The sequence below is a fragment of the Nycticebus coucang genome, chromosome 6 (assembly GCF_027406575.1).
Source record: "Nycticebus coucang isolate mNycCou1 chromosome 6, mNycCou1.pri, whole genome shotgun sequence".
NCBI classification, from domain to species: domain Eukaryota; kingdom Metazoa; phylum Chordata; class Mammalia; order Primates; family Lorisidae; genus Nycticebus; species Nycticebus coucang.
Window position 1 is genome coordinate 5189018 of NC_069785.1, and position 70953 is coordinate 5259970.

The 70953-nt window shown below is 44.9% G+C and overlaps 3 protein-coding genes and 1 non-coding gene across 5 annotated transcripts; 2 read left to right on the plus strand and 2 right to left on the minus strand.

Annotated features, from left to right (window-relative positions):
- Positions 1 to 10372: 10372 nt before the first annotated feature.
- Positions 10373 to 22245, minus strand: PTGER2 (prostaglandin E receptor 2). Its single transcript, XM_053595476.1, has 2 exons — positions 21368 to 22245; positions 10373 to 12818 (listed from the first exon to the last, which is right to left on the minus strand). The coding sequence occupies exons 1-2, from the start codon at positions 22196 to 22198 to the stop codon at positions 12576 to 12578; spliced, it is 1074 nt and encodes a 357-aa protein (XP_053451451.1). The 5' UTR covers positions 22199 to 22245; the 3' UTR covers positions 10373 to 12575.
- A 65-nt stretch (positions 22246 to 22310) lies between these two features.
- On the plus strand, positions 22311 to 23690 carry LOC128588589 (translation initiation factor IF-2-like). Its single transcript, XM_053595505.1, has 2 exons — positions 22311 to 22894; positions 23249 to 23690. The coding sequence occupies exons 1-2, from the start codon at positions 22311 to 22313 to the stop codon at positions 23343 to 23345; spliced, it is 681 nt and encodes a 226-aa protein (XP_053451480.1). The 3' UTR covers positions 23346 to 23690.
- A 19665-nt stretch (positions 23691 to 43355) lies between these two features.
- Positions 43356 to 52672, minus strand: PTGDR (prostaglandin D2 receptor). 2 transcript variants are annotated; one of them, XM_053595911.1, is made up of 3 exons: positions 51737 to 52672; positions 45399 to 45657; positions 43356 to 44960 (listed from the first exon to the last, which is right to left on the minus strand). In XM_053595911.1, exons 1-2 carry the CDS (start codon positions 52562 to 52564, stop codon positions 45418 to 45420), a joined length of 1068 nt encoding a protein of 355 aa, XP_053451886.1. In that variant the 5' UTR covers positions 52565 to 52672; the 3' UTR covers positions 43356 to 44960; positions 45399 to 45417. The 2 variants fall into 2 exon arrangements, with proteins under 2 accessions (XP_053451886.1, XP_053451885.1); XM_053595910.1 differs by having other exon boundaries at positions 43356 to 45657.
- A 7163-nt stretch (positions 52673 to 59835) lies between these two features.
- LOC128589555 (small nucleolar RNA U85) lies at positions 59836 to 59990 on the plus strand. The gene has a single exon (XR_008381097.1). It is a non-coding gene; the product is annotated as a small nucleolar RNA U85 (small nucleolar RNA).
- Positions 59991 to 70953: the final 10963 nt, after the last annotated feature.

Here is a 70953-nt window from a genome sequence, read left to right on the forward strand (position 1 = left end):
AGCTGCTTCTTTTACTCTGTCAGTTTTTTTTTTTTTTAATTTTGCTTTTCCAATTGAGACAGGGTCTCACTATGTTGCCCAGGCTGGACTCAAACTCCTGGGATCAAGTGATTCTCCTGCCCCTGTAGCCCTAGTAGCTGGGACTACAATGCTCTGTCACTTCCATAAAGATCTTTCTGGAATGAGTTCCCATCTTTGTACCTTTTAAACATTTGTTTTCTTTGACCTAAATGACAGCCTTCTTGGGAAAGTTGGCTTACAACCCTTACAACCCTGTTTGTGGAATGAAGCTAAAACTATCCCCAAAGGGAACAGTGAGCCAAATAAGTCTCAGTAATAGCCTTATCTCTTCTAGGATCTCTTTTATCAAAGATATCTGGGATAGACCTCTAGGGTATCTGTTGTTGGTCTCCCACCACCTGTTCAGTGATGTGACAGACCTTCAGAAGATCTGGTCCATTCACCTGGAGCAGTACATGAGCCTGGTGCAGGATTCACACAAGTTCAAGGAAGAAGTACAGCTTCTAGTAGGCCAGGCTGCTGTCCCAAGGAGATCTAGGGGTAGCTGGGGATCTCGGGGCCCGACTGTTGCCTACCCGTGCTGGCAACCATTCTGCACGAGTCCCACAGCGGTACCCGAGCTAACGCCCACACTCTGAGCCTAAACATGGCTGCTGTTTCACTTCTGCCTTCCACGTCTAGCAAAAGTTTCTCTGTGGCCAACCTGAACCCAAAACCACGGAGAGAAGGGAGCTCTGGAAAACATCATTGTACCCCAGTTGCAATGACACAATACAAAGCCACCACAATCGTCGTCCTGCTGCTGAGTGGGAAGTACCTTAGGTATATCCTATCATCTGGCTGCGTGCTGGGCACCTGCACCAGGCCAACTTTAAAAAGGTCAATTAAGGCTTCATTTGAGGAAAATGAGTATTTCCTTTTTTCCAACACTGGCCATTTTCCATTAATTTCTAGAATCCCTCATAGTTGGCAGTTGAGCTGTTATTCTTTCCTTGTTTGGACCAGGTAACAAATGTCTATCATGTCAACAACATGAAAGGCAATGTAGTATCAAGGAAGGAACAGGTTCTTTTCATTTTTATTCATTTAAATACAAATATATAATTGTATATAACGATTGTGTTGCATAAGTGATTTACTATTGTAAGTTTCCTCAGAAAATTTTTGGGAGTACACGGATACAAGAATATAAAACCAAAATATTTCTACAAGCGTACTTGATTCCCAAAGGACTTTTAAGGAAAAGTTGAAAGAAGGTTCCTCTTAATCAACACTTGCATCTCCAGGGAAGAATTCTTTCTGTGAACACTCTTATTTACTGATGTTTGTGAACAAAATATACAGTCATAACGATCACATCACATGCAAAGTACAAGTTTTCATCTTTATGTGTATTTGCTGATTTCTCTTTCTTTTTTTTGGTGTTGTAATTTAGCATTTTATTTTATTTATTTTATGTTTTTATTGTGTGGGATTCATTGAGGGTACAAAGAATTATGTTACACTGATTGCATTTATTAGGTTGATTTCTCTTTCCTGTTTAATTTTCAGCCACAGCTGGTTCGTCCTGACTCTTGATTAAGAATTCTTTACTCTAAATAAGTAGTCTGAACATAAATAAAAAATTTGGGATCAAAATTTAACGTGGGAGCCTACTAAAAAGTTTTTCTGCGTGTGTATGTATGGTATCTGGCCTAGTTTATTAACTATGTCATATATTGAGACCTTATCTTGAATTCTTAGGAAACTCCAACTATAACTTCCATTAAGAGTTTTAGCCCCTGGGGTGTTGTTTTTTGGCATAAGAAATACAAATGTTTATCAGATATCAGTTTTATTTTGTTTTGCCGTGAGAAAATTCATGGACAATAATGTAGTTACACCATTACTTCTGAGATATAACTTATACTCTGAAAATCTTTCTGAGATATGAAATTTTGTGTCACATGGAATTGAGCTTCAATATTTAAAGTTCTTACTGAGTTAAAAGATTAGAGGATGAACTCATGGAGATACATGTGACTGAATCAGGGTTAGGATTAGTTTTATTTTGTGCTTTTCCTTAAAAGCTGAGTGCTGTTTGTAAGATTATCTGGAGGAGAAAAACTAGTTTGAGGCTTATTTTTCTATCTGTATTTAACATTTTTATAGATTTCTATTATAGTACAGTTATAGGGGTGTTGGTGAGATGCCAATTACATTATCATGATTAGCATTTAGGAATCTACAGTTGATCTGGAATGGGATGAACTCCTTTCAGAAAACAAAAAGAAAGATTTTAAAAATATGTCTTCAGAGAACATATAGTTTCAGAGAAAAGCAGGGGCGGGGTTAGTTATAGTTGCTCTAACCAGTTTTAAAAAGGGTTAGACATACCCCAGACGTACTATTGATGATAGTGTTGAATTTGTTTGATTTTCATTATTATTGCTGCTAGGAAGGGGCAGTCGGGGATACTTTCCTCAGAGACTTAAAATGGACAGGTGCAGATAAGGATTGGGAAATAGAGGCACAGCAGAAGAGGGGGCAGGCGGGCAGACCTGGGCGTGGAGAGGTGAGGCCAAAGATCACAGTGCAGATGGAGCAGGAGGCAGCAGACCCAGCCTGCCCTTGCTTGCCCACTGTAGAGCGTGGCTCCCAATCACCCGGAGAGGTGGGGAGCCAGTGATGTAGGAGCTGTGAGGTAGGAGTGAATTGTTTTCTGAACCAGGATCACAGTTGGGGCCTAGGTCTTACAGGTGCAACATTATAGAGTGGGGTTGTGTTCCTGAAAACCTATTTCATGGGTAAAGAGACTTAATTGTGAAAATAAACAGATAAGAAATCTGTATTAAGGGCTTTGTAGTGAAGGCTAATTTGGAGAATTTTTTTTTTTTTTTGCATTAACTGTACTGAAGTTGTCTTTTTTCCTTTGTAAATCTCCCGTAGCAAACATTGCAATATTTCATTTTTCCCAAGGCTTTTGGCCTCAAAAATTAGAGTCATTTGTCTCTAAATTGCTGGCCAATAGATTTATTCATTCATTCTTTCTTTCACAAGTATTTATTGAACAAGTACGAAATAAGATAATGTTTTTGTGCTAAACAAAAAAATGCAAAGACTACTCCATCATCATGGAGACGTTTTTTCTACTGAGAGAAAGGTGATACACACACAAAATAATTCCAGGTAGCAATAGGGTAAGAAAAGTTATCAAGAAAACTTAGACTGAGGAGAAGGGGAAGGAGAGTCATGAGAATATTTTATACAGTTATTTTATATTTTTATAGGTCAGGGAAGACTTCTCTGTGGAGACGACCTTAACAGAACTAGGGAGGGAGCCATGAGACTGCCTAGGAAGGCATGTGAATGCATTAAAGTGTCTTGATGGGATGGGGTGGGGACAGGTGTTCTAGTCCCTGCTTCATTGAGGATTTCTTGCTGTGAACACAGATGCTGATTACATTTCTTGCATCGCCTCTGACTTCAGTGGGCTCTCAGGTTCTCCAGTCAACCTCAGAGTTGTTAGCAAGGTCTGTCAACATCTTTAGGAGGGCTTGAATACGACGGTGGTGGTGTCGGTGGGGATGGTCTGAGTGTGCGGCTCTCCTGATCAGGAAGGTTGAACAGCTAAGGACTGAAAGTCAGTGTATTCACTGTAAGATCCTAACAACATTACAATAATGATAATAATAACTGGGATTTTAAAAACACTTACCATGTGCCGGGCATTTAAATATCTTATAAGATGTATCTATCATTCGATTCTTTATAAATTCTGTGAGATGGGCAACTACCACCCTCATGATGTAGGTGAAAAACGCAGTGCAGAAAGTATGAGCAAGCTGCTCCCACAGTAAGGGGCAGACACAGAGTTTGGAACCAGGCCTGGTGAACCTCCAAGTGTAAGCTTTATACCAACCACAGTGCCATTCTGCCTCCCAGGGTGTGAGGGAGTAGCGGGGGGGGGGGGGGAGCGGAGACCGGCTGACTTCCTCACAGCCTGCTCCCTCCCCTAGGGGCCCTAGCACTGTCTTCAGAACAAACACAAATCCTCTGTGCTTCTGAGCGTGGATATGTGATTGGCAGGAAAAGTGAGCAGGCAGATTTCCTTACTGGCCTTATGGAAATGCGTGGAAAGTTTAATGAAAATTTCATTATGGAAAAGGTCTCATGGAAATTCATCTTTAAGAGTAACACATCTCCTTTGAGATTCAAACCTTGTTGCATCTGTGCAAGCTGAGCTGAGTAACAACAAGGCTGAAGGACAGCTCTGCTGTAGGTGAGCCTGGCCTCCAGTGGGTAGCTCTGCTGTAGGTGAGCCTGGCCTCCAGTGGGTAGCTCTGCTGTAGGTGAGCTGGGCCTCCAGTGGGTAGCTCTGCTGTAGGTGAGCTGGGCCTCCAGTAGGTGGCTCTGCTGCAAGTGAGCGGGGCCTCCGGTGGGTAGCTCTGCTATAAGTGAGCTGGGCCTCCAGTGGGGGCCTCCACAGTTTTCTGTTGGACAGAATTATATTCTAGTATGATACTTAAATTATCATTAAGGCATTGCTGAAATAACTGCATTATTTTTCCAATGTAAGTCATGTAAATTCAAATAACAATTTATGGTTGAAAATGTGTTTGGCTTATTTCTATCTAATAGGAATAGGACGATAGGAATATAAATTCTTTAAACCAAACCTTTGGTATCACATTAATGCTTCGCCTGATGTGTTGGTGAACAGGTCAGTGCAACCTCGACAGCATCTCTTATAACGAGCAGCTTTATGCACCACCTCACCTGCAACCAGGAGGGCCTGGGTCACTGATCCTTAGTTTTGATTTTCAATTCATGTATCTTCACACATTCACAGCTCAAGAACAAACTGTATGAGAAAAAACTGATTAGAGTAATAGAAATTAGATTCTCCTTTTTTAAAGTTTACAGTGTTGGCTTGGCACCCGTAGTTCAGGGGTTAGGTCGCTAGACACATACACCGGGGCTGGTGGTTCGAACCAGGCCTGGGCTTGCTAAACCACAATGACAACTGCAACAACAACAACAAAAAATAGCTGGGCGTTGTGGCGGGTGCCTGTAGTCCCAGCTACATGGGAGGCTGAGGCAAGGGAATCACTTAAGCCCAAGAGTTTGAGGTTGCTATGAGCTATGACACCACAGCACTCTACCCAGGGTGACATAGTGAGACTCTGTCTCAAAAAAAAAAATTACTGTGTCAATTTCACTCTATATATGGAAAGCATGAATTATTTTTTTTCTTCCTTTTGCAGGAAATGTGCCTACTGTTTTATTTTTTAAACATTGAAACGATAATAATAAACTCACAGAAACATCAGAATTGTGGTACAGTTAAGCCCCCTCCAAATATTTGAGATGAGGTTGTAGACACCCCCAAATACTTCAGTGTGTGTTTCCAAGGACATTAACCTACATAACCATAATATAATAACCAAAATCAGGGATTTAGCACTGATGAATCCTTCTGTTCCTCAGAACCCACTTAAGTGTTTCCAGTTGGCCTAATAATGTCCTTTGTAGCAAGAGGATCTAATTTGCGATCACCTGTTACAGTGAGTCCTCCTTCCCTGGTGGTTCTCTTGGGTCTGGAATTGTTCATCACTCTTTCCTTGACTTTTGTGACCTTGACTCTTTTTGAAGATTACAGACCATTTTGCAGAAAATCCTGCAGTTTGGGTTTGTCTGGTATTTCCTCACAGTTAGATTCAGGTTAAGAATCAGAAAGAAATATCACAGAAGTGACACTGCCCTCGTATTGCAGCCTGCCTCCTGGCACACGGTTCAAACCAGGTCATCCTTGATGGTATGACCTTTGGTCTTCTCATTAAGTTAGAATCTGTCAGGATTTCTCACTTTGTAGTTAATAATTATTTCATAGGCAGGTACTCTGAACAATCTTATAAATACTCTGGTGTACTCTGCTCACCATTAAATGTTTATTTTTAAGATGATTTTTATCTGCGTGGAATCGTTGTTTCCTGTTCTGCCCGAGTGGTTGTAATGTGCCATTATCATTATGGATTTCCATGCTCCATTTGCTGCAGTTTGCTCCGTGGGGATCCCCCTTTCAGACTGGCTTCCACGTTCTCGTGCTGTGGCTCCCTCATTCCTCGAGCACTTCCTTATTTTCTTGCACAAGATGTTCTAGGCTCACTTTCTACTTCTCCTGCCCCAGTCCTGGAATCAGCCATTTTTCTGAGGAGTCTGGGTTCCTTCAGGACAATGGTATTTAGAAATGCGGACCTGTGTGCCAGCTGTGCTCATTGCTAGAGACTGTTGGTTTTAGGTGCTGTTGGTGAAGAGAGCTAGAGAATACACATACAGACACACGCGTGCAGGCACACACGTACACGCACATGCTCAGATGCACACATGCACACACACATGCGCACATGCACACACATACACGCACATGCACACACACACATGCGCACACGCACACACATACACGCACATGCGCAGATGCGCACACACACATGCGCACACGCACTCACACATGCGTGCACACACATGCGCACACGCACACACGCACACACATGTGCACACGCACACACACTCACACATGTGCACACACATTCACACGTGCACACACACACATGTGCACATGCACACTCACGTGCACACGCACACACTGCATAATATAATTATTTCTATATTTATCTTTCAATGTTGAAAAATATGAGATAACACTGATACCCCAATTCCAGTTTAACACCAAAGCATTTATTTTAGTTTTTCCTTTTCCTTTTTGTCTAACAATGACTAATCTGGTTTCCGTCATCCTTTATTTGCTTATTCGGTAAACCATTCTGTATGTGGTTGATGTCCCATCCCTGCCACTGTCCCCTCCCACACCTTCCTCTTCTGCTCAAGCTCTCACTTTCCTTTCTGAGCCCCTGACTGCCCCACATGGACACTACCCTCGCTCTGTTTGGGTCCCACAAGTGCACACCCTACTCACCCTGCTAGGGCTCCTCGACCCTGCCCCTGGCCAGCCTTTGCAAGGACGCCCTATGCTCCCTCCCACCTCCTGCCCCCATCGCCCTTGGCCTCTGATAAGCTATACAAGGCTGGCTTTTCAGTGGACACCTGCTTATGCCTCATGCTGTTTAGGCTCCAACATCCTGATGCCAGGTCACCCTCTCCTCACTGGGGTTCTGACCCCCCATGCCGGGTCACGTCTCTGATGTAGATACCCTCCCCACCCCCTCAGCACTCTGACCCTACTCCAGGCTGCCTTCTGTGCGAGCAGCCTTCTCAGTCCCGGGAGCTGCACATCCCACACGGGGCCCCCCACCCTCTGTGTGGCTCCCTCCCGGTCCTGCTTGGCCATCTCCTCCCAACTGCAGGAGCCTGCCTTGCCCGGCCCCACCCAGAGGGCTTAGGACCGAGTCGTTCAGAGAGATGGGGAAGAAAGAGCAGAAGAGGAAGAGTAAAGGGAAGGGGGGTGCAGGGGTGTGGTTTTAAGAAGCGTGATTGGGGAAGGCCTTACTGGGAAGGCATCACTGGAGCAGAATGTGAGGAAGTGAGGACGCGAGCCAGGGCCATCAGGGAGGAGAGCACTTATTTACGGCAGGAAGAGACAGAAGCCAGGGCAAGATCCCAGCTGGTGGAGCCCAGGCCTGGCATGGCGGCGGCGTGGCTGGGGTCCATGAGGGCAGGACAGGACAGGGAGGAGGCCCAGGTAACTGCATTCCAAGCCCAGTGTCACCTTTTCCACTCTTTCAGTGTGTGAGATTAAAAATAAGTTAGCAAGGCTTTCCCCTCAATGCGATTTCTCGCCTTATCCAGAATTCCTGTTGCAAAGAATTCTAATTTGTAGCATTTCAGTGTGTTCACATAGATAAACCAAAGGCAACGTCTTATTATTTGACAAAGACTTTACTACTGATAACACAGGACAATATGTTTTCCTACTTAGCATTTCTTTGCATCCTTTGTGGTTCATATAACTTCGCTGAGGACGCAGAAGAGGATCGTAGAAGGGAGACAGGAGTCTGACTCTCCAGCTTCCTTAGATTTGGCACACCGTGGAAGGTTGTGCACATCTGAAATAGTGTTTCCTTTCAGAGTGGGCGTGCAACTCCAGAATCACCATAATAGGTAGTACAAAGAATGAAGGTCTCTGGTTTATAGCTGGGCTTGCTCTCCTGTTATCAGAACACCGACTCACACCAGAAAGATTTATTTTTTCAGGTCAGAGAATAGCACACAGGTTACAGCCTGCAGGGTTTTGGTTATCGTGCCTGTCCTTCTACAAGTAACAGGATGACATTTATTTTTAAAAATATAAAAGATTAACATTGGGTTTCCAAAAGTCTCGGGCTTTGTGGCTTCTTCCTCTGAGGTCTTTCCAGCTCCAGAGCTGAAAGATAGTCTTGGTAGATCATCAAAGGCTTGATTGTACAGCTGGTGCAATTTTTAAATGTTTAATTTATCATGACAGATAGGCACACTCTTAGGACTGAGATGAGTATTGACCAACTAACTTGAGTGAGTCTATCATTGGATAACTAAGAGTTGAAGGGACTTATGCTCTCTGGGGTAGGGCCCTGACCTCTAGTTCCAGTTCACTTCAAGGGTCAACTTATTAACCCAAAAGGCCAAGTTCAGCTGGCAAGCACCAAAGCTCCCCATTCCCAGTGGCAAGGCCCATCTAAGAACTTAGAGACAGGAGAGACAGCAGGTGACTAGGTGGTCTCAGGTTGGCAAGATACTAAGGGCGTCTCAGGAGGATGTCTTTAGTGACAAGCCCACTTTGCCCCTGCATGGCCACTTTTCCTCTGTGTGGAGTGGGACCTTTGTTAAAGGTTGTAAAGGATGACCTTGCGTCTAAGAAAGGTTTGTATCTCAGGTTGCATTAATGGAAACGTCAGAACCAGATCAAGCAAGGAACTGACATATTGGCATGTCTGGTAAGACTGGTGCAGAACTTTTGGTATGTGGTTCTGGCAGCAATAGTGGGATGAGGTCCGCAGGAAGCACCCCGGGCGAGGACCTCTGCTCTGTTGGCTCTCTTTGTGCTTCCCCGTCCCTCCCCCTGGACTTCATCCTCTGTGCACCAGTCTTCACAGCAATCTCTGAAATACAGACTTGTCCCAAGGGCGTATTATCATCACCATTCTTGACAGGTACCCACAGTGAACAAATAGACACCATCACTCCAAGCACCACCCCTGCTGACTCGGAGGCAGGAGCTCAGGGTGAGGTACTCAGAGGGGACCCTGAACTGGCACTGAAGATGATGCAAATCCCTCATCTTGTCAGCACTTCCCATATGTTGTGAAATATGTGGATTGTGGCATTAAACTACTAAAATTGACCTTTAATATTACATACATTTTATAGGAAATAAAAATACATAATTCAAGAAAATTTTCCATAAAAAAAATTACAAAAGCTACCAGAAGAAAAAAAAGGGTAACTGTGTGAAAGAAGTAGCCTAATGCATGGCCTCGGCCACGTGTAGTTAGACTGCAGCCTTGGTGAACTGCTAAAATAAATATGCTCCATAGTGTGTATTTCAGCTGATCAAAATGCTTTGTGAAATCAAGAAGTCATTTATATCGCTATTAGGTGGTTGGAGACATGTTGTAAATATGCAGAGAGGAAATCCAATGCAATTAAGTGTTTGGTGAAGGCTGAAGGAAGCCATGTGGTATTGCAGTTGCAGCACAGCCTGTGAGCATGGGCGCTCCAAGTTCATGGGTAGGAAATGCTGACTTGCAGACCAGAATTCTCTCTCTGTGAATCACTCAAGGAGGGGCTCTTCTTGAGTTCAGAAAAACCATGAGATTTGTCTTGAGCTAAGTGAGATAAACCTCAGCCTACATGAGAGCTAATTGTCTTCTCCTGCCTGTCAAAGTCATCATATTCAAAACATGTTGTTTCTTCTTGGTTCAAATTAGGGCTAACTTGACATTAGCATTAGGACTACCCCTTTGTCAAAGTGCAGACACTAGGGAGACGGGGATGCCAAAAGTCTAACTGAATTGCCCTAAGACTGTAGTGATGTGGGTTGGATTTTCCCTCCTGTCTCAGGGCTCGAGCCCCCTGCAAGCATCATGGTTTTGGGTGGGTGCTGTTTCTAGAGCTCTGGTCCTGGTTCCAGGTTGTTGTGGGTCTAAACCATTTTAAGGTGTAGGCCTTCTGGAAGCTTTCTGTAACTTCTAAGCAGGCTCAGATCCCTGTTAGGTAAGTCTTTAATATTCAAGGATTTGGCATCAGCATTTTCCAGTTCTTTCTCGGAAAAGATGTTTCCAGGAGCAACTTGGCTAAGAGCAGACTGCTTGGGTCTATTCCGTAGCTGAACACCTGAAGTTAGGCCTGGTATTCTCTTTCTCCCAGTTCAATTCAATGACTACTGAGTGCAAAGAATAAAATCTAGTTCCTTTATCAGAATTTGGTTCTGTAATATATTAAGCTATTTTCTTTCTTTTTAAATTTAACTTGAGAATGAATAAAGTCTGATGTGACAGGATTAATAGAAAGGAAATATTTCCATCTCTAATCTTAGTATTTTTTCTAAGTTACCTTTAAATGGTCTTTAATAGGTGATTGACCATTACAGAAGAATGTCATTTTCAAATTCCTTTTATGTATTTATTGATGCAAATGAAATAATAGGATTTAGTCATTCAACACAGTATACGGGACAGGAGTGCATGAGGAAAAAACGTTCCAGAAATCTACCAGTTCTTAAACGACTTAAGTTCTTATTATTTGGGGGTCCTAGATTGAATCATTTTGTTCCTATCAGTGGTATTATGTCCAACATTTTTAGTGTGCAGGCATTATTCTGGAATTTTAGGGGTGGTGAGGTGGGTTGAGGGATTGTAGTTGACATTTTCATTTGAAGTAAAGGGAATTGATCTTCAAGATCAAAGTAAATTCAGAATTTCACGTTTAGAAATTACCCAGGGGCCTAATTAGTCCCATTTAGAATAATTTAACTTTAGAATGCCTGGTGTGGAAGAAAGATTTATTTATGTGTCCAGATTTTAGTAAAGTTAAATTTTGCCTGGCTTGTTTAAATTTATAGAAAAGCAAACCATTTATTTATTCTTTTAAAACATAAGAGCTAATTTGACATAGATTATATCAAAATGCACTAATGACTAAATTGGTTTGGAATAATTTTAAGTGATCATCAAGTTTGATAACTTCTTATAGGAAACGGTTTTGGGTAAACAACTCAATGAGACTTTGGGAAAAAATAACAAATAACTTTTGTTTTAAATAACAGCTTTCCTGTAATAACACTGTAAAAAAAATAAAGATCATACTGGAAGTGTAAAACTGAAAGGAAAAACATCTTCTAATTCCAAGTACTATATTGAAGATTTTAAACTCTAATTTACAATGCAACCATGCTTTAAAAACCTGGCCACTACATATGTATAAATCTGCCAAATTAAATATAATTTTTCCCCTTTTAAAAGACACTATGCCTATATTAATTGTAAAATGTGATATGGGGTAGTTCATCAAACCCTATTCCATTTTCAAATTTTTGTTTTCTAGTTTATTTCTGTAACATTTCAGTTGAGCTTACATAGTAACTATGATTAAACAGTGCAAATTCACTGAAATATTTTGATGCTGAGTTCACACTATGCCAAACATTTAGAAATGTGAGCTATGAATCACGGTTACATGATTTCCTATATGAGTCAAACCATGTTTCCTAAATAAAATATAGACAGATGAATTTTACTACAACACAGTCATAACGTGTCTGTTACTCACAGCCCCAATGTCAACATTGAAAGAGTTCCAGTCTCTCTGAAGAATGAAGCAGATTTTTCCATTTTTAACCCTAATATATGGCTTCCGATGTAGCTACACATGTTCTTCTTTGGCAGTAGAATAAACAGTATTAATCAGAATTCACTTTCTTGAAACATTTCTATTATTTCTTACTAAGAGGAAAATTTCTGAAGTCTTCCTGATTACTATTACATAACGGACAGTGTGAAATATATCACCTGACAATTTGGTGAACAGCTCCAGGGCACGAGTGAACATTAACCCACTGTGTCCACTCTCGTAAGGGTAAGACTGTAGTGATGGCAAGACTCCCACGTACACAAGCATCACAGGAGAAGGCACCTAGGATTTCCAACTTCACTGTCCAGATAAAGGGTTCGTTAGAAAATCTTAAGACAGCAGGCTTGGTTGCTTCCATAAGAACGCCTATGAAGTTTGAGCTGGTCTGTACACCGTATGTTTACCAAAGCACAGACGCTTAAAATAGAAAAGACAGCAACCATTGGGGTTTGCAACAAATAACAAAACCACATGCTTTGTCATTCAGTAGGAAAGCTTAAATCAAAACACCACTAGATCTCCCGTCAAGGCCAAGTCACACGCTGATGGAGATTTTATACATTTCTGACACCTTGTCAGCACCTCCGCAGCTCTGACCACTGCCTAAATGTTTGTTTACTAACCTTTTTATTAGGGTAGCTTCATTTTGTTTACCTACGAACTGTTTTCATTTCTCTAAGGAGCCATTTCAAAATGATCTTCCAGATGTTTAACGACTAAGCACTTTTTAACTACTGTCCACAAAGGTCATCCTGTTTACTGGCATTCGACTGTGTGGAGCAGGAAGTCTGTGCTGCATCTTGGGTCCTTAATGAAATCCGACAACACAGGATGGAACGCATGAGGCTCAGAACAGGAGGCCTAAGGATGGCAAAGACCCAGGGGTCAATTATTGAATTAATTGATAAAAATCTAAGAGCTTGAAGGTCCCACTTTTCCTTGCGGGAAGAGGTTTCATTCATATATGCAAAAATCTGTAAGAAACAAAGAGAAAATATGATGTTAGCTTTACACTGTAGCAGTGAACAGGCTCAGATCCTATGCTAGTTCTTGAGATTATTAAAAGCAAAACCATGTTTTGTGTGTGATGAATGAGGGTGGGGTGGGGAGACAAAATAATACCCTTCTTCTATACATAAAAACTGTAACCCAATTAACATACCTTTTCCCCCTTGAACTCAATGAAAGCATGTTCTCTGTGAATTATAATTAACATTACCACCATGTGCGAAGGTCCTGGTCTTGTCATTGGGAATGAAGGGAAATGAAAAAACTCTTCCTGCTACCTAGAATAGACTCTTTCAATAAAATCAATAATATTAGTGGCTCCCATTTAGCAATAATCTATGTGTCATGAATTGTTCTGGGGACTAAACCCGGTGTATCTCTATTCCTTAGGAAAACTCTAGAACTTAAATATTGTCTTTTTTTTTTTTTTTAACAGACAAGGAAGTGAACTTCAAGAAAGTTGATAATAACATGTTCCATTTACTTCCAAATACTAAATCTGACCATCACAATTCAGTGAGAGAGGGCTGGCCACACAGCACCATCAGTGGGAGTGTGGGTTTACTTTTGGAATGCCTGGGTTTGAATCTTAGCTCAGTGTACAGGCAGTCCCCAGGTTACACAGGAAATAGGGTCTGTAGGTTTGTTCTTCAGTTTTAAGTTGTATGTAACTTGGAACACGTACATTTGCCTATTACCTGTGAGTTGTATGACAGTCTTATGTTCATAACTCAGGGACTGACTTTATAGCATGGGGAGCAATGACAAGGAAACGAACCTTTGCGACTCAGTTTCCACATCTTTAAAATGGGCAATAATAATACACCAACTTCACAGGGTTGCTGGGAGATGAAGGGAGGCATGTGGTGTGTGCCCCACTACACTAGTCATTATTATCTCCATTTTATCAATGAGCAAGGGTGTAGGAATTGAGGCGACTCGCCCCTCCTGGGCTGGCTAATGGCTGAATCAGAACACAGCTTTCCCGACAGCACCTGGCTCCTGGCTGGCACCAAGGGCAAAGCTGTTCAGAACAGTGTCTAGAACGCTGGAAAGCAACACCTCGTACACGTGGGTCTGTGTCTTCAAATTAGTCTCCCAGGTCCCACCTGCCTCCTTAGGTATTTAAGGAGTAACACAATGTTTTTGGTCAGATTGGAAGGATTGATGAAAATCAAACATTTCCATGTAGCTTACAGAAAAGAGGAAAACAAATGGAGATCCCCTCTTTTCCTCCATTCTCCTTTCCCAGAAGAAGGAACAGTCCTGTCCTCCCCCAAGCAGTACTCTGCGGCATCTGGCAGCTGGGTATACAAAGCGAAGCCTGGCAGGGAAAAAAGCACTCATCTTTGGGCTGCTTATGTTAGGACAATAGCAGGGAGGTTTGGCAGCCACAGGTGTTTATGCCAGACAATCTTGGCACAGGGAATGGAGAAAAGATTTGGCCCATGAGTAAGGAAAAAGAAGAATTGATGGTGGGCTTCCCAGATTATAGACAGGAGAGGAAAGTTAGGTATAGATATGCAGTGGGGCAAGTTTTCTTGCCAGTTAAACTGTTCTGGATGAGAAATATGGAGGGTAGTGTATTCAAGGAATTTCAGAGTTAGATTAAAATACAGTCCTTACGTTAAGTACACACACAAACGTGCAGGTGCATATATAACCAAGTACTCTGTGGTGGTAAAAATCTACGGCTGAGTTTCTGATCTAGGTTAGCCAGAGAACGTGAGGGTGCCACATGGGCCGCCCGGACGGACAGGGCAGGAAGGCTCCGCACGTGCGCCACAGCCTTACGCCTGAAGATGAGTCAGGTTTTCAGGGGAAAATAACACCCACCACGGTTTCTGATCTCTTTAGAGCATGACAGAGTAATGAGAAGTGAAAACTGTTTTTGGAGGGTGAAGCAATTCTGTACTGTTTCCTTTTCATCCATTACGCTGGGTAGTTTTTAGACTTACTTAAAGTTACACTTTAGGTGGTGGCAAAGCTTTGTAGAAGATAATTCCTTCTTTACACTCGGAAGAGACATACTTCAGTGACCCTGGAAGCTTTTGATATAAGTTTTGTTTCCTCCTTCCCCATCTTTTTTTCTTTTGCCCTGAGCACCGTTTTTGATCTGTGGGTTCTGTGTTTCCTGTTTTAATTGTGGTAAAGCATACATAACGTAACATTCCCGCTGCAGTCATCTCCAATTCTGCAGTTCAGCAGCTGTAGCCCATTTGCATCACTGTGCACCTGTGCTGCCTGCAGTCTCACTTTTGCATGTATAGTGGGACCTGTGTAACACACTGGCCAGCACACAGAGGGGGTCGCCATAAGGAACTAGGCCTGCTGTACTGATACTTACAGGTGGTGCATGTCTGGTCTGTGAACATTAGGTCAGCTGAAGGAGGTGGTCAGTGTGGGAGGTGGTCAGCTAGGGAGTATTGTGATGTTCTGGTGTCTTAACAACCTTTCTGGCTGGGGAGTGACTGCCCCTGCCGGGCTGTTTGTTAGAGGTAGCTAAGAGGTCAGCTGGGAGCATGTCTTTGATATACAGACTAACCAGTCTGGAGCCAGACCTCCTCTACCTGGCCCACACACCAATATCTTCTGCCTTAATCATCCCAGTTCCGGGGCCAGGCATTGAGGGGCCAGGCCCAGCTTAGAGTCTGATGCATTATTCAAACTAGCCAGCCCCTAACCGTCCACGCGGCCGGGCCTTTCGTGTGGAAACTCCAGTGAGGCAGTGGCCCAGCTCTCCCCGCCCTCCTGTCCCGCATCCTCCTGGCTGACACTGGGGCTATCCCACGGGGCCCCGCCTGCTGGGCTGTGCTGTCTTCCTGCGCCTCTCGTGTGTCTCCTCCGTGCACCTGACTGACCGGAACATGAAGCAACACAGACAGCAGCCAGCGCCACCACCGTCTGTCTCCAGAGGTTTCTCCATCACCCCAAACTGAAGTGCCGTACTTGGTAAAGAATCACACACACTCCCTGCTCCCTCCAGCCAGGCCCGAGTTTCTGATTAAAGGATGACACAGGAGCATAAGGCCATTAATTAATAATGTGCGGCATGTCCTGGAGTTCCATTTTGGAGGGGGAAGTAGAATTTGTACATCGTTTTGCATCTACTACTACTAGTTGTGTTATGCCCGATGAGCCAAGCAATTTTTAGTTCTGTGGGGCAGTCTCTCTGTAGGCTGGGTTGAGAATATAGAGCTGACGGCGACCCTTAGGAAAAGCGGCAGGGATGGGAGCTGGTGCTGTTATAGCACCGTCTGGTAACAGAGGAGCCTCCTGTGGAGAGCTTCACCTTGGCATTGACCCAGCATTATATGTTTGAAGTACTTTTCTAGCTTTAACACAACTACAAAGTGGGTTCAGAATTTTAGAGCAAATGAGATGCCCTCCTCCCTCCCTCAGAGACTCTGGCTTAGTCTGTCTGGATATCAGGGTATCAGGGTTTTGAAAAGCCCCCCATGTAATTCTAACGTGCAGCCAAGCCTGAGAACCAATGTTCTAGAGCCTCGTCTCACCATTTCTGTTCTTTTGTAAACTTAATAATGTGATGGGCTCTTTGACATTCCAAGGAAGAAATATGCTCTCCCCTTACAGGCTGTTTTTCTTTGAGCTGAGGACCTCATCTAAACCACCCAAAACAGGAGTGAGGATCCACTTGACCAAAGGTGTATTCATACAGCACAAATTCCCTTTTGGGAAAAGGACTGTGGTTCTTAGTCTAAATTTTAACCAGTGTAACTGTGTCTTTCTTCATAATCGCCATTTCATAATATCAAGTGAAACCATTCTTATAGAGAGGAATTTTGTCTTAAAAGGTAATGTGTATTAAAACTATCTCAACAATCTCCAAACACATCATTGACGAGGCTTGAATGATAAAGGGCCTTCAGGTTGTTCATGGACATTAACTTAATATATCACCAAAGTAAGCTATTTCTAGATGTCTCTTTTATCCCTACAAGAATTGTTCTATTTCGTAGGTATGTAAGTGGCCGATTTTATATCAGTTTTTCAATCCCTTACATTTCACATAAAGAGTACCAGGAATGAACAGGAAATTACAAATGACTTGAATTTTTCTCTGTATTGTAAAGATCACATTTCCACTAATCAGATTAACCTAGAAATTAGAGCCATAAAGAATTTCTAAAGATGGGGACATTTTTAGAATGAGCCAATGATTCACTCTTGAAATTCTGAAGTTGAATAACATCCATAGGCCCTTTATCCTGATAGCATGTGGAAAATAGTTTAAAATGACCAGAGGCTTGCCACAATTAGCAAAGTGGTGATAACGTGGCTTGAGATGGGTTGGAAATTAAGATACAAATAGTATCTGAGGCCAAGATTGGAGATCTGATACGCTTCCTGTGCTCTGTTCCATTTCAGGAAGAAAGTTTCTATTTATCGCTGTGAAATGATGACAACAGCTGATTAACATAAGGAGGAATTTATTAATTTATACACTATCCCTTCAGTGGATAAACAGTTTGGAAGAAGTTGTTGGTCTCACGCAGGATTTCATATTGGACAGCCAAAATCATGTCACTTCCCAAACACCACATGCTTTTTTATCACTTAAGAAATGTTTTATGTGTACCCGTGGAAGATTTCATGTGAGGGGTAATCTGATTGTTTCTTAATTTAGACCAGCATTTACATTAGTCAATCTCCTAAAATCTCAGTCTCAGCCTTTATTTTTCAAGTCTCTGGAAAAGAGAAAGGAACCATGCACTTGGCCCAGCTCAGTTCCCTGCAGCTGACGCAGAGAAAACCGCCTTTGCCATTTTAGTTTTAAAGCTAACTAGTTGGAATTAAGAGGCAAAGTGGTCCAAAATATTTTAACATCCTCACAAGCCTCTTAATGAAACCTTAGATTAATTTTCTCATATGTCACTCCCTCTAAATGAGTACCTCCTTTTGGATAGCATTGTGGTTAAGTGCATGGGCTCTGTGTATAAACGGCCAAGCTTTGAATCGCCAGCGGTGAGACCAGGACATGTTATTTGCCTCATTGGTACAATGAGCATCCTAATACTGTCTATTTTCTAGGTTTGGGGGACGATAATGGGTTAATGTAAAAATTAGCACTCAGAAGTGTTAGTCATTTTGGTGTTGACAATAATGATCTATGAGGTTGAACTTGACTTCATTTCAGGGCACTGAGCATTTTTAAAAAATATGTTGATAGTTTTACTTCCCCAGCGTTGGAAGTCCTAGCCTGGCACCCTTGGAGGAAGCAGTAATTCCAGTGTGCCCCCAGCCTGGGACAGTGGCTGACAGTGGTACTTCCCGGACTCCTGAATTCCCCATTCCCTCTTCCTCCATTGCTGGAGTGCTGTGCCGTAGACCAGCGTCTCACTGGGCACAGCTGTGAACTCCCCTGCTGGTTGGCCAGTGGTTTGGTCCATTTGTGAGGGACACAGAAAGAAAGTAGCTGTTATCTGAGGAAGGAATGGGCAGAGATGGGGTGGATTACGATCTGCGGCACAAAAAAGAAAATTAGTTGGAATATCTCGTTAATAATTACTTTACCTGGATAACACCTGAATTGATAATATTTTAGATTACTGAGTTAAACAAACTATAATTAACATTAATTTTTGCCTGTTTCTTTCTACTTTTTGTTATGTGGCTACTATAAAATTTAAAATTCAGTGTAGTGTTTGTGGCTGACACTCGTGGTTCACCTGGTACTTTATCAAACTCTGTGTACTCTGTTAGAGAAACAGCAGAATTTCTGAAGCAACCATGGCCTCTGCCTTGTCTAACAGAGCCCCCTGTTAGGACAGGTGGAAATAATTCATGCCTCAGCTGGGAGATGGGTATAAGTCACTCATGACTAAAGTTTCAGAGTGAGCCAAGTAGATCAAAAGGACCTAGGGGAGTGTAAGGGCTTACAGCTCACCTCCTGGGTGAAGTCTCAGCTACAACTCGGACTTTACCTAATGAAAGCAAATGGTGTAACCTAATCATTTATCATTTATTAATTATTAATTATTTTATAATCTGAAATTTTAATAAAGGACTTGGGGGAATAATCCCCCTACACAAACCAGGGCACGCGCCACGCATTGTAAACATAGCAGAATGAACTGAACAGAAGCTGTGAGTTTTGAATTGTCAGGCAAGCCCCTCCAGAAATTACTGAAATTGGGCTTGTGCAGCACTTCAGGGAGCTTCAAAGTGCTGTGTAAATGAAAGACGCAATTCTTACCCATAATCTATTGACAAAATGAAGTGAGTTGATGGAGAGTGCCTTATTAAGAGATGACTTGATAACTTCAGTCCTGTTTTGTACCTAGTAGATCATCTGTCATTCATCTGGACATGGGGTCCTCATAGTCCCCAGGCAAGAAGACAGGGTGGCCAGCGTTCTCGTTATGTTCATATTAGGATTTCTCCTGCTCTTTGGGACTCTTTGCCAGAAACATTTGCTGATAGCATCAGTGCTAAAGGGTGACATGGGGGAGCTAAAGCCCCTTCATATTCTTCATCTTCCCCCACCCCTAAGTCCTAAACAGGCAATTGAAATACAACTACTTCAAAGCAGACCTTCTCTTCCCTCCTCCCTTCTAACCAGGCTTCTCTCTCTAAAGCCCTTCCATTTGGCAACTCTGGAGCTGCCCCTAGCCTAATATTAAATTACAGAGGGGGAAAAATACGTGTGTGTGTGTGTACACACACGTATGCACACATACACATGCAGACTTAAAAAGCAACATGCGGCAATGATGGAGTTCGCATGACAAAAGTTAAATTTACGTGCAAATAGGGGAAACCTGTTGGAAATCACTGCCTTTATTTAAAAAAATACAGTTTATGTAGTGGGTTGGTAATGGTCAAAGGGGCAGCACTTCCCCCCTAAGCCTTTGCAAATGGTTTAGGAAAGGGAGTAACAATTACAAGTGTGTGATCACCCCTGAGACCATACCCAGGCGATTTAAGGAGCTGGAGGTGGGGGGTGACAGATAAAACACCAAGAAGTGACATCCTAATTCCTACCATCCTAATTAGGTACTTCCTCATTCAGAATGGTCCCCCCCCTCACCTAATTGAAAGCTTCCACCTACAAATAAAACAAAAGTTACAGAGGTCATGTTAGTTTCCACATCGCAGGGTTTCTGTTGCAGACCCCCTGCTCAGGGGGGATGGGACGTGCAGCCACCCACGGTCCTACTCCAGAGGACACTTTGGACATGCCCCATCTTATTTTCCCCAAAGTGTAACTGACCCCTGCAGAGCAGCTACTCCCCTGACCAGGATGGAGCAGAGGTGAGGACCAGGGAAAAGAGAACAGAGCTGAGAAAGGGGATTTCTGGGGTGGGGAGGAGAGAATCGTACCCAGGCTCCTGGGGTCCTGTGGCCTTCCATCCCTGAGGGTGGGCAGATCAAGACAATCAGAAGCAAAGACAGAGGCAGAAGGTGGGTACAGTCCTCCAGCTTTCACACTCGAGACCTCCTGCTATTGTTAGGCACTGTCCATCTCTTTCTTCTCACCAAGATTGGGGCAGGTGGGAGTCACAGTTAACTGCCTCTGCCCCTGCAGGGTCCACCTTGTTCCCGGGAAGATTAGGAGGTGGGACCCACACTTCTCTCAACTCCCAGCCTGCTACAGGAGCCTGCACATTCTCAGACATATTCCAGGTGCTGCGAAAATGTTTGGCTATAGGAGGCTCAAACTCAAGCATCCTAGAGCTAACTGCTGAAGTTGCCCCCAACCAGGGGACAGCTCCTAGACAGCCCCACTCCCCACTCCCTGATATATCAGGCTTCCTGCCTGTGTCTCTGTGCTCACACTGTGTATGACCGCAGCCCACCAGCACCTGTGGGTATTTCTGACAGTGACAGTTGGAGGATATTTCCTAAGAGGGTTCAGATGCCTCCTCTGGGGGGATCTCAAAAGCTTAGCAAGGGGTTCCTGCAAGCACCTGTCTTTCCCCCTAATTGTCATTATGGACGAATTATAAATTTTTATGGCAATAAAGACTTATAATCAAACATACACATTGGGGAGCCAGTAAATTAGATGTTTGTTGAACTTTTAGGACAAATATGACAGGCTCTGAACTTCTGCAATAGGGAAGCTTCTCATCTGGGACCCTGTCCAGTGCCAGCCCGAATGCTGAGGGTTGGGGACTGCGTTTGCCCCGGCAGAAGCAGGGAAGTGTGGAGAGCTGGCGCTGGTGCGTGGGTGGGTGGGGGGACATGGCGGCAAACCGCAGCTCAGGGCAGGGGTTGACAGCGACAGCCATCCTAAGGTGGGCAGCCAGCCTTCCTCTCGGTTACTAAGCCAGGCTAGCCAATGCTCCCGGGCTTACTGCCTGAGAAACACCCGCGGGGCAACGCCCATGGACCAGGACCAGGAGGAAGGGAGTGGGGTAAGGTGAGAAGGTGAGGGCTAGGGATCCTCACAAATCAGAGCCGTGCTGTTACAAGTTGCAAAGTTACAGGGCGGACAAAACTGCGGGGTGTGAGAGCAGCGAGTGCTGTGGAAACCCAGCGAGCGACTTACTGTGAAGGGCAAGGAGCAGACTGCGAAGGTGATGGTCATAATGGCCAGGAGGATGAGGTGGTCCGTCTCCTCCGCCACCGACAGCCGCTCCCCGCGCCGGCGGATCCCGGGCCCGCCCCGGCCGCTGCCCAGGGCCTGCCCGCAGCGGCTCCTCCGGCCCCGGCGGTGCATGCGGACGAGGTTGAGGATGACGCTGAAGTTGCAGGCGAGCACGGCGACGATGAGCAGCAGCAGCAGGGTGGCGTACAGCTGCAGGTACGCCGCGCGCCCGTGCCGGATGAAGCACCACGTCCCGGGGCAGTACTGCACGTACTGCCCGTAGTCCAGCAGCGGCAGGGAGCAGAAGAGCAGGGACACGGCGTAGATGGCCGGCAGCACGGCCAGGCCCCCGCGGCGCGTGACGCGGCGCTGGTAGAAGTAGGGGTGCCCGATGGCGAGGTAGCGCTCCAGGGCCATGGCGAAAAGCATGAGCATCGTGGCCAGGCTGAAGAAGGTCATGGCCAAAGCGAAGTAGGTGCAGGCGCGGCCCTCGGGCGCCAGGGCCACCAGGGTCTGGTTCCGCGCGTACGAAGCCAGCACCACCGGGCTGATGAGGCAGGTCCCGAGCAGGTCTGTGAACACCAGCTCCGTCACCAGCACGTGGAACAGGGAGATGGCGTTCCTGCGCTCCGCGTCCCCGCGCCAACGGCGAGCCAGCAGCGCCAGCGCGATCAGGTTTCCCAGCACCCCGGCGGAGAACATCACGGCGCTGATGGCCGGGCTTTCGCCCGCGGGGAGCCACTGTCGAGTCTCGCAGTCCTCGGGCCGGGAGTCATTGGAGGCATTGCCCATGGTGGGGTGCCTGGAGGAGCGGGGCGCCCTCCTGCCCCGGCCGGCTCCTGGGAGCAGAAGGGTCTGAGGGCGTGTGTGCTCTCGGGCGTCGAAAGAACGTGCAGGGACCGAAATGCAGAGTCCCCTTCCGAGGGCGAGCTGGGCCCGGTCTCCCGCCGCTCGCAGAGTGGCCGCTTGGCTGCCGCATCCGGCCGACCCTCCAGGCTCCCGCGCTGACCCGCGCCCGGGGCTGGGAGCCCGCAGGAGAGAGTCGCCACCGTCTCCGCCCCCGCACCGTCCGGGGCGGGCCCAGGAGCGGTCCGCAGGGCAGCGGTCAGCTGCGGGGAGGCGGGACACGTCACGCTCTCCCGGACGCCGCGGAGAGTCCCTGGGGCGCACCCGCGGGGAGGGGGCGAGAAGGCGCCGGGGCAGCGGCCGAGCAGGGCGCGGGGCAGCGGCGTGCGGGTGGCCCGACCCGTGGGCGGCCGGCGGGAGCCGCGTTCCTCCCTCTTCGCGTCGGAGACCCACAGCCCGGCTGACCGGGCCAGGAAGCGTTAAGCCCAGCAGAAGGCCGGGGCGGCGGGGGCGGGCACTTGCCGTGTCCGGGGCAACTAGCAAAGCAAAGGAACTCACCAAACGGGAGAGGAGGGAGAACCCTGTCCCAGGAAACGTGCAGAACAGGGGAACCAGGATGCCCAGACGGCTGCAGCAAGACCGGTGCGCTCTGCTGTTTCACCCTTCTGGGGAGGGCGGGACGAAAGCGCGGAGCCGGTGAGAAGCCGCAGCCTGTCCCCCACGGAACAAGCCGCACCCCAAACCCCCGGGGCCGCCTGTGCCCGCTGCCTTGCTTCGTTACTAGCTACTAGCGTTTCCTCTGTCAACAGCATAACGCATAACCACTTGTTTAAGCAACGATTTTTTTTTTTAATGTTTCTTGTAATTGTGTAGAGTGTGTTTGTGGTCAGAGCCTGAAAACTACTGCACGCCACTGTTCTCTGCTCAAGCTCAGCCTTGAAAGAAAACGTCCAGTTGTCCCGCAGTTAATTAATCTTTTCTCATTCGGTTAACCAGGAAGGGCTGGTCAGGAGGGACCTGTTCCAGTGAATGGCAAGTGGCCAGCCTTGGGCGGAGGCAGCCTACCACGTCGTGTTGTAATTCAGAGTCATGAAATGGGCTGATATTTCAGAGAAATCAAAAAATCCAGTTCGACAGACAGTGTGGCTAACTGTGTTCTGTAAGAAGCGTCCTATTTACTTGGCAGGGCCCTGGCCTGGGGAGAGGAAGGGTGCACAGGAAATTGCAAGAAGAAAGTTGTCCTCGTGGAAGGGAAGGTGGCTGCAGAAAGCAAACCCCAGGAAGACGGCTGCCTGGGGGCTACTTCAGCTCGCCGGGACTCTGTTCTGGGGCCCGGAATGTGAAGGGCTTTCCCAGTAGGGCCAGCAGAATGTACTGGGTCACTTTCACAGCCAACAGGCCCATTTCACATCACCAGCCACTATCTCAGCCCCTACCCTTCAGTGTGGGATGTGCCTGGGGAGTGCTGTGGAAGGATCTGAACCTCAGGGGTTTTTCTTTCACAGTGCAAAGTGCAGGGCAGCAACACCTCATGACCAACTTGGCCACCCATCTCTGACTACTCCCCCACCCGCCCTTCCCCTAGCTCACCCCAAGCAGTGAGAAAACTTTATATAAATCAAGTATTTCTCAGTAGGAAAACCCCGGGGGTCTGTGTTCCAGTTTTACTGTTGACAAAGGGGTGTTTGATTCACAGAATTGAATGTTTTGGAATAACATTTTCTATTTTCATAAGGCTTCTCACAGCAACAACCTACAAATGAATTTTTCCTATATACAGAGGGTGCAAAAAAATAATATACACATTTTTACAAAAGAAAAAAACTATTAAAATTGTAATACTCAAGTCATGTTTGACTTCTGCAACTGCAGGAGACCTCAGATGCGATATGCATACACATGATCAGTATTACAATTTTAATACAGTTTTTTACTTTCTTAAAATGTGTAGGCATTTTTTTTTTTTTTTTGGCACCCTCCGCATCTGTCGGCATCTTTCCTCTGGATGCTTCCTGGTGGCCGGCCTGCCCTGACTTTTATAGGCACCAGAGGAAGCTTGCAGTTGGAGTCTCTCCCCTCAGGCTCTGCCCTTCTCAGTCCACGGAAGTATGTGGACATCACAGTCCTTGAAGAATGACCAAGCTCTTCCCCCAAAGCCACCCCTTAGGGCTGGGGATATGTACTCCAAGCATACAGTGGACCCTGGAGTGGCTGGACCTGGAGAAGATGCCTGTGTCAAGCCCTGGAAGTTGGCTCTGTGCCAACATTCAAGCAGGGAATTCTATGAGCTCAGGGCCTGGAAGGTGGTCTGGAATGGAGGGGTGTGGGGTCCAGGTGAGCAGTGCCTACAGGTCCTTAGATGAACTGTGTGACAAGGGGAAGACCAGAGTCAGGGGCTGGACCTCAAATCTTGGTGGCCAGTATCCTGTCAATTACTATGTGGCCCAGCTTTACTTGTTACCAAACATTCACATTACTCGTTTTATTTGCCTCTGGTGTTTGCACTGTGTGTGTGTGTGTGGTTTAACAATTTTGCTGTGTTCCACATTGCCAGATGTCTGACTAGAAGGATTGATTAGTTTGCCATCCCTAGTTCCTCAACTGGACCATCAGGTTTGTTCCTGTAAGTCCAAGTCTTGTGTTATCTTGTGGGTCAGTTCCCCCAATTTTGTAATTAAGGCTGCCTCTTCCCATTTCTAATTTTAGTGTCAGCATCTTAATACATTTTCGGTTGCATTGAGCCTAGAGTTTCTTAACAGAAAACAGACTAATGCCCTTAATTCTAGAATTGAGTCATAGAGCTTTGCTAAATTTTAGTTCCTGTTTGTGGGGTCACTGTATCTGGGGAACACACGTGATGGGTAATTTTATTTGTCAGCTTGACAGGGCCATGGGATGCCCAGAGAGCTGGCTACACACGTCACTGGGTACGTCTGTGAGAGCGTTTCTGGAAGGGTTTAATGTTGAGTTGGTGGGCTGAACACAGCAGACCGCCCTCCTCAGTGTTGGTGGGCATCACCCCGTCCATCAGGGGCCTGAAGAGGACTAAGGATGTGGGGGAAAGTTGAATTCACTTTCTGTCTCACTGCTTGAGTTGGGCCATGAGCCTCCCCTGCCCTTGGCGTTCCTGGCCCGCAGGCCTCAGAGCAGGCCTGGATCTGTGCTGCAGGTTCAGCTCTCAGGCCTTCTAACTGCATCACCAGCTGTCCAGGGCTCCTGCTTGTACACAGCAGATTGTGGGACCGCTCAGCCTCCATCACTGTGTGAATCGATAGTTTATAATAAGTATCTTTGTATGTCCTGATTGTTTCTCTGGATAACCTTGACCAATAGACACTTTTTTTTTTTTTTTTTTTGTAGAGACAGAGTCTCACTTTATGGCCCTCGGTAGAGTGCCGTGGCCTCACACAGCTCACAGCAACCTCCAACTCCTGGGCCCAAGCGATTCTCTTGCCTCAGCCTCCCGAGTAGCTGGGACTACAGGCGCCCGCCACAACGCCCAGCTATTTTTTGGTTGCAGTTCAGCTGGGGCCGGGTTTGAACCTGCCACCCTCGGTATATGGGGCCGGCGCCCTACCGACTGAGCCACAGGCGCCGCCCTATAGACACTTTTTAACATCTAAAGTTCAGAGTTTTCTCCCTGGTCGCTTAAGGTTCACAGCTTTCACGTATGTGTCCATCACTCAAAGAAGGGCTGAGGAAGGCAGCTCAGCTCACCTCCTGTAGACCATTCTTCAGAGACAGCAAGATAAACACGAAGGAGAGACTGGGGAGAAAGCTCATTCACATTCATAGTTCTATATATGTCATTTGCCTCTTTCAAAAGACTAATTTAACTCCATATTTTATAATTCCTATGTATAATATTACTTTTTCTTCAGCTTGAGTTCTAAGAACAACGTCTGTGTCCCGCAGTTCTGGACAAGGTTTATATGACATCGTTGCAAGAAACAGAGCCACTACAGAGAGAGGGAGCATTTCCTGGAAGGGCCCAGTGAGAATGCACTACCCCCAGGCATCTGTGTTCTTGCCTGGGAAGTTTGGAGCTTACAGGCAGGTGGGGCGCCAGGACCCGGGCTCTTTTTGTCTTGCAGCCCTGCCATTCCTTGTGTCCTCACGCTCTGACTCCTGCAGTTACCTGCTGCTTGCATCTGTCAGGATTCCCGCAGAGAAACAGAGCTGTGAGAGCTGGTGAGAATGTGACCTTATTATCAGGCACCAGGCCTGCCTCATCCACTCTGGGAGCTGCTAACCACATCTGGCTACTTACATTTGAATTAATTAACATTAAATAAGAGTAAGATTTTACTTTTCTCATTGACTGGGTAAATTTCAAATGCTCCATAGCCAGTTGACTACTGGCCAGTGGCTGCCCTACTGGGCAGGTCATATACGTGGATGAGACCCTTCCACCGTCACAGACACTGTGTTGGACCGTGCCGCCTTAGACACCGCACGTGTGGGAGCTGGCGGAGGAAACTGTGCAAAGCTGTTTTCTGTGGTTCCGGTGTTGAACCTGAAGTCAGCCTGAATGGCAGACCAGGGAGGAAGACTGATGTGCAGGACAGGAAGTGCAGACTGGAGCTTGTGAGGAAGCCCTGGCACCACGAATGACAGAAGTTCTGGAGGACAAACTGGACCTGCGTGTGTCCCTCACTACCTCCACCCTCAACAGTGCAGGTGTCCTGCAGAAGAAGCTGGCACCTTTCACAGAGCTACAGATACACTTGGCTTACAACTTGAAGAACATGAAGGGGGAGATCTGATAAGAGCTGGTGGAACTTGTGAGCCTGGGTGCAGCCCCACACCCACAAGATGAGCCAGAGGTCAGTGACAATGCGTGAGAGCAGCCAGCCTGCCCAGAGCCTTGCTGTGTGCTTCAGAGCAGAAAACCCGCAGCTGCTGCTCTGCGGCTGCCTCCCAGATCTCCCGCACCACTTTTCCTGTGGCCACCCTAACCCGGAATTCTGTGAGGATTCTGGACGTCAGATCCTGCCGAGCCCAGCCAATGCACCACAGAGCCCCCACACTGCCCTGGAGCCGGGCGTTAAGTCTGCAGTGAGCCCAGTTGAGGGAGCGATAGTACTCACGTGCTTGCTCTCTGGCCTTCCTCCGTGTTTCATTAGCCAGAACTTGGCAACATGGCCAGCCCTTAATGTCAAGGAGGCTGCCAAACGGCATTGAGCTTTTACAGCCTCTTTGAGAGTGGAGGCAGGCAAAGGAGAGGGGCCGGGGATGGCTGTTGAGTTGGTCAGCCAATGGCGTCTGCCGCAGATCTGCTTGGGTCATCCCTCCATTCCCTCCTAAGGGTGGAGGGAAGTTCAAGAGCACCTATTCCAAATTCATTTGCATGTGAAGAAATTGAGGCATTGAAGAGTGTAGTGGCTTCTGCTAGGACAGAGTTAGTGCACTATGTCTAGGGGTGGGGTGCCCAGACCGTCTTACTTGTATTCTAGGCCCCCAGACATTGAATATACTGCCCATTTAAAGCAAGAAAGGAGCATGTGGAAAGATGCTGATCCTCAGCACTAAACCGAAATCACTCAACACAATTTAAATGTTACCTTTCGTCTGACAGATTGGTAGTTTGGAAAGATTGCACATGCTCAGTATACATGAGAGAAAAGGGCTCGCTGTTGGTGATAACGTCAGTGGGTGCAGAGCTTCTGGTGGGAAATTTTTTTTTTTTTTTTTTTGTAGAGACAGAGTCTCACTGTACCGCCCTTGGTAGAGTGCCGTGGCATCACACGGCTCACAGCAACCTCTAACTCTTGGGCTTATGCGATTCTCTTGCCTCAGCCTCCCGAGCAGCTGGGACTACAGGTGCCCGCCACAACGCCCGGCTATTTTTCTGTTGCAGTTTTGGCCGGGGCTGGGTTTGAACCCACCACCCTCGGCATATGGGGCCGGCGCCCTGCTCACTGAGCCACAGGCGCAGCCCTCTGGTGGGAAATTTTTTTAGTTTATTATGGGTATTAAAAATTTTGAGTATGCTTCAGCCCAGAAACAATGTTATAGAAATGTGCTGGCTCAAGGAGAGATTTCTGACAAGTACACAGAGGCTGCACTTGTGCAGATGTGGGTGTAGTCACACACAGACAGACACACACAGGAAGAATGCTCACTCATGCACCAATCTAGAAATAAATATCCTTGCACAGGGGACTGGCTTAATAAATGTTGGTACAGCTGTGCATTGGAACATACAGTCATTACAAAGGATATATGTCTATACTGATAATGATCTTTAACACATGTGGAGTTAAAAGTCTATGTAATACCATTAACATAAAATTATATGCATGACTGTTTACATAGCAGTGTCTAGAAAGATGTTCAACAAAATGCTCATGGTAGTTTTGGGGGGTAGTCCTTTCTTCTTTATACTTGTCTGTTTTGGTTGATTTTTCTGTAAGTAAAAACTCTTCCTACTTGGTGGAAGGCGAGGACTTAGGTGCTAATGTCTTCAATTGCCTTCTCATTCTTCTCTTTAGGCAGTGGGGAGGCCTTGCTGGCAGTTTGAGGCCGACCAGGAGGGATGGGGATGCTACCCTTATGTTATTCCCAAGGGTCCTGCAGCTGCTGGGTTTTTTGTTGTTGTTGTTTGTTTTTTGTGGCTTAATCTATGACTTTTTTTTTTATTGTTGGGGATTCATTGAGGGTACAATAAACCAGTTTACACTGATTGCAATTTTTAGGCAAAGTCCCTCTTGCAATCATGTCTTGCCCCCATAAAGTGTGACACACACCAAGGCCCCACCCCCCTCCCTCCGTCCCTCTTTCTGCTTCCCCCCACCCATAACCTTAATTGTCATTAATTGTCCTCATATCAAAATTGAGTACATACGATTCATTCTTCTCCATTCTTGTGATGCTTTACTAAGAATAATGTCTTCCACGTCCATCCAGGTTAATACGAAGGATGTAAAGTCTCCATTTTTTTTTAATAGCTGAATAGTATTCCATGGTATACATATACCACAGCTTGTTAATCCATTCCTGGGTTGGTGGGCATTAGGCTGTTTCCACATTTTGGCGATTGTAAATTGAGCTGCAATAAACAGTCTAGTACAAGTGTCCTTACGATAAAAGGATTTTTTTCCTTCTGGATAGATGCCCAGTAATGGGATTGCAGGATCAAATGGGAGGTCTAGCTTGAGTGCTTTGAGATTTCTCCATACTTCCTTCCAGAAAGGTTGTACTAGTTTGCAGTCCCACCAGCAGTGTAAAAGTGTTCCCTTCTCTCCACATTCACGCTGCAGCTGCTGTTTTTATCTGCAGACTGGAACCCCGAGACATTACTGCACTGTTTCTGCTGTGGTGATAGCTGCCCCAGGGCACGCCACTCCTTTGATAGTAGATTGTTGTCATTTCCTAGAGGCAGGGCATTACCCAGTTCTGACCCTAGCATCACCAGGAAGTCTCTCTTTCATAAAGGGACAGTAACAAAAGGCAACCAAAGTGTCAAAAAAAAAAGGAGTAAATTAAAATCGTATTCCAGATAGCTTAGATTTTGGATTTAATAAATGTTCAAAGAACTATGGAAATTGTGAGTGGTCAGGTGGGGAAATGGAAACTAGAGGAATAACCAAATAGAGATTCTATAACAGAATTAAAACGTACAGCAGGTTTGAGTTGGCCAAAGATGACCCTGCAGACTAGTCACCTCTGGTCACCTCATTGCTTTTGTGCTCGTGGGAAACAGTCTCACTTTTCCACCCACGTAAGGCTCAGAGAGCTATTGTTTCCTGCTGTTGGCCCTGTTGCCACCCAGGAAGTGACGCATGGGCTTTCTGCGTTTCCGGATCCTCTCAACCTCTCTGAGATACAGGGGTGCAGGGCCACATGTCCCAAGAAGCCCGTGGAAGACACCTGAGCTCTCCTCGCTCTCTTGATTGCCTCCTCCTTCGCCCACAGCCTGTGGAACTAGCTGGGGGAGAAGTGGTGGAACTTTCCTATTCCTGATCTCGGACCTGGGCCTCCTGTACGGCAGAGTCTCCAAAGGCCTCAGAACAAGTCTGTGTCCTTTCAATTCTCTTATTTTGTCCTTTCTCTGAGGCAGTGAGCAGAGAACCCCAGGCTGCTGCTTTCATGGAGGAAACGCCTGGAGTATCAGGAAGTCCTGGGCAAAAAACACTTAGGTTAATATGTGAAATTATTATCTGCCACATCTGCTTTCATGTAGGGGTGTGTGTGTGTCCAAGGCTTGGTGGGACTTATTGCAGCCTCACTGGCTTATTTGAGAAACAATTAGATAAAGTCTTTGTAAGATCCTGAGTCAATAAGTGCTTTACAAATAGATGGAAGAGCACAGCTATTCCCCTGTGCTCACTCGTGCTGGAAAGAGCAGAAAGGTGACTCAAGAACACCGCTTATGAGCACCAGAGGTCAGGGCCACTGAGTCACCGTCCTGACAGTAGGAAGGCAGATTAACTCTGATCCTAATTTTCTTTTAAAGATTGATAGAGGATAAAGAATACAATTTAATCAGGACAATTCTCTTTCCTTAGAAGGGTTTGCTTCCGAGGACAAAACCAACTGTGAGGTTAGAAAGCGCATAGAACACAAGGCTTTGGTTATTTAGCTTGTTTGTAGGAGGTAACAACAAATTATGGCAATTTTAGAAAAATAGAAGGAAAAATGTCACCTCTCATTGTCCCTCAAAACTGGTCACTCAACATTTTAATATGTTCCCTTCAACTTTTCTTGTTCACATTTTTTCCATAGTTGTGATAATATTGTATATGAGAATTTTATAAACTGCTTTTCAAAAACTTAATGTTATAATAAATGGCTTATGTTGCATATAGGTATTAAAGGCCTTAAAAATACGCATGTCCTAACATCCACAGATTGCATTGGCTAGATTTCTGCATTTACAGAGGCAGCATGATACAGCTTTAAGAGCTTGGGGCCTTGGGTCAGATTGGCTTTGAATTCAGATTTTAGCTGTGTCTTTAGGCAAGTTGCCTCACTCCATGTGTCCAGTCTCCTCATCTGTGATATGGGGATAATGGCAATACCTACTTTGTAGGTTGCATTTGAACCCAGGGCTTGGCCCACAGGAAGCATCCAGCAGGTGTCCCTTGTTACGTACCAGCCCCTAAGTGATGCTGACATGGTCCTTGCCCTAAAGAAGCTTCTACTGAGATAATAATAATCTTGAAAATACCACATTTTATTAAGGGTTCCCACATCCTCCAAATTACTAAAGGCTTCATACATCTCACTACATTAATCTTTATAACACTTCTGTAGGAAAGTTCAGAGATATCCCCATTTTTCAGATGAGGAAACTGAGGCTTAAAGGGTAAGTGTTCAAAGTGGTAAGTACTAAGGAGTTCCCTTTTGGTGTCACGTATAACGTGTTAGTCTTGGGAACTAGCCTAAACATCTGTCCAAAGGCAGTTTTGTAAATATATGTACAATGAAAGATTATGCAACTATTAGATTGATACAGATACATATTTGTCTATACTGTTAGATGAAAGAAGTAAGTCAGGAAAGACTACTTATAATATGGTTTAATTTTTGTAAAAATAAACACTTATACCAAGATATATGACTAGTGGACTTTTTGTTGAAAATTAGGTCCCAGTGTACAACACCCCACTGCTCCTTCACTTTGTAAATATTACATTTATTTACTAAAATTTAACTTATTAAAGGATCAATGGTTAATTTTAAAGCAATGAATTATTATTTAAAAGATAGTAAATACTTAATACCTTTTATATCAGTTACCTATTTCTGTGTAACAAACCACTCCAAAATTTAGTGGTTTAAAACAGTCATTTTATTTTTTCGTGATTGGTGGGGTCAGGAACGTTGGCCTGGATTCAGCTAGGAGGTTCTCATGCTGGTCTTGACGGGTTTATCCTGTGGTTACAGTCATGGGTGGCTTGACTGCGGAGCGGTCTGTCTAGAAGGCTCAGCCCACACACTCGGTTGAGTTTGCTCCTGCAGTGGCCCTGTATTCCTCCAGGGTGAAAGTGGAAGCTGTAAGGCCCAGATGTGGGAGTTTCACATCATTACTTCTACCAGATTCTGTTAGTCAATCTAAGTCCCCAGGCCAGTCTGGATAAAAGGAAACGGGAAGGAACCTGCCTCTATCTCACTATGCACACAGGGACGAAGGAATTGTAGTCAGTTTTGCAAAGAAGCTGTCATTCCTCGTATGGAATCTATACTTCTTATAATCATTACATTTACACAGTAGTTTTACTTTAAGATTAAAGCAAAATGTAAGAGAACTTCACTCCTGATCCGCTGTTCACAGTGAGAAGGCAGCTCTCATTGGGCATAATTGACAAGGGGGTGAAAAAGGAGTCAGCTCCTGCCCTGGGAGGCTGCCAGACCTGATATATAGCATTGCAAACCGGGAAATGCTAAACCCTCCTGTCCCTTCTGAGTTTCCACTTTTCTGTCTGTCTTTCCTCTGGTATCCTCACATCTAATCTGGGAGAAGCAGGAGAGGAAGGCAGCAGATGGAAACGTGATTCATTTTTATGTGTGGCGGCATAAAGCCATCATATAACGTGACTTGATATTAAATATCATCACTTAGGGTATGTTTTTGTTATTGTGACAATTAAATGTTAAAAGGGAAACTCGTCAAGGCTACTACTGAGTTCTGTGTTCTCTCTTTTCCTAGCCTTTTTTTATCTTCTAACACACCACACCATTTAGTTATTTATTGTTTTTTCCTTGTTAACTGTTTCCCCCTGCTAGAATCTAAGTTCCCAGAGGGCAGGGATCTTTGTCTTTTCAATTCAGTAGGGTTAGGATGGTGCCTGGCATGGAGTAAGTGCTCACTAAACATGTGCTGAGTGAATGAAGGGGGGAGTGGTGGACTTGGCCAGGGCTGCTTAAGTCTCTAACCACTTGGATCAGATAACTGGCCTTGACTGTTGCAGGATGAATCTTACCCTGGGGCCCAGCTGAGAGCTCTTTTGGTGGAGAGAAGGGGACAAAAACCTGACTTGTAAGGAGCTGGGGGGAGAAGGGGGAAAGAATGGAAAGTGATGAAGTAAAGGAGGAAATGAAGATGAGGAGTCTGAAGAGCAGCCAGGACCATGCTGAGAAATCGTGGGGGTAGATGGGGGGGGTCAGTGTTTAAGATGGAAATCGTCCCCCAGACAGGGAGGAAAGGTGATACAGAGGAGAAACATCAGTGACTGCCAGTGCAAACCCCTCAAGAAGTTGAGGGGGAAGGTTTGGGGAGCAGGTAGAGAGAGGGTGTCGTGAAGATGAAAGGCACATCTCTTCCCCTGAAGCCATGTGGAAGTCAGTGTGTGCGGCCCCACAGATGCAGTCGGCTGGGGGAACTGGTGGTGGGGGATGAGCCTGTTGGAGAGAAGAACTAAGAGGGGGTGCTGGCGATTTCAAGTGGAAATCCTGGCATAGAAGAGCTCATTGGGCTGAGCACAGTGGCACACACCTGGAATCCCGGCACTCTGAGTGGATTGCTTGATGCTTGAGCTCAGACATTTGAGAGCAGCCTGAGCAAAAGTGAGATCCTGTCTCTATGAAAAAGAGAAAACCTAGCCCTGCATTGTGGTGGGCGCCTGTAATCCCAGATAGTAAGATGGGAGACTGAAGAAGGAGGATTGCTTGAGCCCAAGAGTTTGAGGTTGGGCTAAGTGATAGAGTGAGACTCTGTCTCAAAAAAAAAAAAAAAAAGGAAAAAAAGAAAGAAAAGCACATTTGCCAGCACAGTATGGCTGCTTGTATCTCTTCGAGGTTAAGACATAGAAGTTGGTGTCTGCAGAGGCGACTCGCTGTGCCCCTTCTCAGACGGGTTTCTCAGACGGGTTTCACATCATCCCTCTCCATCTCAGGGAGCGGCATCATTGGCCACACAGTCACCCACGCCAGACACGTGAGGTCAGCCTTGACTCTTCCCTCCTCTGTCCCCTCTACATCTAGATAATCGTGTGGGTGTTTATTTCCAAACAGCTTTTAGCTCTGTCCTTGACTCCGCCTGCACTGCCACTTTCTTAGGCCTGGTTCCCTGAATGGCTGCAGATTAGATTCCTCACTGGGTTTCCAGCCTCTAGTCCCGTCAGCCTCTGCTACATTCCCCATATTCCGGCCTAAGCCGTTACTCCACAAAAGGAGATCTGATGGCCATGCTCCCTGCTCGTGTCTGTTCACTGCCTGCAGGTGCCTTCTTCAATCGGCATGGGGGGCGCTCCATGCCCTGGCTCCCGCCCGTGTCTGAAGACAATAGAGCAGTGATAGCATTCTGAAGGGTGAGAGGACAATGAACAAGCTACGGACTTGGCAGATCAGAGAGAAACACTTCAGATGAGCAGGGATTGTTAAACCGCAAATTAAAAAGTAGAAGGATTTTTATAACAGACAAAACATACACAGATAAAAGAACAGAGAAGAACATGATCAAAAAATACTGAACCTGAATTGGGGACTGAGATAATGCCTAGAGGAAGGAATAGTATGTATAAAATCTAAGTTAAAAAATATGTCCAAAGATTTGCACTTGAGTGTTTATAGCAGCTCAGTTCACAACTGCAAAGATGTGGAAACAGCTCAAGGGCCATCCACCCCTGAGTGGGTTACTACACTGTGGCATGTGTGTACCATGGAATACCATTCACCCGTAAAAATGGAGACTTTGTGTCTTTGTATTTACCTGGATGGATTTGGAGAACATTCTCTTAGCTAAAGTGTCTGAAGAATGGAAAAGCAACAGTACCATGTACTCGTACTAATCTGACCTACTAATGGTAGATCAACAACTCTAGGCCCACATGGACCCGCCACCTCCGGCATAGGGGACCAGCGTCCTACCCCTTTGAGCCACAGGCGCCGCCCTCTAGGCCCACCTGGGAGAATAACACAGTTAAATTCAAGAAGGGAAGGGAATTCAGTAAGTTCCCGTCTACAGGTACAATGGAGGGATACAAGGCACACCCCCTGGGCAACTTTGGACTTTACAAACACAAATAATGTAACCCAATTATACACACCCTCAAATGAACCTGAAATTTAAAGAATATATATTGACAGAGAAGAAAAGTATGTCCAAATAGGGGACCCCCAGCCATGGTCCAAATTTGCAACAATTTGAAAATAAAAAAAAGAGAATGGTTTAGTGGATTAAATCACACGGAATTTTAAAAATCCGTATCTCTCTAAAGATACAAAAAAAAAAAAAAGAAAGAAAAAGCCAAAAAGAGAACTAATAAGTATTCTTTTGAAATGGGTAGCAAGTAGTTTTTACCTTGATAATTGGTAAGTGAAGAGAAAGAATTAGGCATTTATCTCATATTTCTGTAAAAAATGTATCTTAGAGTAACCAGATAGCCCCATTGTTAGGGGAAAGTTCTATCTTACAGAAGACCAACCAATCATGTAGAAGAAATGACGGAATTACAAAGGCAGCCTTCTATCACCCCTGTTAAATTGAGTGACTTAGACAAGAATGTTCAATCGCCCTTAAAACAAACCATTTAGGTATATGATGGATGGTAACTAGAAAGTTATATAAGACCAAAATAACACTGAAGAGGTCGCTTTCATGTTGTAAGAGCTGGAAGCGGTTACTAATTGTTCAATGAAAGGCTTAGACTGTTGTCAGCCTAACCCAGGGGGCGAATCTTACCAACCCATTGATATTGACCATCTCTAAAATGATGAAACTACAACAGGGAGATCAACGCCATCGATGATGTGCTAAAAATTAACTTGACTTTGTTGTCTTTAGTTTTAACCCTCAGATTTAAATGTCAGGAGTGGAAGAACACGTTGGATGATGTGGCAAGGTGGTAAGCAGAGCTGGGAATGAGGACAAATAGCCATCTCCTTACCAAGTCAGGGTCATTAGGACGAGGAAACAGGGCTACACTGATCACACTGCCAGTCACCAAGGTGAAAGAGCACTTACTCGTCCTCTTGTCAGCCTTTTTCTTTCTTTCTTTTTTGTAGACACGGATTTTTAAAATTCAGTGTGATTCCACGTAGGGACATAGCCAGATACAAGGCATGGTCCTGGACTGGGCTGTGGTTTGGGCAAACGGACCTTTCAAGACGTTTTGGGAACAAATTGTGGGAATTTGCATACAGACGAGATATTAGACAAGATGGAAATGTATTGACATGAAAAGTTGGAGAAACTTAGGTAACATAAGCAAGGGTTTTGGGTATTTTGGGTAACTTTCCAGAGTGCACATATCCTTTATAAATAATGAAATAATAATAATAACAATAATAATAATACTAATATGTAGCAGTCTGAAAGTAGAAAGGAGATGGATGAGGGGACCCCTCCAGGCAGGGGATGAAGTGCAGCACCTTCCTATGGGGTCAGGACTCCACAGCCGGACAGCCGTCCAGGATCCTGGCCTTTTACCCCACCAACTGCACGGAGTGGAGCGAACAAGATTCCTGAGTGGGTCACCCCCAACGAGAAAAGCTTTATGGGGCATTTCCACCTCTGGGTCCCCAAAGAAATAGTCCTGTTCCTGTTCCTCTGCCTATCAGCCCAGAGAGTTCTACCACTTATTAACGTTGTCTGAGAAGATTTTCATTATCCAGCTCAAGTACGAGAAAAAAGGTCGCAGCCTCCTGCCATCCCCATCTTTCCTTCCCATTGTTGTTTTCTGGGCATATGAAGCTGCAGAGAGGTATAAACACTTCTGAAGATGCTGTGGCTCTTCCTGTTGTTCTTGGTTCCAAGTAGCTTTAAGGCAAAACTGGGTCACAAGAAGGAGATTTGACCCCTTATTTAGCGTTTTTGAAATTCAAACCCGACAAACATGAGAACAGCTGGAGTGGACTCAGAGCGGCCAAGTGGCTGAGCCCGAGGACTGTACAGAGCTGACCCTGTCGCCTTCATGGCAGGAAAGACACACTTCAGGTACCAAAGTGAATCATTTGAATTGCTGATCAGATTTTTCCTACCTGGGTGGACCTCTACCCAAATTAGCCCATATGTTAAAGCTAAAAATACTTTCCTTTCTTTTTCTTGGTGCTCTGTGGAACCCGAACCTAATAGGATGCTAAAAACAAACCAATCAGGAACACTGGAGTTTTGAGATGTTAATAGTTTTTATCCTTGACTTTTTTCTCATCTCCCTCTTCTCTGAGAATTTCAATTCAAAGAGATTATATGTATATTCGACAGGAGAAAGTCCGTGTCACTGAAAAGCGACATTGATAATAGAAACTAAATTACTTACAGCTAGAGACTGTCTTCTGTCTCTTTCTAAGAATAATAATCGAGTGTGTTTTTTTGCACCTGTGTAATTTTTGACTATTGGCAAAACAGAATTGTGGCTGTGAAGTATTTCAAGCACTTGTGTGCCCTCTAGAGGAGTAAGATAAAACCTCAGGGCTATGAGGATTTGGTGAGAGTTTTGAGGTTAAATTTTGGTGTCACAAGAGAAGAAACGTTATTTGGAAATAATCATTAAAACCCAGTTTTAATTAACTATAATACTAAAATTAGAAAAGTAGTAATTCTCCATCAGAACACCAGTTTGATATGATTACTGTTTCTAATTTGAAATACTGGCTTCCAGTTTTGTCAGCTACCCAACCCACATGGCATCCGGCCTTATACCCTCTTTTTTGCAGGTATTTCTGGGTAGTAATCCCCCTGGTCATCATATCTACTGAGTAAGCTGTAATCATTCCTCCTATTGCTGGACTGCTACACTGTGTCCAATTATTCAAGAACAACGACACTTAATGCTTTTATATGTATGGCATTTCCGCCTTTGTGATTCTGGTCCTAGGACTGAATCTTGAAGATAATCAGAGAATATGATTTTTTTTTGAAATGACGGTACATATTCCACTTCACTGCCTAAGAGGGTTGTTCTAATTTATGTTATCAGTAATATAGGAAAATTCCAATTTCAATACCCCCTTCCAGTGCTGGATACTACTGTTTTAAAGGTGTTTTGGTAATTCTGTGGGCAAAAAAAATGCTATCACATAGTTTTTTCATTTGAACTTCTTTGACTTTTGGTGAGGATGAACATTTTTCCAAGATTATGAGTTTTATTTCCTCTTTTGAGAACTGTTTACGTTTTTTAAAAATGCGTTTTTCTTTGGAAACGTTTTCTTATTTAGTAATGTGAGCTCTTACTGTCTCTACCAGCATCGCTATTAACTATCATTTGTGGAACAACCAGAATATGTCGGATATTATGCTAAGAGCTTTACATGTATGTAATTCTTGCTACAACCCACAAGAAGGAAGAAAGTTGAGCCTCGAGAAGCACAGTAACTTATCCAAGGCCACACGGCCTTGCACGAGTTACTGTCTACCCTCTGCTTCATGTAAAGATATAAAACCATCATGTACCACATAACAACGTTCAGTCAAGGATGGACTGAGTGTATGACAGTGGTCATCCAGCAAGCTAAGGTTAATTTAGTATTGAAGATGAAAAATAATTTTTTTTTTTTTTTGTTGTTGGGGATTCATTGAGGGTACAATAAGCCAGGTTACACTGATTGCAATTGTTAGGTAAAGTCCCTCTTGCAATCACGTCTTGCCCCCATAAAGTGTGACACACACCAAGGCCCCACCCACCTCCCTCCTTCCCTCTTTCTGTTTCCCCCCCCAATAACCATAATTGTCATTAATTGTCCTCATATCAAAATTGAGTACATAGGATTCATGCTTCTCCATTCTTGTGATGCTTTACTAAGAATAATGTCTTCCACGTCCATCCAGGTTAATACGAAGGATGTAAAGTCTCCATTTTTTTTAATGGCTGAATAGTATTCCATGGTATACATATACCACAGCTTGTTAATCCATTCCTGGGTTGGTGGGCATTTAGGCTGTTCCATCCACATTTTGGCGATTATAAATTGAGCTGCAATAAACAGTCTAGTACAAGTGTCCTTATGATAAAAGGATTTCTTTCCTTCTGGGTAGATGCCCAGTAATGGGATTGCAGGATCAAATGGGAGGTCAAGCTTGAGTGCTTTGAGGTTTCTCCATACTTCCTTCCAGAAAGGTTGTACTAGTTTGCAGTCCCACCAGCAGTGTAAAAGTGTTCCCTTCTCTCCACATCCACGCCAGCATCTGCAGTTTTGAGGTTTTGTGATGTGGGCCATTCTCACTGGGGTTAGATGATATCTCAGGGTTGTTTTGATTTGCATTTCTCTAATATATAGAGATGATGAACATTTTTTCATGTGTTAGCCATTCGTCTGTCAGAAGACGAAAAATAATTTTTATACATTTAGTGAGCCAAAGTTTACAGTATTTATAAAGCTATAGACCTTTAATTTTACATGTTTTTTGACATACAAAAGTAGCATATAATACTGTAACTTGCAAGTCCTTTTTAAAGCCAAACACATCTTGGCTTTCATTATGTGCCATATAAAGGCCATTGGAAGTAACAAGTTGAGGCGTGCCTGGCTTTCTTTATTTTTATTTCAGGTTAATGTGAGGGTACAGATGATTCGGTTACATTGTTAACATTTGTGCCCCTCAGGTGAGAGCTCACCAGTCCTCCTCCTTTCCTTCCCCCCCGCCCCCCGTCCCCTACTTGAGTTTAGTTGCATTTTTCTCTTTTCTTGGCATGTATTTCTCCACTGCTTTTATATTAGTATTGAGTCCACTGGACACTTGCTTTTCCATTCTTGTGATACTTTACTAAGGAGAACGTACTCCAATTCCATCCAGGTAAATACAAAAGATGTGCAGTCTCCGTCTTTTTATGGGTGAAGAATATTCCGTGGCTTGCTTTTCTTTTAAAAACAAAGTACAATCTAGATTAACATGTTCCAAATTGCTAAAGGTATTCCTATATTGTATCTTGACTAACCTTTGTCTTCCTTGATTGGTCAGGCATTCTCTGTTATTACCTGATAGTGGGCTTATCTATTTCATTGATCCAGCCTATTCTTTGTACAATTACCCCATCATTTTAATCCCTGTATCTTTGTGTTATGATTAGATAGTCCTGACAAAACAGGACTAACCCTCCTGTAACTATATTTGTCAGAATTTTCATTCCACAAGTGAACTTTAAGGTAATTTTCTTAAAGTGGGCAAAAACTAATATTTTTCTTTTAAAAAGGGACTCAAAGCAGTAGAGAGTTTGACTGGGATTACTTATAAATTAATTTTAGACACTGTTATTTTCATATTCCATCTTCCTAACAAGAAATAACCAATGGGTACTTTTTTAAAGTCATGTTTTACATTTCTTTTATTTTTTTATTAAATCATAGCTGTGTACATTAATGCAATCATGGAGTACCATGAGCTGGTTTTATTTTACATTTCTTAATTTGTATTTTTTCTTCATGTTGTCATTACATGCCTTGTTAACATTATTTCCAGGCATTAAGTTGTTATTTCAAACAGGATCTTTTTGTTTGTTTTTGTATTATGTTACCATTAGTATATAAAAATGTTACTGATTTTTATATATTTTTTATTGTCATATTGATCTTGTTCATTTTAATAGTTTATCAGATGATTTCTTTATATTTTCTATGTATATATAATAATATCAGTTAAGAATACTTTTCTTGTAAAATTTTTTCATGTAAGAAAGGAGTACCTTAGCAAGGCTGCAAACTGTTATCTTTGGACAAGCCTGCGTGCAAGGTCACCTGCCCGGGTTGACATCTGGAAACCCAGATTTTGAGAGGGTTCCTGCCATTCCTCCAGCACAGGGTCGTTTTCCTGGGCCTGGGGTGTTTTGTGCACACAGTATATTTTACACTGAACACCAACCTGATTTCCTTCTTGGAGTCTGAAATTTTGGGTTGTGCCAGAAAGAGGCTGATATGTGATCAAACCCCACAAAACCTTGGGCACCTAGATGCTAATGAGCATCCCTGATGGACAACAGACACTTCACAAGTGTGGTCCGTTTGTTGCTGGAGAGCCAAGCACATTGGCGTGACCTGGCTGAGAGTCATTTTTTCAATCGTCTAGAAGAGTGGAAGGAACCTTGCTGGACCAGGTCAGACCTGCTGACTCACTCAGTGCCCTGAGTTAGGCAATCACCAAGGTGGGGGGAGGAGCCTCAGGGCTGAGGGAGGAGTCTCATGGCTGGGGAGGAGTCTCATAGTTGGGGAGGAGCCTCATGGCAGGGGGAGGAGCCTCATGGCAGCACAGCCCTCCTGCCAGCGCAGCTTCTGCCATCTGGGAACCTCCAGACCAGTGATCCGTACTCTTTAACAGAGTAATGACAAGGGAAGGCTGCTCAGCACTGTTCCAACAAGATAAGGCTGTTTTACAACGTTAAAATTGCCTAGTACATGAACTTTTTATATTATTTTAATTATGAGTTGCTATTTCCTAGATAAAATTGAAATGCATATTAATTTTCATGTTGTCTATGACAGTAGGAAAAATAAAGAGCAAAAATATTTTCTCCTATAATTATTACTTTCATCTTTGGATGGCCTTAGAGAAAATTCTTTCCATGCTGGAGTGAGAACATTAATCAGATGCAGAGGAAACGCTGACTGAGTCCCAGCAGCCTCTTACTGAGTATACTTATATTTTGGAGATATCAGGAGAAATAACACCTTTTATTCAACACGTTTATAGTATATTATGGACCTTCTACAGTGTGTACCTTAGTTACTAGAGGAAATAAGGAAAAAATAGGTGATTATTTAGTCCTCCAGGCTTTTAAAACCTGGAAAGGGAGATGGAATGTATAATGTCTTCCTAGGAATATACAAGAAGGTCAAATTACAAGGTTTTTTTTTTTTTTTTTAAAAGATTTACCTATTTTAATGGAGATTTCTATCCCATAGAGATCTAAAAATATTATTGAATTCCTAATGCAAGCTCACCTGATTTTGTGAATGACGTCCTTGCAGTGTGTTTTCTTTCACGTGAAGTAACCATCAGGCTTAGGCCCAAAAGGCCAAAGAGGCAGCAGGTGGGAGCGAGCATGTCTACTGCCATGGTAGTAGAGGTGACACAGGTCTCATCACCACTGTCAGAACTTTAAATGTGGGGCAGAGTCAGTGACTGCTGCCGATAAAGATTTTTAAAAGCTAAACTTCCTCAAGAACATCACAGGTGAGACCCTACAGGAATCCAGGTGGGAGTGATTAGGTGATCTGAGGAGTCTGTTGCATATTTTCTTGTCTGTATTTTTAATTTTTGTGTGGAGCAGTGCTTCTGAAATTGTAACCAGCATGAGAATCACCTGGAGGCCATGTGCAAACATAGATTGCCCGCCTCACCCCGTAGATTCTGATTCAGCAGGTCACATGTGGGCTGGGTAACTGCGTTGCCTGTGAGTTCCAGGTGATGATACTGCTGCTCCCTGGGACCCCGGCTGTGCTCTGGGGGAGAATGCTGGACTGGAATTACTGGGGCAACACAAAAGGATACTGTCAGCTCTCGGGACTCGCTGTCAGTCTGCAGATTTACGAACTCAACAGGGAAACGTGAATGTACCCCCTGAAATAACCTCTCTGTTAGTGAGTCATATTTTTTTTTTATTTGGTGATTAGGCTGGATTTTTTTTTTTACCTTTATTAAATGCATCTATTTCCTCTTATGCAAACCATTTATGTTTTTTTCAGTTGGAGTCAAAATTCCTACTCATTTTCAGTGCTTAACTTAAGCATCTTTGCCCTAGTTTGGGCCTCCTCTTTGAGTAGGCCTGTGTGTGTGCACATACTACTGAGAATTTCTGTGCTGGGTTATAATTGTTTACATTTTTGTCTCCCCCACTGGACAAGGAGCAGAACAAGATCTGAGTCTTATTTATTCTTCCCCTTAGTACCTAACCAATTGGTTGGCACAGGGTCTGTGTCAATTATTTAATAAACTAATGACTGAATCAATGAAGGTCTCTGGTGTTGATTTCAACTTAAGATGGATTTCATCCGGATGGTATATCTACATTTTATAAAAAACAAAGAGGAGCGATGATTCCTTGAATACATCTTATTTAAAATCATAAATGTTCTCATAGAACAATATAAAAAAATTTACACTTTTAAACTGCTAGGGAATGAAATATTGCCAGCAAACTGTTTGCTTAAAAAAAGAAAACCAAGCCTTTTCCTTTCATTTGAAGAAAAGTAATTTCCTCTGCAAAATATTACAAAATTAGTTTATTGATAAATCTGGGGCCTTTTCAAATTATCTGGACAGTTGTCAAACACACATCTTCAAAAGGAGAGTACAAAAATGATGTACTTCCTCTGACAATAACACACACACATAATTACACATTGAACATACAAATAAAAGTTAAACTTCAAAGAATTACATTTTTTCATTATTCCATGCTCTCAAATTTTACTTGTATTCCTGACTAGTCTTTTTCACAGTTTTGCTATACAGAAAAAAAACGACACATATATTGGGGATGCCTAAAGTGTACACACATTTTAAGAGATCTTGTTGGAAGTAAAGTTGATTATTCTTCAAAACCGTATGAATTGCAGGTAGAGCGGATGTGCAGATAGTGTCCAGTGCACCTGACCAGTAACAACACCTTCAGTCCAACTTTGAAAACTAATACATAGATAACATCTCTTAAAAATGTGTACACACTTTTTGGGCACCCTCTGTATATGCACAGTGGAATCTCTGTAAGGTGCCCACCCACCCAAGGGACTGTAACATGCTGGTCAACACACGGAGGTGGTCACCAAAGGGAACTAAGCCCACTGTACTGAAATGTACATGTGGTGCATGTCTGGTCTATGAACATTAGGTCAACTTAAGGAGGTGGGCGGCTATGGAGGTTCTCCTGCATATACATCCGGGTTTAGACTATCTCTTAGATACCAGAAGAACCAGAGGTGAAAAAATTGAAGTTGCTGCTAAGCAGGAAATAAAGTAAATACTTGTACTCTGGTCTTTGGAAGAAGTTGCTGGCTGGGGGTCTCAAGACAACTCAGATGCAGCAGGCTCTGCCTCTCAGAGGCTTTGGAGAGGCTGCACTTCTGTCCCGCCCCATCTCTTCTACCAAAGGCGGGATCTCATACCTGCACACTGGGTTTCCAGTCCCTTAGCAGCTGTGGCTTTGCTCTTCCCTGGAGGTCACTGTTGCTAACCTTTGTAAACTTCTAAATGTGCAGTTCAAGTGCTCAGTTATGCTGCTCCTGAGCTACATGTCGCCCCAGTTTTGAAAGTTAAGTGTAGCTCTCCGGGTCCTCAATAAGGTCTTCCTGTCTCCACAAAGAGTAGAACGTGGCTGTTACAGGTAGTTAAGGTAGATGTCAAGGCCCTTGACACCTCCCTCTCCTGCAGCTCCCTACCTCCTAGGTGGGCTTTTCACCATGCCAAATGCTGGCAGCTTCGCAGAGCCAAATGGCACACATGGTTCTCTGGTTTTCACACATCCCTGTTTTTCACAGAAGCATAAATCCTTTCACCAAAGAATCCATCAATATGATAAACCTTTTTATAAAATGGAGGTTCCCCAAATCAAAAGAACATTTTGAAGTCCACTCCCAAATTTTGATTACTATTGACCCTTGCTTCAATGCAAAAGAAGTCGAACTTCAAAAGATAAAAATTAGTTTTCCCTTGTCTGGGGTGCGTGCCGTAGCCGTCTCTTGCCTTGCGTCCACTTGTAGCTTCTGGTGTCCATAGGAGGCAGTGGAGTCCTCCTCAGACAGGGGCTGGGAAGGCCCCTCCAACTGCTTCACCTGAGCGCATTTCCCACTTCACTTCTCCTAGGAGCATCTGAAATGTAGGCTGTCCTTAGAGCAACTGGCAAAGAAAAGAACCGAACAGAGGAATTATAATATGGTATCATGTTCGCTAGGAGTAAATAGGATAAGCAATTCTTCTGCTCTTTAAAAACATCCATCTCCTAATTGTAAAGGGTAATGTTTTTAACACATTTAAATGAAGACCCATAGGTCTCAGACATCTCTAAAAGTTAGGGCTACCAAGTACAAACATTGGGACAATTAATATCATTGCTTTAAGACTTTTAACATTGTTTACAATATATGAAATTTAACTGCTCTTTAACAAAAAAATGCACTGACTATTGAGGGACAACACGTTATTAAGATAGATTAAATACTTAAAATACATTTCGATGCTTTTGTTAGGGGAGATAATTTGTAAGAATTTAAAGTGTAAGAGTTTCTTAAAAATTATGCTGCTTTGACTGAAAATGTGATATTTCCCTCAGCTTACCGCAGAGTGTAAGACAGGGTCACAACCTGGATTCCACACTGGTTTGGCAGGAATTGCTGCGCCAGTTCCCAGACATCAGAGGTCTTACGAAAATCTTGTGAAAAAACATCCGAAATACTGAAGTTCTAAAAATGATGAAAATCCAGGGGTCCACGATGGAAATCACGGACAGGAAACGCAGGGCTCGGAGGTCTTCCTTTTCTTCCGAGGTTCTGTTTTTCTCTTGGACATCTTTAAATGCTCCATAGTAAGCCCGATACTGTTTTGAAGAAAAACATTCCATTATGATACTGAAGGGCTGGCGGTGGCAATGCATTCGCTTGCCCAGGTGTCTGTAAGAGCCCTGCAGCTTGGCGCGGGACGCTCGGTTTTGGTTAAGTGGATAAGCCGCGAAGCCGACGGTGTTGCTGGGCGCCCTGGGGAGCTGGGAAGGGGAGAAACCCTGGGAGGAGGGGTGAAGCTGAGGTGCACATCAGGGACCCAGTACCTCCTGGGCTCCAGTGCTCAGGTCCCTGGGCCATCATGCGTCCGTAAATACAGATTCTCTGTCTAAGGGTGATCTCACAGTCCACACCTCCCCCGGTGTCCTTCCTTCTGCTCATTTCCCACCCTCTTTCATCAGTTTGCTCACAAACAAGCCACACTTGTGAAATGTCACAATTACGGAGGCACCAATGAAACATGTTTTAATGCGAAGAGACAAGAAACGTGATGATGCGAAGCCACGAGGCGACGGGACCGAGGAAACCGTCAAGGCATGTGAGCCACTCTCCTGCCTCTTAGCAGAGATAGGGCATTACCTTTTCACAGTTGACATCCTGTTTTTCAGGCTAGCGGAGAAAACACACACACACAAAATAAGGCCACTTACCCGTGTCTAGCCCACTGCGACCGCCTCCCCAGAGCCCTGCAGACTGCCTCAAAGCCCAGCTTTTCCTGCTGTTTGGCCAACAGCACTGTCTAGATGAGACCCTCCATCGCCTCTCGCCCTGCCTGAGGCCATCAGCCCTGGGGTTTGCGGGTACATTCCCCATGCCTACTGAACTCTAAATCTCTAGTGGGATAAATGGATTCTAGTGGAACGGAAAACATGGAAATACAATAGCAGCTCTTACGTAGGAAGGGGCATGGCTAAGGAGGGACTCTGGAGAAGAGGCGTCCCCAGACATTTCCTGACCCTCTGCATTCTTCTCCATAGAGCATTTCAGCGGGTTCAGCTGCTCCAATCTACGCACTTAGGAAGATGCCTCACAGCAGACTCAGCTGTTACTTAGATCCAATGCCCTCTCCCATTCATGCAGTTTACTAGTATTACTAGTATTACTACTCTTACTACCACTACGATACTACTGCTACTCATGGGTAAGGCCCAGTCGGGCTTACTATTCCCAGGCCCTGTTCTAAGCATCCTACTTAAAAAATTCATTTTATTCTTACGAAGATCACATAGAGTAAGTATGGTCATTATCCACATTTTACAGATGTGGAACCTGATTGCGTGCCTTAATCTTACCTCTCTGTAGGGTCCCCTGATTGCGTGCCTTAATCTTACCTCTCTGTAGGGTCCCCTGATTGCGTGCCTTAATCTTACCTCTCTGTAGGGTCCCCTGATTGCGTGCCTTAATCTTACCTCTCTGTAGGGTCCCCTGATCGCGTGCCTTAATCTTACCTCTCTGTAGGGTCCCCTGATCGCGTGCCTTAATCTTACCTCTCTGTAGGGTCCCCTGATCGCGTGCCTTAATCTTACCTCTCTGTAGGGTCCCCTGATCGCGTGCCTTAATCTTACCTCTCTGTAGGGTCCCCTGATCGCGTGCCTTAATCTTACCTCTCTGTAGGGTCCCCTGATCGCGTGCCTTAATCTTACCTCTCTGTAGGGTCCCCTGATCGCGTGCCTTAATCTTACCTCTCTGTAGGGTCCCCTGATCGCGTGCCTTAATCTTACCTCTCTGTAGGGTCCCCTGATCGCGTGCCTTAATCTTACCTCTCTGTAGGGTCCCCTGATCGCGTGCCTTAATCTTACCTCTCTGTAGGGTCCCCTGATCGCGTGCCTTAATCTTACCTCTCTGTAGGGTCCCCTGATTGTGTGCCTTAATCTTACCTCTCTGTAGGGTCCCCCTCGGGCATCACCCCCTCAGGAAGACTCCATGAGGCAGTGGCTACAAGAATCAGCTGTAGGGTCTACTGGGATTAGTCTCCTCTTTGAGTGTGGGACTGCAGGCAAGTTGGGCGCTTCCTGATCTTTGCAGTGGGGATCACAGTATCTACCTCCCAGGGCTGTGGTTGCATTTGAATGAGTAAAGTCTCAGAACAGGTGCTAGCATATAATGAGAACTAAATGCTCAGCTGGCTTTGTTCCTCTGTCCATTAGGAATGGTGCGTAGTAGGCACCAGACATGAGGGTGCTTAAAGCAGACACAGCAGGCAGTAGCCATATGCTTACACTGACCTCAGAAGCAAATACTTCTGAGTTTGTATTCTGCCCCTTTCTCCTCACAGTGGGGTGTGGCAAAATGTAATTCCAACTGTTTGAGAATGCTTGATTAGTTGGGATCTGAGCACCTGAATGATAATTAAACGATTTTACTTTGATGCAATGCTTATCCAGGCCGATTTTGTCAGGTCGTTTGTATTTCTCAGTCGTTGGATTTCCTTCGGAAGTGCTTTATCCTTCACCTGCCGTTTTTTAAAGTGGCTGGTTCCACACAGAGAACCGGTGTGAGCAGAGTGTCCTCTGCTGGAATCAGGAGTCATTGCGGCTATGGTGCTGTTGACAACTCCGCGGTCACTTACCTGGGCAGGATGCCCCTGCTGGGAAGACTGCTCTCTCCATTCTGAGGCCCTCTTCTACTCAGCCCATCCACACCTCACCTTCTGCACTTTACCTTTAAATCCACTTCGGACCCTCTCCCTTCCAAAGGAGGCCCATCTCTTCCCTGCCATCCCCCACTGTGTATGTACCTCTAACAGCCTCCTTTGGAAGGAGCATCCGGCCCTATTTCTTCTGCCTGCCAAAGTGGTTCACACAGCAATCCCAGTGCAGGTGTGATATCCTCTATTCTCCTCTCTGACCCTGTGGATCTGAGGTACATGACTACACAAGTTGGTATCCATCCTTCTCTGGCCTTCAAACCTCTCAACTGCAACACCCAATCTATCCACGCCCACCCTCTCTCATCCATCCCTGCCTCCCCACCAACCTGTAGCACACTCAGATTTTCTAAGGTAAAAATAATTTCAGTGAAAATATGTTATACGCATTAGAGAGGGCGCTGCGAACTGCCTCTATGGCGCATGCCATGTACTTTATATTCTTCCTAGTATATCAAATTGGAAATTTGAAAATTCAGTCTAGCTAAGTATCACATTCTTATCCAGCATGGTTGTCAATTTAATAAAATATACTCCAAAAAACTTTTTACCAGGGTAGTGTTTGTGTTCTGGGTGAGCTGTGTTTTATGACCTCTACCTTCAGATGTGGCCTTATTTTTCCAGTTAGTTCCACTCCTCAGAAGAGTGTTTTGGGTTTTTTTTTTGCAATTTTTGGCCAGGGCTGGGTTTGAACCCGCCACCTCAGGCATATAGGGCTGGCGCCCTTCCCCTTTGAGCCACAGGAGCCACCCTCATTAAATCCTTTTGAAATCCCAGTTTTCTGGCTTGGTGCCTATAATTAAATTGGGTTGGTGCTCAGATCCCAACTAATCAAGCATTCTCAAACAGTTGGAATTAAATTTCTGGCTTGGTGCTCTGGGCGGCAGCCACCGGAGGCGGGCGCGGGGGTGGCCCATAGCTCAGTGGTTAGGGCACCAGCCACATGCACTGGGGCTGATGGGTTTGAACCCAGCCCAGGCCTGCTAAACAATGACAACAATGACAAAAAAAGCTGGGTGCCTGTAGTCCCAGCTACTGGAAGGCTGAGGCAAGAGAATCACTGAAGCCCAAGAGTTGGAGGTTGCTGTGAGCTGTGAAGCCACAGCACTCTACTGGGGTTGACATAGTGAGACTCTATCTCAAAGCAAAAGAAATCCCAGTTTTCTATGCACCTCTGGAAAAACACAGGAAGTACATTTTTGTTATCTTGTTTTGCAACAATATTTTTAGAATTTCTTAGTTTTAGTTTGGGTGGTATGGCTCAGGCTTGTAATCCCAGCACTCTGGGAGGCTGAGGCAGGAAGATTACTTGAGCTCAGGAATTTGAGACCAGCCTAAGCAAGAGTGAGACCCTGTCTCTACTAAAAATAGAAAAATTAGTTGGGCATTATGGTGGGTATCTGTAGTCCCAGCTCCTCAGGAGGCTGAGGCAGGCGGGTTGCTTGAACCCAGGAGTTTGAGGTTTCTGTGAGCTATGATGACATGGTGCTCTAGCCTGGAGCAACAGAGTGAGACTCTGTCTCAATAAATAAATAAAAATTTAAAAAATGCATTAGTTTTATTTGTAATATGATAAATACCGATAGATATAATCCACATAAATAATGTGGTTTTTAACCACTGCTTTAGATGATAAAACACTATCTCTTTTTTCCCCAGTATTTATGAAAGTTTAGTTTTTGGTATGTCTCTTTAGCACATTTTAAATAATTATAATAACTGAGTATTTTTAGTTCTGTAGTTTTATATTGCATATAAGCATGGTCCTCTAAATAGTTATTTTGTCTTTTTCCTTTCCCCTCTTCTTCAAATGAACATGTAGAATCAGAATACAAAGTAAGTTTCATTTATTTTAAAATATTTTGTCTATGATCAGTGGACTAATTGGAACAGTCCTTGTATTACTTCTCCTATCAATGTGATGCTTTTTAAAAAGAGAAATAATTCAGAATCAGAAATATTTGAATGTAGGCTTATTGATGAGATTCAAAATGTATCAATAATAACAGTGGTGATTGATATTACACATGATATTATAATTTTTTTGGTAATATAATGTACATGTGTACTAGGAGAAGAATGAAATGGTTTCTTGGCATAGTATTTGGCTTAACTGGAGCTCCAAGCTCGTGGGCCCTGTAACTGATGGCAAATATTCATTTGTGAGAATGCTCCTTAGCTCTAGAGCTGTACAAAGACAGCAGACAGGGTGGATTCGGCCTGTGGGTGGCGCTGTGCCAACTCCTGTTTTAGAGGAAGGTTCTACAAAAGTGATCTGAATCAGAAGCGTTGATATCACCTTGGAACTTAAGAATGAAAATTATTCAAAAATCTCTAAGTCAGAGGCTCTGGGAAATGGGGCCCAGCCAACTGTCTCTGTAAAAGCCCCGTTGACAATTTCTAGCAGCTACAGTTTGCTAATCACAGCTGGATGTCGTATCACCCATGTATCTGTATCTACACAGACAGAGATTTACCTGATTATTCATTTGGGGAGCTGTGATCGACCCCTGTGTAATTATGCGTGACTACTCTTCTACCACACATTAAGGACTTCATTTAAGGGAAAATCATTTTCTATTTCTCCTTCATCCACCAATAAAGTGATATCACCAATAAAGTGGTAAGAAAGTAACAACTTTTCCTATTCATGAAAAGTCTCGAGACTCCAGGCACAGCGAGCCGGCAACGCAAGTGTTCAGACGCTGCTCCTGCTGGACAGGTGCCCTGGGGCGGAGGAGAGGGGGGGCGCGAGGCTCAGCCAGGTCCCCTGGCGGGGACCCCAGGAGCCACAGCCTTCAAAACATGGAGGTAATTCAATCTCCACCACCATCCCCGTGAGTAAATTGAAACCGAGATAATGGCTTTCAAGTCACTCCACTTGTCAAGATAGAAACAGAACCTGTCAAGACAGGTTGTCAAAATCACTTGACCAGGTGAACCGTACAAACAGCCTCCAGCTCCACCCGCCTGGGCGGTGGCGCACCAGCTTTTCAGAATTACACCTACGAATCCAGTCACTCATCTCTGCAAAACACTCGAGCAGAATGAAACCTTCCCCTTTCCCCTTTCCACGCTAGCACCTGGGGAAGAGCCCCCTGAAGTCATTCGCCTATTTCTGATGCCTCTAAAATCATGGGCAGGTTTGAAGAGACACCACCTGCCCATCGGGGAGCAGAGGCCTTGCGTTGCCCAGGAGGAAGCAAATTCTGCTCCTCAAAAGCCCGGGGTGCAAAAGTGACCTTAAGATCTCCCCACAGGCAAGCAGAGAGGAGATGCTTTCGTTAAGCTAAGGAGACGCAGTCAGGCTCAGTCTTTCCCTTTATGTCTCCACCCCGCAACTGGGATTCTGTGGAGTTGGGGAGTGCGGCCACAAAGCTCCCAGCCCGGTGACCGTGTGAGTCACGCTGCAGCCCGCCCCGCGCCCGCGCCCCTTCCGCGCCCCGCGGCCCGGGCGCCCAGCGACTCACAATCACCGGCAGGGAGCACATGGTGAAGAGCACGGTCATCAGGGCCAGCAGCACCAGGTGGTCCAGCTCCTCCAGGGGCTGTGGGGATGCGTCCCTTTCGCCGGCGCGCGGCTCCCTGGTGGCCGAGGGCGCGAGGCGCCGCAGCCGCCGGTGCATGGCGTAGAGGTTGCGCATCGCGCCCAGATTGCACAGCACGGTGGCGGCTACCAGCAACGCCAGGAGGCTGGAGTAGAGCACGGAGTAGCCCAGCACCGACCGCGAGCCCTCCTCGCGCACCATCTGGATGAAGCACCAGGTGCCGGGACAGTACTGCACGAACCTCCCGAAGCCCGCGAAGGGCAGCGCGCAGAACGCCAGGCACAAGGCGCTCCCGACCGGCGCCACCAGCGCGCCCCTGCGCGCGGTGACGTGCCGTCGGTAGAAGAAGGGGTGCTCCAGGGACAGCCAGCACTCCAGCGCCATGGCCAGCAGCTGCAGCGTCGAGGCGAGCCCAAAGAAGGACATGAAGAAGGCGAAGAGCGGGCACAGCCAGCTGTCCGCCGCCGGCACCAGCACCCTCAGGCTCCGGTTCTGCGCGTAGGCGGCCAGCACCACGGGGCTCACCAGGCACTTGCCCAGCAGGTCGGTGATCGTCAGGCCGCACACCAGCACGTAGAAGACCGAGGGCGGCGGGCGCGGCGGGCGCGACCCCAGCCCCGAACGCACCAGCAGCCCCAGGGCCAGCAGGTTGCCCAGGAGGCCGGCGCTGAACAGCACGCAGCTCATCGTCGCCGAGTTGCCCTTCTCCACCCAGCTGGTGTTGTGGCAGCGGTAGAACGGCGACCTCATGGCGGGCGGGGTGGAGGCCGCGGGAGGGCCGGGAGCCCCGGGGCGCAGGTGCGGAGGAGCCCCCGGCCGGCCACGGGGCTCTGGCGGGGAGGCCGCGCCTCGGAGGGAGCTCGGCGTCGGGGCTGCCCGGCCGCCTCCTATGTAAGCCCGGTCACGCCCTCTCCGGAGGGCGGGACGCGCCTCCCGCCGCCCCGGCCGCGCGCGGGGTTCTCCGGAGAGGCCGACCCCAACGCCCGAAGCCGGGGGGTGGTAGGGGGGAGAACTGGAGGTGGCCAGAAGTCTGAGCGCGCAGGACTGGCCCTCCCGGAGGGGCGAGGGAAGCGGGCGGCAGCCGCCGGAGGCGGGCGCGGGGGTGGCGTCGCAGCTCTGTGGGTGCCGAGAGCGCTGAGTGAGCCAAGGGGGCCCAGGGCCCCACCTGTTCTTGACTTAGCAGGTATGGAGGGGTGAAGGGAACACGATTGCCCAGCGCTGTAAGCCCGAGGCCGTTCTCTTCTAGACTGTCTGATGTGCAGCATTAACCATCAGCTCATCGCAAGGTGGGGAAACTGAGACCCACGGTGACGGAGCTAGTAAGTGGCAGAGCTGGGCCTCGAACCTGGATCTCCTGTCGATAGAGTCCATCTGTTTTGCTTCCCCGGCTCATCCTCCCAAGAGGTCGGCCAGGTTTCAGGGAAGCGGGGAGACAGCTCCGGGGACGGTGTAGACCCCTGGGAAGGGCAAGGTTAACAGCGCTGCTGCTGTCCCCTGATAGGCCTGGGGTCCGGCCTGCTGCTGCTGCTCTGTGCCTGGGGGACTTGCTTAGTCTGCTCTTTGGAGGCACAGAAAGGGCAGGTGGCGAGTGCGGGCGCATAGGAAGCGCTCAGCCCTTGCTTCTGTCGCGACTCTCACAGGATGGAAGGGAGTTAGCTGAGCCTATGCTTAGTTGAAGTTTTTAGCATGGATTTTTAGAACCAGAAAATAGTATACTTGGTTTGTTTTCTCACACTTGTAGCCGGGACTACAAGAAACATCTCTTCCCTTCTGGCCTCTGACTTGGCTGCATTAAAGGCAAGGGAGTTAACTGTGATAAGTGCGATTTGTTTTTTTCTTTAACATCCAATACCCTGGCTTCCAGCGCGGAATGTGAGCGGGATGCCTGAGGCCACTTTACGCAAGCAAGTAGATTATGCCTTGGCTTGAAGAGACTCATTTTTTGGCTCTGTGCCTGTTGTAATGGACAGTCGTGGAAAGAGCAGGACCCCTGGGCTTTAGATGAGGAAGCTGGAAGGGTGGACAGAGAGGCTGCCTCCGGACTGAAAGCCTGGCTAGTAATTCAGGCCAGGGGGTGGAGGGTAAGAAGCCATGATTTGGAATTAGATCATTATAAACTCCACCATAGCTGTGTGACCCTGGATTAGTTACTTAACCTCTCTGAGTCTCAGTCTCTTCATAAATAGGATATGGGACTTAGGCTGAAGGCTGAACTCATGGGGTTGTTGTGAGGTTGAGAAAACATGAAGCGTTAATAAGAACTGAATTTATAGGTCCTTTTATACCTTGTATGTTGGGCACTCTCTAAGCCTTTCACATCTCTTAGCTCAATAGAAGGCCTTTCACAAGGAGGTTCCTCTGCCTTGCACCTTCTCTGTCTCTCAGCCCCACCTCTCATCCCCAGCTCCAGCTCGGAGCAAATAAAGATGGGTTCAGAAGGGTCCCACTTGAGTTCATGGAGGGGAAGAAGGAGTGGGCCCTAAAATCAGAAGACATGAGAGTGGATGAAAGCTGAGGTCTCCTCCTTAGACAGACAGGTGCACACACACTCTTTACATCAATTTCAGGGTGTTCCTTTTTCTGAAGTCCCCCTGTAGTATCCAGAGGAGGCCGGACAGATACTAGCGAAAGAATCCTTCCTATGCATGGCTCATCTTCTGAAGTACCCACTACAGCTCTCGCAGCCTCATTTTTTCTGTCACAGCTGTCTCCAACTTCTTATTCCCTCTGGAAATAGTGCTAGGGAGAGAAGAGCCCGATCATGTAAACATCTTAAGAACAACCCCCAAATGTGGCAGATGGCGGGCGGTGGTCCCCTGACATGGTTTACACATGTCATGATTCGAAGTTTGAAGGCTTTGAAGGAGCACAATTCAGGAAACCACATATTTCCTCCTGGGCAACGTAGCTGGTCTCTGCCATGGGGTTTCTGGTTGTCTTTCCTGCCTGCCTTGCTGCTGTCCACCCTGCCCTGTCCTCAGGCTTCATTTTGGAGAGTTGTGTTCCTGCTCCTAAAAGAAATCCGATTTTATAACTTCATTGCAGTGCCAAGGAAAGTATCATTTGTTCATGCATCAAGGATTTTTTTGAGCTCCTACTTTGTGCCGGGAACAGGGTAAGGCTTGTGGGCACCCAGGAACGCCCAGCAAATAAGGGAAGGCAAACGTCGTGTTGTGTGACTTTACAAGCGTACAGATTTGAATATCAGCTTTCAGAATAACCAGGCTAAATGTTTTTTTTTTTTCTTTAGGGGGAAACTTTTAATGAAAATATTTCAAGCCCAATTAATGGTAAAATCACCTATATTTATATTATCTAAAGAGCTGTACCAGGCTGCTTAATTGAGTTATAAGACAAATCTTCTGGAAAAATATGTATGACATCATGTGAACAGACTACTTTATTTTATTTTCAGTTTTTGGCCGGGGCTGGGTTTGAACCCACCACCTCCGGCATATGGGGCCGGTGCCCTACTCCTTTGAGCCACAGGTGCCTCCCCATAAACAGACTACTTTAAATATATAATTATATTATGATAATGTAGACAAAAAACAATATATGCTCATTTTCAGTATCTGTAATAATTATTTTAAAAGATGTTTTTAGTTCAAGTTAATAGGAGGATACAAATTTTTAGGTTACATTGTTTTCAATTCTAAAGTAAAGTTTAAGTTGTAGTTGAGCCCTTCACCCAGGGGGTAGGCTGAACACCCTCACATTGTGTACATTAGGTGAGATCCCATCAATCGCCCTCCCGCCTCCTCCCCCACCCTCTGTCTCCCTTGCTAGACTATATTTGTGTTTTATCATTCGTGTGGGTGTGTAATTGTTTATATATTGGTTTCATATTAGTATTGAGCACATTGGATATTTTTTTCCCCCATTCTTGAGATACTTTGGCTAAGAAGAATGCATTTCAAGTCCATCCAGGTAAACATTATTTTAAAATATTTTAGACATAAAAGAAGGATATGTTCATGGCCAAGTTTTAGGAAGGAGAAGAGGAGGAAGAAATAATTTTTTTCTAGATCCATTTTGCCCATGTTTCTAAATCGTATCTATTGTTCCTTCCTACTTAACTCCCAGTAACATTTTTGGCTGGGGATTGTGAAGAGCAGAGAATGGAGGGGAGGGAAGCCAAAAAGTGAGGAACAAAATTAGATCCCCAATTTATAGCATATTCTTTTTTATTTTTTATTTTTTACTTAATTTTTATTAAATCCTAACTGTGTACATTTATGGGGTACAATGTGATAATTTGTATACAATGTGGAATGCTTAAATAAAACTGATTTACATAATCATCACCTCACTCATTTTTTGTGGTAAGGCATTTATAATATGCTCTTGGTGGTTGTGACGTGTGCCCTTGCATTGTGCGCGTTAGGGGAGGTCCCACCAAATACCCTCCCTCCACTCACCTTTTCCTCCCGCCTCCTCTCCCCTCTCCTTGTCCCCTCTTTCTTTCTGGACTATATTTGTGTTTTATCATTTGTATGAGTGTGTACGTGTTTATATATTGGTTTCATAATAATAGTGAGTATATTGGATACTTTTCTTTCCATTCTTTTTTTTTATTATTAAATCATAGCTGTGTACATTGATATGATCATGGGGCATCATACACTAGCTTCCTAGACCGTTTGACACATTTTCATCACACTGGTCAACACAGCCTTCCTGGGTCTTTCCGTTCTTGAGATACTTCACTAAGAAGAATATGTTCCAGCTCCATCCAGGTAAGCATAAAAGAGGTGGAGTCTCCAGGAGCCTCTGCGAAGGCTGGAAAGCATCTAGATGTTTGTTCACATTCAGCAGGTGGAGTCCGGCAGTGTGACTTGGTGCGTGAGCCCCTGACAGTCATACTGTGTGGTTTCCACTCTCAGCTCTGTACCCCACTGACTCTTTACCCTTGAGTAATCCTCCACCCTTTCTAAACCTTAATTTCCATATCTGTAAAATTGGGGGAAGTTGGGGGGGGGCAGTGGTGCTGCATACACACGGTAGTTGCGTGGCTCTGAAGAATTAATCTGCGTAGAGCAACAGTTCTCAACATTGGTTGTGCTTTAGAACCACCTGGAGAGCTTTAAACATTTCTGATGCTCATCGCCCCAAACTGATTATATCAGATGCTCTGGGATGCCCTCCAGGCCTCAGCATGTTTGGAAGCTCCCAGTTAACTCCTGTGCACGGCTCGGTGAGAATGTGAAGCACAGTGCTGCGTGGTGCCCCGTGTGGGGCTCCACGGGGCTCTGCGAAGTGATCCTTGATGTTGTTATTCCTGCCAACTGCACTGCAGAAGTTTTGTTTATTTCTCATTTTTTGGACAAGAGTATGAGACTCAGCAAGAGGTTAATAACTTGTTCCACTTTACGTAACTAGCGTATGATGAGTCTAGAATGACACCCAGGATGTTTTGATTCCCCAAGGCCCTACTTTGGAGAGAGAGAAGAGTGGATAAGACAGAACCAGAGAGCAAGGAGGGAGCCCCCGATTTCCTCTGTCTGCTCAGAAGCTGGGGCAGAGCTCCCCACAGGGCCACTCAGCATGTCAGTTTTCTGTTTCCAGGGTTGCGTGATGTTCTGTGAAGTCTGTATCCACACCACGTTGAAATGTTTGCTAACATTTGCAGGTGGGTTCATAAAGTCTTATTTTGTTTGATTCTGATTCCTGCTTTCTGGGGCTCTCCGACCTTTCATCTAGCTCACCTGGGAGATTAACTCCTCCAGACGTACTGAGGACCTCGGCCAATGTCTGGTCTGTGTCCACGTGTCGGTCAGGATCAGGATCAGGATCTCTGTATGGTCAGGACTTGGAGAAAACAAACTTTCAATTTTATCCTGGTTGCAGCTTAACCTCTGAAGATCAGCATGAATTTTTGAAAATACCTTTGGGCAATGACCAGAGAGTAGATTGTGGAGTAATCCATTTTTAACTTGAGTATAGCTTGTGGGGTTTCACTGGCTACTGAGCTTTCCTACAAGTTTGCGCTTCGGAGGGAAGATGCTGGCAGGTGCGGCTGCTTTGGCGTCTGGGCAGACTCTGGATGGTGTTAGGAGAGAATATGTAGGACATTTATTATAAGGTGTTTTTGGGATTAACACCCATGAGAGGGAAGGAACAGAAGCAGGATTGGGTAGAGAGAGAAATTGAGTTGTGATAGTTCCAATAAAAGGCCTTAATCGACCAACTGGAAGCTTAGAAGCTAAAAGGGACCCTCAAAGTCATCCTGAGCAGAGGGTACAGTCCTGGGTCTTTGTGTCCTTGAGAGGGGCAGGCTGCTCTGGGAAGGCACAGAGGCTTGGACGCATGCAGCAACTCTCTCAGTCCTGAAGGGGTCTGGGCGGCCTCATCACCAGCCCAGTACTGGGGGAAGTGCAGGTGGACAGCTGAGCTGAGAGCCACAGGCCAGGGGCCCTTAAGCTCCAGCATACCTACCTCAGGCTTAAAGGGGCCTCCCTGAACATGTCTGAGGTGAGCCAGGCAAGTGGGGTGATGGCTGCCCAGGTTGCAGCATTTTAAGACTATTTTTTTTAACTCACATTATTTTTGATTTAGCTTTCCTCAGCATAGTCTTGAATTTTTATTTCATCTCTCCGATCACTCAGCAGGCTTCTTCAGATTCTTCCCCAGAGCTCCTCACACTCATTGGAAACCTAGGTCTCCTACTGTCTAGGCTGTGCCCGCCCAGGAGCTGATGGAAGAAGGTGGTGGTGTGTGTTGGCAGGTGGGGTGTGAGTCTGTGGAGGGCTTTGTCCCCTGTGTCTCAGCACACACTGCTAGAGATTCCCAGAAAATGTTCACTGAATAAGTGAATAGCCACAATACCGTCTATCATTTGTTCCTGTCCTGAAAGCCTTTATTTTTCTTAAACAATTTTGGTCTCTTATTCTAAGAAGCAACTACCAGGCAGAGAGTTAAGATAAATAAACACAAATTATATGCAAGTACATACAAGTCTGGGTCTTAAAATTTTCATAAAATTGATCATTTTTCTCTATCTGTGATATCAATTGGTGTTAATGTATACATGACAATTTAAAACAACACACTTTTTTTTTTTTAAAGCAGGAAAGCTTTGAGAATAAATAATGGAAAGAGTTGGAAATGTCCGACTTTAAGAATGAAATATTATCATTGCTGTTAATGAGATTGGAGAGAGGGGGAAAAATCGCCAAGTGCAAATGTTTCTTGGCCAACCTGGATTTAAATACAGATAAAGCTCTCCCTGCTAGAGATAATCTGAGCAGGAGGAGGAGAATCTAGACCAGTGTTTTTCAACCTTTTTCATCTCATGGTACACTTGAACCCATGGTTACACTTCTGGGGCACATGTTGCTCAAAAAAAAAGACTAAAAAAAATGTATACTTACTGTGCTTTGAGCGTCTTTCGAAAATAATTAATGATCTTTAAATATTTCACACCACACCTAAAATCTTCTCACAGCACACTGATTGGAAATCTCTTTGATCGGGAGTAGACTGAACTTCACCTGAGGCTATGGACATGGTAGGGGGATGCTGGGGAGAACTTTGACTTAGAGTCTCTGGAACAAATTAAACTCATAAGAGAGATGCTGATCTGGGCAGTGAGATGCTATGATCTCTGTCAGTCTACTCCTGACCAAAGGGGTCATGTCCCACCGTGTCTCCCTTGGGTCCAGCATCTGGGGTCTGCCCACCAACGTGAAGGACAAGGCAGCACGGCTCGTCACCAGGTGGAAGACCTCCAAGCCACCTTCTCTGGCATCCACACCTTCCAGGACCTGTCCAGCGGTGTCCTGACCCAGAGCAGGTGGCCGGGGCCCGAGAGGCCCTCGACCACACGCATCATGTGGCTCGTGGGTCGTTTTGCCCTGGGAATCACTGAGAGAGCCCGAGAAGAGAAGCGTAGAGTGAGAGGAAAGGGGGGCTCCGTCCCTCTCTGGGGGCTCACAGCAGCAGTGTGTAGTCCTTATTTTGAACCAACCTTTTCTAACCCTTCCTCCCAGCTCCTCTTAGCTGGTAACTCGGGAAGCTGAGGTTCTCAGTGCTGGGACATTGCCTTCACTGTGAGGGCAGACCAATAAGACGTTTTTCTTTTAAGCTACCTCTTTTCAGTAGGGCGGATTCTTCCAGTTGCTAGGGAGAAATTGTGGCAACTGGAGTGAGGGAGTAGGAACAGGGAAAAAACAAACAAACAACAAAAAAAACCCTGGAACATTATCAACTAACCCGTCCTTGATCCATCATCCCCTCTAAGCTTGAAGGAAGCTTGTTTTCACCCTAATTGGTCAATAGAGAGAAATTTTTGGATAAAGTATTTTTTATTTATGGTTCCAAAAAATTTTTTTTACTTCCTAAAAATTGCAGATGTAGTTATATTTCATTTCCTTTCTACACTTAGATATCAGTCTTTATAGCTAATGGACTTGAACTTTGGGGTTGAACTTTGGGTCTGAGAAGTGGCCTCCTGGGAATGGGGTGACTGCTGGGAGAGTATTCATTCTGGAGCAGAAAGTTCCTGTCTGGCAGACCCCGTCCAAACACCCTGGTGTTCAGCATTGCCTTAATTTAAATTGCCTTAAAATTTACCTGCAGCTACAAAAACAAACAAAAAAACAGAGGGGTCGTGTCATTAGAGCAGGGATTTTCAACCAGTCTGCTGTGAAAGGATGTTAGGAGTGGTGCGAAACTGTCTCTGTACATCTCACAAACCTCATCTGTATTTTATTTTGTACTTGGTAAAAACAAACAAAAAAAACATTATTGTTGACAACAGCCAACCTGAAGGGGGGGGCACTTGCCTGGCAGAGATCTCACAGACCACTAAGGCTTGTACAAAAGGTTTTTATTGGTGAGGGAGGGATGCTGCAGAGCAGCACCAAGGAGGAGAGAAAAGGAGAGAGAGAGGGGAGAAAAGAGAGAGAGAGAGAAAAGAGAGTAGGGGGAGACGGGGAGAGAGAGAGGAGAGACTGAGAGAAGAGAAAGAGGAGGGAGGAGGGGAGAGAGAGAGCTATATAGGTTGGGTTAGGGGAAGTCTTAGAATGGTGATGGGAGGGTAGAATAGCCAAGAAGGAGTTACTGCCCTGGCCGGAAGAGCCGTTAGGGCCGGCCATAAGTTTGAAATTTTCAGCAGGTAGCTGTAACTTTAAGAGTGAGACAGCTAATCTTGGTCTGTAGAAAGCAGGAAGGGGCTTTTCTGGGGGAGGGGCTTTCTCTGGGGCAATTACCTAACACAACCTCATTCAAATTTTATAATTTCATCTCTCCTTAAAAATACAATTTCATGGGACAGTTTATCTAATCTATTCCTTATCTCAGTATTTATTTCTCAAACTTTGCTTTTTGCAGCAGTAATGTCCGATTCATCTGATTGTGATGGGTTATGGTTCCTTTGATGGCAGAGAGCAGATTAACAACAACAAGCAGGGAAAAATGTTAAGAGTAATAAACTTGCTGTGGCAGAGAGTGCAGAAAAAACACTGATCTTGGTTTAAGGCACTGATCAAGTGAGCTTTTCCACCCTAGAATAAACCCAGCCAGGGAGCAGCGACTCTGGATGTTTCAAACATGCCTGCCCATGAGCAGGGCCAGAGTGCGTTCGTGGGATGGGCCAGCAGTGCAGCAGCGACTGGCGAGGTGCCCACCAACTCGATTTCCTCCTCTTGGGCAGTCATGGAAGCCACACTTCCCCGCCTCCCTTGCAGCTCTGAGTCTCCATACAGCCGAGTTCCAGCCTCCCACATACTGTTCGTGTGTCCTTGCTCCCTCCACCAGCTAAATCTAGGAGGATTCTGGGTCTCAAAATTATTAGTATACATACAAGTCTGGGTCTTGTAGTTTCTAGAAAAGGATGACCTGATAGATGGAAGGAACTGGGATCCCAGAATGACCGTGTTGAATGTTTACAGCTGACCAGGATTATAGATTCTAAACATATGCGAGCAAACAAAACAAAACAACAACAACAAAAAAACATGCCATTGCATTATGCTGATGAGAATTTGGAATTTATTTTAAAGCAGCTGGCATTAACCTAATGAAAACAGCATGTCAGCTTACATTTCCTAAGGCTATCGCTACCATGAGAGAGGCTGGGAAATGTTACCCTTTCATTCCACACCACCACCTGGAATAAATTGGAGTTGTGTTGAAAAGGAAGAAGGCGGGGCTGGGATCTCTGGTGGTCAAATAGCAGCCTCTGCTGTGGTCTGTAATGGTTCAGGTTGTGCAGAGTGATCCAGAAAAACAAGGACTTAGAAAAGATAATTGAGTTTGGCAAATAGGAAGTTGCTGATGACCTTTAAGAGCACAGAGAAGGGCAATTATCAGATTGCAGATGAAGGATGGCATGGGCTCTGAGTCACTGGCAGTAGCAATGTAATTTGGGGTGTGAAATAAACGAAGAAATTAGGCTGGGTACAGTGACTCATGCCTCTAATCCCAGAACCCTGGGAGGCTGAGGTGGGTGGATTGCCTGAGCTCAGGAGTTCAAGACCAGCCTGAGCAAGAGTGAGACCCTGTCTCTACTAAAAATGGAAAAAATTAGCAGGGTTTGGTGACGGGTACCTGTAGTCCTAACTACTACAAAGGCAGGTTGCTGTAAGCTAAGGCTGATGCCACTGCACTCTACCCAGGGAGACTGAGGGAGACTTGGTCTAAAAAAAAAAAAAAAAGAAAGAAAGAAAGAAAGAGAGGGAGGGAGGGAGAGAAACAGAAAGAAATTAGAAGCTTGAGTGGCAGGGGGCAGAACAAGGCTTTTTCAAGTGGGTCAAAAACTGTTTCTATTTTAAGAGCTTACAAAGAAAAATCAGTACAAAGGAGAGAGAAAAAACGATTGAAGGAGGAAGGCTCAGAGATATTTGAATTAGACACATAGTAAAGAACTGAACCATAGAAAGAAAAGAAAGATCTTCTCCCATGACAGGAGCTATGAATGGATATTGAGACAGATGTCTTGAGGTGGGAAGTGAGGTACCTTATAGAGCTGACCCCAGATAGCCTTATCTGTTCACTCACCAGATATCACTGGGGACAGAGCTGTGAATGTGGAAGATGGGGTTCCCGTCTACATGAAAAGGGAAGAGATGGTCCCTGAACAAAAATGACGATTAAATAAGAATGAAAATATGAAGGGAGTTTGGGGGATGGGTAAATTCACACTGACTAAGTACAGTGCACACTGTCTGGGTCAAGGGCATGTACACTTACAACTTTGACTTGATCTGCACAAAAATAAAGTATGTAAATAAAATGCGTACCACCTAAAAAAAAACAAACAAGAATGAAAAGATGAGTTTCTTTGAAGTAACGAATGTCAGGAGGATGAAGAATCAAAAGAATGGAGCAGCTGATGTGGGGAAGCCTTTAGGTGATGCTGGGAGGTGACCAGGTGGTGATGGTGCTGGTGGTTGACAGCTGAGAGCGTGACTGAAGTTAGCCTGGAGTCGTGGTGGGTCCCATACCCGGCTCCGTTCTCAGCATTCACATTCTGTGACCCCAAGGCAGGCAGGGAAAGACAATACTTGGGACAGACCAGGGGGTGTGATACCCCTAAAGTGAAGTATAGTGCATTTTGGAATAGTCCAATTTAGTGAAAATTCCACGGCCTACAATCGACTATGTTAAAGCCATTAATTTTATTATTTTTGTGTAAATTAAAGAGAAAAAAACTACTAACACATTAGTATATATTAATTTTTATCACACGAGTCAGTTTGAGCGCAAGTGTACATTAAAGAACCTGTAACTTCTTGAGCTAAGTTTGGAAAAAGTGATTCTAGATTGGATTCTTGTTAATTACTCTGGTAGAGACTAGCTGCTCACTACCAGTGTCCTCTTTTTCCTGGGCACACAGCTTGATGGCATTTCCCAGCCTCCTTTAAAGTTGTGCGCGGCGGTTGGACCGAGTCCTGGCAGGTGCAAGCCCGTGAACGTGAGGTGCGCCCCCTGCAGCCTTGGCCTGTGGGAAGCAGCCTGGCACAAGCTGCCCTTTGCTCTCTTCTCAATCTGCAGGCTAAAGGCAAAGGAAGCTTCTCAGGCCCAGGGATTAAATTAGCCAGCATCGGGAGGCACCTGTGGTTCAGTGAGTATGGCGCCGGCCCCATATGCCGAGGGTGGAGGGTTCAAACCCAGCCCCGGCCAAACTACAACAAAAAATAGCCGGGCGTTGTGGCGGGCGCCTGTAGTCCCAGCTGCTCGGGAGGCTGAGGCAAGGGAATCACGTAAGCCCAAGAGTTAGAGGTTGCTGTGAGCCGTGTAACGCCACGGCACTCTACCCGAGGGCGGTACAGTGAGACTCTGTCTCTACAAAAAAAAAAAAACAAAACAAAAAAAAAAAATTAGCCAGCATCCCTGAATTCCACGTGGAGGGCTGCCCACGGGAAATCCAATGGGATTCTCTGAATACAAAGTAAACTTGTATCGGGCTGGTTTCTGAGATTCTGTAGTTTGTTCTAGAAGCCAGCTGGCATTTCTTTCCCTAACTAATCAAATTATTAATCAGATGGGAAGTCAGATTACTTAATAGTCATGCAGTTATCTAGTTTAACGTATAGCAAACTCTTCTCAGCTTCAATTTTCTATTTTTTCTTTTTTTTTTATTGTTGGGGACTCATTGAGGGTACAATAAGCCAGGTTACACTGATTGCATTTGTTAGGTAAAGTCCCTCTTGCAATCATGTCTTGCCCCCAGAAGGTGTGGCACGCACCAAGGCCCCACCCCCTCCCTCTTTCCCTCTCTCTGCTTTTCCTTCCCCCCACCATGACCTTAATTGTCATTAATTGTCCTCATATCAAAATTGAGTACATAGGATTCATGCTTCTCCATTCTTGTGATGCTTTACTAAGAATAATGTCTTCCACTTCCATCTAGGTTAATACGAAGGATGTAAAGTCTCCATTTTTTTTAATTCAGCTTCAATTTTCTTTACACAAAAGTTAAGTACATGCCAATTTACTTCTCAGTGTCTTTCCTATAATTGGAAATGTTGAATAATGTGTATGTGGGTTGCAAGTCATTCATGTTGAAGATTAGTGGGAAAGGGGTGCAGAGAAAAGGAGGCAAAAAGTGTGCGACAGAGCCTGGGAAGAGGGCTTTGGGGTGCAGGCACGGGAAAGTGAGAGAATCTGAAGCAGGGTGTTCCTGGGTCTTGCACCTGTGTCCCTCCCACAGAGTGGGGGAGGGCAGAGGAGCAGCCTAGCAGCAGTGCGCTGCCATCTGCTACAAGGAAGTCTGCAGGAGAGTGTCAAGTTTTGTTAATCCCAGGAACAGGGACAGTGGTTTCAGAAATACCCTTGGTGCCAACCTGGAATTCTATACCCAGTGAAAATATTCCTCAAATCAGAGAAAAATCAAGGATATTTCTCAACAAATCAAAGCTAAGAATTAGCCAGGCATGGTGGCTGGCAGCCGTAGTCCCAGCTACTCTGGAGGCTGAGGCAAGAAGAGCTCTCGTGCCCAAGAATTTGAGGTTGCTGTGAGCTATGATGATGCCACTACCAAGGATGACAGAGTGAGACTCTGTCTCAAAATAATAATAATAATAGCTAAGAGAATTAAATACCAGAAGATTCACACTGAAATAAATACTAAAGGGAAATCTTCAGGTAAAATGAAAATCTTCACAGAGGGAAAAATGGTGAAGCGGGCAGAAAGAGTAAATCTAAATGAATACGTGTTATGCACAATCATAACGATAACGTTGTGGGTAGTTTAAAAATATACTGAGCTGGCCGGGTACCAGGGCTCACGCCTGTAACCCCAGCACTCTGGGGGGTTGAGGCAGGAGGATCCCATGAACTCAGGAGTTCACAACCAGCCTGAATCAGAGCAAGATTCCATCTCTACTAAAATAGAAAAATCAGGTGGGTGTGGTGGTGGACCTGTTGTCCCAGCTACTTGGGAGGCTGAGGCAGGAGGATCACTTGAGCCCAGGAATGTGAAGTTGCTGTGAGCTGTGATGATTCCTGGAGTTAAAATATTTTTAAGGTGTTAGCATTATCTAGGGAGTGATGAAAGTATTAACGTACACTATACAATGGTAAGTAAAGAAAGCACGTCATCATCTCTAGGTAACGTCTAACTAATAATGAAAGGATATATAAATAGTAAAGGAGAAATGGCAAAATATTTAGCAAATTCAAAAGAAGGAAAAAAGAAAAATGTAAAACGGGGGGGGGCAATAAAAACAACATGGTAGATATAAATCCAAATATATTGTAAATACCAGGAAATATAAATGAACTAAAGTTAGTACAGATTTTGGATTCGAAAGAAAAATCGAGCTGCTTCTCAATGGATAGAAGCAAATGCCACATATTAGGTACAATGAAACTAAGAAAATTAGGAATCTATTTATGTACCATTTATAATGAGATTAAAAGTGAGATATTCTTTGCAAACTTCAAATAAATCAAGAATCACTCCTGCCCTTTGCCTTTCCAGTGCGGTTTCCCAGGGTTTGAACTATCAATCAGCAGTGAGGAGAAAGGAAGAATGGGAGAAAACTCAACCACAAGTCGCAAAGAAATTATAGCTCTTCAAAAAATTGGCTTCTAGAGGCTTTATGACAGGCTGGTACTTAAAGGTTTGCACAGGAGCTAGTTAATTCATATTTTTAAGATACTGTGAAAAGAAATGAAATTAGGAGTTAGCATGTCAATTCAACTTCTTTTTCAGGAAAAATGCTGATAAAGGAAGAATTCCCATAAATTCAAGCATAAACATCTAAAAACAGAACGGGATCTGGTAGCTTGTCACATGAGTACATGAAAAATTGACGTTGCTTCTAAAGAAAGAAAACAATTTACTGTAACCTTAGTAAGGCTTTTGAGTGTAGGCTCTGAGACTCGTGGCTAGACAGAGACTATTTGGGGGCAATCTTTATGGCAAGTTTCTCAAACTCAAACCCCAAAACGTATCCGCAAAAATAAACAAGTTCCATAAGAAGTTTTAATTTCATGCCTTCATTTAAATAATCCAAAACATTTAAATAAATTTCTCCTGGCTTGTGTAGGCAAGGTGACCCCTCGTTTCTGCTCATGATAACATCGATACCAAGCCCTTATCACATCATGGCACAACGTGAAAAGAAACTTTTTGTGCTCGTTCCAACAAGGAAAAGCTGTGAAAGAATTGTTTTATTATGTGGCAAGTTGTAGTGACGGAGACTCATAGAACCCAATAGAATCTTTGAGGCAATCGTTCCATATTCATAGTTCAAGTAGTTTATTTTGCAGATTAACTCTGCAAATGCCATTAGCAGTAAGTGTAATAGTACAAACTCGATGACTTCTTTGTTAGTTGTGTATTTTGGAGTATACATTTAAAAAGACAGAGCCATCAAAATAATGCATCTGTGGTTTAAAGTGAGTTTAGCGTAAAACAAAACAAAAGAGAGAGAGAGAACCATGATGACAGTAACAGTTCATGAGTTCCAAAACCCAGTTGTAGCAGCTGTCGGTCACTTCTCTGAGGTCCAAATGAGTGAGATCTTGGAGACAACAGTAGGTGAACCCTGAGTAAGAAAACCACAAATGTTCATGTCTGGGATCTGTAATCTATATAAGCTGTTGGAAACATGCCCAGGCTATTTGGATTCTTAGGAAGTGAAGAAGGGTGAGACCTTGCTAACTGTGAGAGCGCAAGAGAAAAGCATCCAGGTCAACTGAGTCCCTCTGAGCAGCACCAAGGAAATAAAATCCAACCCAAAGGATCAACTATCTGGAAAGGAAGAACAACTAAGCCAGGCTCTGATATACCAGGGCCACCGAATCTGGTGATAATTTGGACCAACAAAAATAAATAATAAAAGCACTAAAGGAGATTCAAGTATAGCTCAAAGAGATTTTCTGAAATTAAAAACACAACTTTCAAACAAACACAGTGAATGAGTTGAAGAAGAAGCTGATTGCTTCTGAGACAGATCTTTCTTTGTCTGTGTATGGTTATTTGTTCAGAAGATCAGTTCCTTTTGGATGTTATGGGTAGACTTGTTCACAGCTTCTTCCTGGACCCCGTCATAATCTGAGCAGTTTGGTTTGGGGCCGTTTGTTTAACTGTTCTCCATGTGCACCAAGGTGTTTTTTTTTAAACTCTGTTCTCTATTCCTGGGATTTAAAAAGCTGAGCATTTCCCTGAAATCCCCCCTTCGCCCAGCAGACGTGGGCACACTGCTGCTCGGCAGCTCTGCTGTCTCCTCCCTGTGGCGTCAGGAATGTGGGTGCAAGACCCAGCAAGTCTTTGCTTCAGAGTCTTTTCTTTCCCATGGCTGCGTTCCAAAGACTTTTCTCTTGTTCTGTCATATCCTTCACTTCCTTTTTCTCTTCACAACTTTTCCATTAATTCTTAATATTAACTTGCAGCCTACATACCTGTGTTCCAAAATTTTAGAGTTCTAGAATTTATGCTGGTACTTTTTAATATATTCCAGTTCTGCGAAATTCTCTTCCCTGTGACGTATTTTATTGTACATTTTAATCACAGTTACTTTAAAGTCAATGGCAGTTAACTCTCAGTCATCTCTATGTATGTTTCTGTTGTCTATTTTTTCTCTTGGTCCCATCTGAATTTTTTTTTTTTTGAATGACAAGCATTTGTGTTTATTAACCAAGGGAAGGGAAGTCAGAGCAATGGAGATTCCCAACCAGGCCCTCCTGTAGTGCACCTACCTAGGCCTGCTGCCAAGGACTCAGAAAAACAGTAGATAAGCCCTCTCCTCCCTGCCTCCTCTCCAGCGTACATTCCTGGGAACCAGAACCCATTGGGTAAGAAAGAGGAAGTCAGCAAAGGACAGAGGCTAAGGAAGGAAAGAGGAAACAGAACCACTGGTGAGACAGGGTTGGTGAGATTTCTTGGCCCCTCACTCTCAGCAGGGATGGTGAAACACCCCAAATGTAGCCCCAAAAGAGGAGCCAAGCAGGGGTTAACTTGTGTCAAAAACCCTGTAAGTGGGGGTGGGGGTGGCATCCAAAATCAAGAGCAACTCTCTCTAGGGTCAGTCCTTGCCAGAGGACGTGGGGCCATCCAGCTTCTGTCTAAGCCTTTGCCCCAAGAGCTTGCAGTTAGAGTGAGCTATGATGATGCCACTGCACTGTAGCCTGGGGGACAGAGAGAGACCTTGTCCTAAAAATAAATAAGAGTAAAGTTTATAGTATAAACCACCCCCTTAATCCTTTAGGGGATTTTCCACAGAACTCAAGGCTCTAACAAGCCCTGACTTCCATGTTATAAAAACATTCATACCCCCTTAATATTTTGGAAAAAAAAAAATCTCAGGAACTCCAAAACCAGGCCTTACTTTCTTTGAGCCCTTCCCTATGAAAAATGTGAATACTTTTTTCTGGGGCCCTGGCCAAGATGCACTTCAGAAGAATATCTCACCATTTAGGGATCATTAGAGATTGGACATATTTCTACACCCTTTCAGGGTCACTTAGGAATTTCCAGTTGGACATACAATTGTTCTGTTAAAAGTGGAGTTCAAGACTAAGCAAGTGAGAGCAGGGTGATTCACACCTATCATTCTGGCACTCTGGGAGGCTTGAGGCTAGGAGTTCAAGACCAGCCTGAGGAAGGAAGAGACCCCCATCTCTACTAAAACTAGAAAAATTATCTTGGAGTACTGACACACACCTCTAGTCCCAGCTACTGGGGAGGCAGAGGCAGGGGGAGTTCTGGGTATGAAAGATGATGATACTGGGATAAATTCCCTTTTGTCAGACTCAGACGAATAGGGCTTGGAAGGCTCCTGCTCCCACATCTGGGACAAGAACCACCTCAGCAGACTTTCTAAAACCCCACGGGAAGCCCTTCACATCCTTTGTGCATCTCCTGCTTTGCGTGGGTCTCTATGACAAGGTTTATCACTAGATTCCTTTAGGACGGCAGTAATTTAAAGATGCTCTCGTAAGAACACATGCCCAGTAACCACATCTCCACCAGTGAATTGACGACAGTTCTGGCTTTAGACCTCTGGGACTGATGAACTCTTTTTCTAAGCATCTCATGTGACCCCTTATCTCTTTTTGCTGATAAAGTTTTCCCTGTACCCTTCTCTCTCCAGACGAGCTTGCAGCACCCTGGGTTATAACCCCCATTTCTCATTGCTGAGTAAATTCAACATACTTGGAGATAGTTTCTGTGATGTCTTAATTTTAGATTGACATAGTTATCTTTGAAAGCCTAATGTCTAGCATAATGGCCAGCACTCAGGAAGCATTCAATTAATACAAATAGTGAATACTTAAATCAATTAAAGAATGAATGGGAAACAAAGTGAGAAGTTTAGAGGAAGAATAGATTTGGATATGGTTAGCCATCAGAAAGAATAAAATAATGTGTTTTGTAGCAACTTGAGTGGAACTGGAGCTTTCTAGGTTACTGCCTAAGTGAAGTCACTTACAAACAGAAAAATAAATGCCGCATGTTCTCACATGTAAGTGGGAGCTAACTATGGGTACACAGAGCAATATAATAGACAATTAGAGGCTCAAAAATGGGAGGATCAGAGTGGGTGAGGGATGAAAAATTACTTAATGGGTACAATGTACACTAGTTGGGTGGTGGGTTCATAAGCCCAGACTTTGTCACTGTGCATGCAATATATACATGTAACAGAATTCAACTTGTACTCCCTAAATCCATTAAAATAAATGAATGAATAAAATTTTAAAAAGTCAGGTAAGGGAAGATCATGATGAATTCAGTTTTGTATACATTAAATTGAGGACAGCAGCGAGACATTCAGATTAAGATTCTCTGTCACCTAAGTTAACTCTGCCACTCCCAGATTCTCAGTCTTGCTACCTGTATCTTGAAAGGGTGTTAACTGAATCCATTTAACTTGTGGCAGGAAAGACACCACACTTAACTAGGGAGATTGAGGAGGGAGGAGGGGTTCATGGTTTGTTTAGAAAGATGTTACCCTAAGAGGACAGAAGTACTGAAGCACCAGTGGCATTACCTTTCTTAGCCCCGAAAGGGCAAACAGTGGTTCCTTTTTTACTATTAATATTTATAAGAGTTTGTTGGTGTGACTCAATGCAAAACAAATAACACCTACTCAGTCCATATGCATTGAACTGAGGGACCCATGGAGGCCAACACCAGCAAGCCCTCTGTCTGGAGAGACAAGGGTGAGGCCCCCTCTGATGTT

Excerpts from the sequence above, each read along its gene's own strand:
- PTGER2 (XM_053595476.1), bottom strand. The coding sequence starts at position 22,198 with ATGGGCAATGCCTCCAATGACTCCCGGCCCGAGGACTGCGAGACTCGA. Across the intron at positions 12,819-21,367 it reads TCTGCTCCTTGCCCTTCACA|ATTTTTGCATATATGAATGA; the intron begins GTAAGTCGCTCG and ends TGTTTCTTACAG.
- PTGDR (XM_053595911.1), bottom strand. The coding sequence starts at position 52,564 with ATGAGGTCGCCGTTCTACCGCTGCCACAACACCAGCTGGGTGGAGAAG. Across the intron at positions 45,658-51,736 it reads TGTGCTCCCTGCCGGTGATT|TATCGGGCTTACTATGGAGC; the intron begins GTGAGTCGCTGG and ends TCTTCAAAACAG.
- LOC128588589 (XM_053595505.1), top strand. The coding sequence starts at position 22,311 with ATGCAGAGTCCCCTTCCGAGGGCGAGCTGGGCCCGGTCTCCCGCCGCT. Across the intron at positions 22,895-23,248 it reads AGACGGCTGCAGCAAGACCG|GAAGGGCTGGTCAGGAGGGA; the intron begins GTGCGCTCTGCT and ends TCGGTTAACCAG.